At 37.3% G+C, this 72089-nt stretch overlaps 3 protein-coding genes across 3 annotated transcripts; all 3 read left to right on the top strand.

The window, feature by feature from the left end:
* Positions 1-17473: 17473 nt before the first annotated feature.
* On the top strand, positions 17474-18424 carry LOC118852355 (olfactory receptor 6C2-like). Its single transcript, XM_036762074.1, has one exon. The coding sequence runs from the start codon at positions 17489-17491 to the stop codon at positions 18422-18424; it is 936 nt and encodes a 311-aa protein (XP_036617969.1). The 5' UTR covers positions 17474-17488.
* Positions 18425-27122: 8698 nt separating this feature from the next.
* LOC118849787 (olfactory receptor 6C2-like) lies at positions 27123-28070 on the top strand. The gene has a single exon (XM_036758754.1). The coding sequence runs from the start codon at positions 27138-27140 to the stop codon at positions 28068-28070; it is 933 nt and encodes a 310-aa protein (XP_036614649.1). The 5' UTR covers positions 27123-27137.
* Positions 28071-56742: 28672 nt separating this feature from the next.
* Positions 56743-57683, top strand: LOC118851747 (olfactory receptor 6C2-like). The gene is given in 2 exon segments (XM_036761270.1): positions 56743-57036; positions 57039-57683. Coding segments are annotated over 2 exon segments (939 nt in total).
* The last annotated feature ends 14406 nt before the right edge of the window (positions 57684-72089 follow it).

Below are 72089 nucleotides of genomic sequence, written 5' to 3'. Positions count from 1 at the left end.
TGATGCTTGCATTTGAAAGTCAAATTTCCTATTTAGCGCTGGTCTTTTCACTGAGAAAATTTGAAAGTCCTCTATTTTACTGAAAATCCATATTTTTCTTTGGAGCATGATATTCAGTTTTGATGAGTAGGTAAGTTTTGGTTTTAATCCTAGCTCCACTGACCTCAGAAATATCATTATCTAAGCCCTTTGATCCCTTAATTTAGAAACTACTAGATCTTGTGTTTTCCTGATTGTGTTTCCACAGTACTAAAAAGTGTTTCTTTCTGGCTGCTTGCAGTATTTTCTCCTTGATCTGGGACCCCTAAAATTTCATGAAAATATTCCTAAGACTTTTCTTTCTGGAATCTTTTTCAGGAGATGATTGGTGGATTCTTTCAATTTCTATTTTACCCTCTGGCTCTAGAATATCAGGGAAGTTCTCCTTGATAATTTCTTGAAAGATGATATCTAGGCTCTTTTTTGATCATGGCTTTCAGGTAGTCCAATAATTTTTAAGTTTTCTCTCCTGGATCTATTTTCCAGGTCAGTGTTTGTTTTCCAATGAGATATTTCTCATTGTCTTCCATTTTTTTCATTCCATTGCTTCTGTTCTATAATATCTTGATTTCTCATAAAGTCACTAGCTGCCACTTACTCCAATCTAATTTTTAAGGTAGTGTTTACTTAGGTGGTCTTTTGGACCTCTTTTCCATTTTGATAATTCTGCTTTTCAAGGCATTCTTCTCCTAATTGGCTTTTTGGAGCTCTTTGCCATTTGAGTTAGTATATTTTTTAAGGTGTTATTTTCTTCAGTATTTTTTGGGTCTCCTTTAGCAAGTCATTGACTTGTTTTTCATGGTTTTCTCACATCACTCTCATTTCTCTTCCCATTTTTTTCCTCTACTTCTCTAACTTGCTTTTCCAAATCCTTTTTGAGATCTTCCTTGGCCTGAGACCAGTTCATGTTTTTCTGGGAGGCTTTCGATCTAGGCTCGTTGACTTTGTTGATTTCATCTGGCTGTGTGTTTTGCTCTTCTTTGTCACCAGAGAAAGATTCCAAAGTCTGAGTCTGAATCTGAGAGCGTTTTCACTGTCTGGCCATGTTCCCTGCCAACTACTTGTCCCTTGAGTTTTTCTCTGCAGTATGAGTTCTTGTAAAGAGTACTTTGTGACAAGCTTGACGGGCTGTGCTGTTGTTTTCAGAGTTATTTCTGCACAGCAAGATTTGCCACACCAGCTCTCCTCTCCCCCTAAGAACCTCCAGTCTGGACCAGGGCTCAGATCTAGGCAGGCTTTACACTCCTTTTCTGCTCCACCAATTAATTCCTCCCACCTGATGGGCCTGCGGCTGGAAGCAACTGCAGCTCCAGTTCTGTAGGCAGCCTCTGAGCTGCACCACCTCCACTGCCCCCAGGGTGGTGGCCGAACAAAATTTCTTTTCACTCAGTTCCCACAATTTTTCCTTCTAATCTTCAATGTTGTCTTTGGTGTTTGTGGGTTAAGCAGTCTGGTAACTGCCACAGCTCACTTATTCAGGGCACTAGGGCCTGTTCTGCCTGGTTCCCAGTCTGGTTGGTCCCAGCATGGCCCATGCTGGGCTCTGCTCCACTCTGCTCCAGGCTCCATGTGACAGACCTAACCCAGCAACCATCCAGGCTGTCCTGGGCTGGGGCCCTGTTTCTCTTGCATTTCTAATTTCATAGAATTTCAGATTTGCACAGTTGATCCAAACCAAAGTGAAGAAGACTCCCTTTTAAACATCCTTGGAATACCGTCATCCATCCTTTGTTTGAAAAACCTTCATGGGAGGGGATTTCATTACGTCCCAATACAGTCATGCCACATTGGAGCAGCTGCAATTTCTTTACATAGAATGGAAATCTGTCTTTCTGCAATTTCCACTCTCTGTTTCTGATCCTACTCTCTAAGTCAAAGCAGAAAATGTCCACTACCCTTCCGTATATTTGCACTTCAATGGTTTAAAGGAACTATCGTGTCTTTCTTCTTTAGATTTCATCCATTATTCAATCTTCAGATGCCTTGATGTCAAAATCCTTCATTGTCCTGGTTTCTTAATTCTAGATGTTTCATTTCTTTTCCATGTCCTTCTAAAAGAATAGAAGCTAGGGATAGGAAAAAGTGTATCAGCTTTTGTCTGGGCAGGACAATGAATTGTGAAACCATCATTTCTCTGATTCTGGTGACTATGCCTTTCAATAGAGTTTTAAGGTTGCATGGGAAGTTTTAGCTACCACTCTTACCCTGTTGATGACTATTGAACTTACAATTCCCTAAATCCCTCAGTATCAACCATTTCATGTACATGAAAGAGAATTCTGGATATGACGTGTAAGCTCATACACTGACTACTATTACATTTGATAAGTCCAGCTGTCTCCCTCAACTTTTTACCTCTGTCCATACAATGATGAAATCATCTTAACATGCAAGGAAAGAATGTGTCAAGAATCATTCCAGGACTCATCATTCTTTGTGATACCCCAAATAAAAGCTTCTTCCCCTTAAAAACAAAGAGTTCCCTCATAGCACAGTCAAAATCTCTACCAGTCCCTGCTCTTTTCTCTGCAATTACATGAAAATAAATGTGCAAACAAGAATTATTTTCCTATCTACGTTCTTTGTAAATTTGGAAACAAACCAAAGTATCACATGAAATTCTTAAGAATTCAAACTCTCTCAGGGTCTTGATGTGCTTCTCAATCTACCTAGAGTCAAAGAAGGTGGTATTTCTACTCAGAGAGGTGGGGGACTCATGCAAAGGATTGCCTATCTAAGGTGGCACCAAAATAATTATTTGGAATCAATATTGAAGGTGAATGCAGTCCCAACAGCATCTAATGGCATAGAGGTCACAGAGGGAATGAACAACATACCATGCTGGTATCATACTTACCAACCCTGAAAGGACAATACTTGAAGCCCTTCCAGTCCTAAGGAGGGAAAGATCCAATCCAAAGGAGTGTAGAGAAACAAGATCAAAAAGCCATTAAAATATGAATATCCAGAAAACAAGAAAAGAACATGAACTATCTCATTGGAGAAACCACTGACCTGGAAAATAGCTACAGGAGAGATAATTTAAAAATTATTGGACTACCTGAAAGCCATGATCAAAAAAGAGCCTAGACAACATCTTTCAAGAAATTATCAAGGAGAAATGCCCTGATATTCTAGAGCCAGAGGGTAAAAAAGAAACTGAAAGAATCCACCAATTGCCTCCTGAAAAAGATCCCCAAAAGAAAATTCCTAGGAATATTTTTGCCAAATTCCAGAGCTCCCTGATCAAGGAGAAAAAACTGCAAGCAGCCAGAAAGAAACAATTTGAGTATTGTGGAAACACAATGAGGAGAACACAAGATCTAGCAGTTTCTATATTAAGGGACTGAAGGGCTTGGAATATGATATCCCAGAGGACAATGGAGCTAGGATTAAAACCAAGAATCACCTACCCAGCAAAACTGAGTATATGCTCCAAGGCAAAATATGGACTTTCAGTAAAACAGAGGACTTTGAAGTTTTCTCAGTGTAAAGACCAGTGCTGAATAGAAAATCTGACTTTCAAATATGAGAATCAAGATAAGCATGAAAAGGTCAAGAAGAAAGGGAAATCAAAATTGAACTGTTTTGTTTACATTCCTACATGGAAAGATGACATATATAATTCATGATACCTCAGCATTACGGTAGCTGAAGGGAATATATATATATATATATATATATATATATATATATATACACATACGTGTGTGTGTGTGTGTGTGTGTGTGTGTGTGTGTATACAGAGGGAGAGAGAGAGAGTTTTGTTTTTTTTTCCCCTGATTCATTCCATTGGTCATAATTCTTCTTTACAACTTGACTATGGTGATAACTTCAATGAGATGTTATATGTAGAATATATATAGGATTCCATGCCATCTTGGGAAGAGGTGGAGGAGAAAATCTGCAAATCAAAATTATGTGGAACTGACCATTGTAAACTAAAAATAAAAAAAAATCTTGATTATAAAAAAATAAAATAATAAAAGATTCCCTTTTTAGCTTCAGGAAACATATTTGAAGAAATAGCCAACAGCATCTGGAGGCAATTGTCCAAAGTATATCCCAGAACCAGAAATAATCCATTGGATGAAAAAGACACAGCCAATTACAAAAGAAAGAGGAAAAAAACTTTCATGTCCACAAAGCATGGTGCCTGTTGCTCCCAAACCAATAACAAATTAAAGACAAGTAATTATAAAGGAAGACATTGGTTGAAATTGCATGAATTTTTTTTTTCACCTACATCTAATGCCTAACTCAGGAGTATATGAAAATGATTAAAGATCCCTTGGACACTGAGGAACACTTCTTAATCTCCTTCCTGACAGAAATATGGGAGAATATCAAATGGTTTACCTAAGATATGCTTTGTCAGAGTGCCGTCATAAGAAAACCAAAATCTTTACCACTTTCTGCTCTTTTCTCTCTTCTCTGCCATTCCTTGAAAATGAATGTGCAAAAAAAGGACTATTGACCTTGAAAGGACAATCTGTGAAGCCCTCCCAATCCTGGGAAGGGAAACATCCAATCCAAAGGTGTATAAGAAAATGATGTCCAAAAGCCATTGAATATCCAGAAAAAAGTACCTTTTTCATCAAAAATAATAATGATTTAAAGTTCCCAGAAAAATATTCAGAGAGGAAGCCAATGGAGAGCTGGAGCAAATAGTCCAAAGTATATCCCAGACAGAGAAATCAACTATGGATGAAATAGGCACAGCAAATTACAAAAGACACACATAAGAAATACCAGTCAAAAAGCTTGGAGAAATCCCTGATGCAAAGTACTGCAGAGGAGGCAAGGATTCCATGGAAAAAACCCAAGATAATCCCAAAATCACATAGTGGAAGTAGCTTTGATTTGGGCACTTTATAACCTTTGACCCAAAGAAAATGCAAGCTTCAAGCACAATGAATTTTCATCAGGAGAAATGGAAAGTTCTCCCAAAACAAGAATAACCTCTAAATATTTTTATATGTTTAGAAATTAGTAGGTAGATAATAAGGTCACACCTAGGAGACCACTCTAAAGCTCCATGTAAATTACCTTATCACTTTGACCATTCAAAAATACTTAACATACTGACAGTGAGACATAGCCAGGCTTCCTTCTAAGGAGTAAAAATAAGTTAAGTGAAGAGAGGCTATAATGAGGGAGGATGGACAGCAAAAAAAAATGGAGAATATTACTTAGAACATCAGTAGAAAGATGACCAGAGGGCAAAGTCAAAGCCTTCCTCTCCTATGGCAGAAAGAGAAACTTTGCCTGTGCAAAGGGCCAAAAGGACACACCCTACAGCAAAAAGAGGATTATCAACTAGGCACAAGATGCAGACATCTGAGCTAAACAAGATGTGCCATTTGATGGAGAGGGTCAAAGAACCTGTTTTTGAATTTGTATTATCTCTTGGTATAGAAAACACAGGAATACTTGCAAAAGCAATGGACTTAGGAGGTCAGAGAAGGGTGTTGCTAGAAAAATGAAAACATTCAGCAATGTGTATAGAGTACCAAGGAAGCCCACCCTGAGAGAACTAAATTGCAGCTACTTCTTTTCTTTTCTTTTCTTTCTTTTCCTTTTTGCAGCTACTTTTAAAACATCTTTGTCAGTGTGGGCACAGAAGCAAAGCAAGAGAAATATATTACAGATGTAGATATGGAGGCAGAAGACCTCAGGAGAGAGGAAATCGTGAGCAATACCATGCCACCTGAAAAGATAAAAGGCCAGGAGAACAATCTCATACAAGAATGCCAACATCAGGATAAAACCGGAAAGACACAATTATCTTCTATGACATCACAAAGGAAATGGACACAAACAAAGCTTTGGTAGATGCTTACCTTCATCAGAAAAAAGGAGATGGTGAGAGGAGAGAGGTCACACTTGATTTCCCAAAGAACAAGAAGGATTTCATCTTCAATTCCCTCTCTGACTCAAAGAAACCCACATAGAGGTGATGGTAAAGATAGAGAATGTAGCCTGCACTCTTGTCCTAGAGAGTGGATCTCAAGGGACCATTATTTTCCAGTCATTTTATGAATCATTTGAGAAAAGTTACTTTACAAGTATGGTTTTAAAGAAACAGGGATACAGCAGAATAAGTTCCTTAAGGACGTAGTGGACAGGGAGGTGGACATTGTGGCTCACAGGTTGTAGTTCTTTTTATTTATCCACACATACAATAATGCTTTGCATGTTCTGTTCTTTTATGGGCATATCGTTATTGCTAATTTTGCAGTTTTGTTGTTGTTTATTTGCTTGTATATTATATGTTTCTGTAATGTAGATATTTGCATGCTACATGTCCTACATATTTATGTATTTCCTACAATGTAGACAATTAGTTATGGAGTAAATTGATAGAGAAATCATCAGGTATTATATTAAGCACCTACTATGTGCTACACAATATTCTAAGAATTAAAGATACAAGTATAAAGACTGAAACAATCCCAACTCAGAAGGAGATGGTGGAGACAAATACACATTCAAAGGGAGTTTTTATTTGAAGTTTTGATTATCTGTGATTTAAAGAATTACTACTTTGTTGTTTAGGGTTTTTTTAAATTATTATTCTAGTATTTTGGTTTTTTTTTTTTTAGTTCTGTCAGTTAGATGATGCAGCCGATAGAGTTACAGGCAAGTAGTCAGGAAGACTAAGCTTCCTGAGTTCAAATTTGGCATCAGAAACTTACTAGCTGCTTGACCCTATGAAAGTCACTGAACCCTGTTTACCTGTTTCCTCATCTGTAAAATGAGCTGAAGAAGAAAATGCACAACATTTCAGTGTCTTTGCCAGGAAAACCCCAGATGGGGTCACAGAGAGATAGACACAACTGAAATGATTGAACAACAAGCTTTTTGGTTGTAAGATAAGTTCGGTGACTTTTTTTTCTTTCTCTATTTTGTAGATGAAAGTACTTGCAGATATAATTTTTCCTGAAGAACTGCTTCAGCGACGTCCCACAAATTTTAGTATAAGTTCTCATTATTTACATTTTCTTCAACAAAATCTTCCGTTGCTTCTATGACTTCGTCTTTGACACACCAATTCTTTGCAGTAAATTATTTATTCCCTAATTTATTTTTAAAAAGTTGTTCAAATTTATGGGCATACAGTTGGGCAAAATAATTCCCAATTATTGTTTTGATTTCCTCTTCATTAGAGGTGACCTCACCCTTTTCATTTTTGATATTGGTAATTTGATTTTCTTCTTTCTTTTTTTTTAATCAAATGGCCAAAGGTTTATCAATTTTATTGGTTTTTTCATAAAACTAGCTCTTTGTTTTATTTATTAATTCAATGGTTTTCTTGGTTTCAATTTTATTAATCTCTCCTTTGATTTTCAGTATTTCTAATTTGGTATTTAATTGGGGGTTTTCAATTTGCTCTTTTTCTAGCTTTTTCATCTGTATGCCCAGATCATTGATCTACTCTTTACCTATTTTATTCATGTAGGCATTTAGAGATATAAAACTTCCCCTAAGAACTGCTTTTGCTGCATCCCATAAGTTTTGGTATGTTGTTTCATTATTGTCATTCTCTTGAATGAAATTATTAATTTCTTCTCTGATTTGTTCTTTGGCCCACTCATTCTTTAGAATTAAATTATTTAGTTTCCAATTAGTTTTTAGCTTATTTTTCCATGGTACTTTATTAAAAATGATTCTTATTGCATCATGATCTGAAAAGGATGCATTGACTACTTCCGCTTTTCTGCACTGGATTGTGAGGTTTTTATGCCCTAGTACATGGTCAATTTTTGAGTAAGTGCCATGTACTTTTGAGAAGAAAGTATATTCCTTTTTATCCCCATTCAGTTTTCTCCAGAGGTCTATCATATGTGCCTTTTCTAAAATTCTGTTTACCTCCTTAACTTTTTTCTTATTTATTTTGAGGTTAGATTTATCAAGTTCAGAAAGGGGGAGGTTGAGGTCTCCCAATATTATAGTTTTGCTGTCTATTTCTTCCTGTAACTCCCTGTATGCCCATAAATTTGACAACCTTAGAGATATGGATGAATATCTACAAAAACATAAACTGCCCAGACTAACAGAGAAGGAAGTGAAATTTCTTAATAACCCCATATCAGAAAAAGAAATTGAGCATGCCATCAATGAACTCCCTAGGAAAAAATCTGCAAGGCCAGATGGTTTTACATGTGAATTCTATCAAACATTTAAAGAACAACTAATTCCAATACTTTGTAGACGATTTGGGAAAATAGGTGAAGAAGGAGTCCTACCAAATTCTTTTTATGACATAAACATGGTACTAATACCCAAACCAGGTAGAGTTAAAACAGAGAAAAAAAATTATAGACCAATTTCTCTAATGAATATTGATGCAAAAATGTTAAATAAAATATTAGCAAAAAGATTGCAGCAACTCATTACGAGAATAATACACTATGACCAGGTAGGATTTATTCCAGGAATGCAAGGCTGGTTCAATATTAGGAAAACTATTAGCATAATTGACCATATGAACAAAAAAACGAGCAGAAACCATATGATCATCTCAATAGAGGCAGAAAAAGCCCTTGACAAAGTACAACACCCATTCCTATTAAAAACACTAGAAAGCATAGGAATAAGTGGAACCTTCCTCAAAATTATAAATAGCATCTACCTAAAACCATCAACAAGCATTATTTATAATGGGGATAAACTAGATGCATTCCCAATAAGATCAGGGGTGAAACAAGGATGTCCATTATCACACCTATTATTCAATTTGGTACTAGAAACATTAGCTGTAGCAATAAGAGAAGAAAAAGAAATTGAAGGAATTAGAATAGGAAAAGAAGAAACTAAATTATCACTTTTTGCAGATGATATGATGATTTATCTAGAGAATCCCAAGGAATCAAGTAAAAAACTACTTGAAATAATAAACAACTTTAGCAAAGTTGCAGGATATAAAATAAACCCACATAAATCTTCAGCATTCCTATACATTACTGACAAAGCCCAACAGCAAGAGATAGAAAGAGAAATTCCATTCAAAGTTACTGAAGGCACTATAAAATATTTGGGAGTCTGTTTGCCAAGACAAACCCAGGGCCTATATGAACATAACTATGAAACACTTGTCACACAAATGAAATCAGATCTAAATAAATGGAAATATATCAGTTAGGCCGAGCTAATATAATAAAAATGACAATGTTACCTAAATTAATCTATCTATTCAGTGCCATACCAATCAAACTACCAAAAAATATTTTACTGAGCTGGACAAAATAATAACAAAATTCATTAGCAAAAACAAGAGGTCTAGAGTATCTAGGATATTAATGAAAAGACATGCTAGAGAAGGTGGCTTAGCCACACCAGATATTAAACTGTACTACACAGCAGCAGTCATCAAAACTGCCTGGTACTGGTTAAGAAACAGGGGTGTGGATCAGTGGAATAGGATAGGTACACAAGTAGGAGAAATCAACAAGTTTAGCAATCTACTCTTTGATAAACCCAAAGAGGCCAGCTTCTGGGCTAATAATTCACTATTTCACAAAAACTGTTGGGAAAATTGGAAAATGGTAGGGCAAAAACTGGGCATAGACCAATATCTTACACCATATACCAAAATAAAGTCAAAATGGGTTCATGATTTAGGAGTAAAAGCTGATACTATAAGTAATTTGGGAAAGCAAGGAATAGTTTACTTATCAGATTTATGGAAAAGTAAAGATTCATGACCCAACAAGAGATAGAGAGCATTACAAAATGCAAAATGGATAATTTTGATTATGTTAAATTGAAATGTTTTTGTACAAAAAAAGCCAATGCAACAAGAATTAGGAGGGAAGCAGAAAATTGGGAGAAAATCTTTGCAACTAGTATCTCTGATAAAGGCCTCATCTCTAAAATATACAGGGAGCTGAGCCAAATATATAGGAATACAAGCCATTCCCCAATTGAGAAATGGTCAAAGGATATGAACAGGCAGTTTTCAGAGGAAGAAATTAAAGCTATCTATAAGCATATGAAAAAATGCTCTGGATCACTACTGATTAGAGAAATGCAAATCCAAACAACTCTTAGATACCACATCTCTCCTGTCAGATTGGCTAAAATAACAAAACAGGAAACTGATAAATGCTGGAAAGGATGTGGGGAAATTGGAACATTGTTGCATTGCTGGTGGAGTTGTGAGCTGATCCAGCCATTTTGGAGAGCAGTTTGGAACTATGCCCAAAGGGCTATAGATATGTTCATACCCTTTGACCCAGCAATACCACTTCTAGGGTTGTATCCCAAAGAAATCACACAAGCGGGAAAAGGACCCATATGTACAAGGATATTTATAGCAGCTCTTTTTGTGGAATTGGAAATCAAAGGGATGCCCATCAATTGGGGAATGGCTGAACAAGCTGTGGTATATGAAGGTGATGCAATACTATTATGCCATAAGAAATGGGGATGATGCAGACTTCGTAACAACCTGGAAAAACCTACACGACATAATCCTGAGTGAGCGGAGCAGAGCCAGGAGAAAGTTGTGCACAGCCCGTGAGGACCAACCCTGACATACTGCATTCTTCTCAGCAACCTAAGGGGCAAGGACAACTCCAGGGGACTCACGATGGAGAATGCTATCTTCATCCAGAGAAAGAACTGTGAAGTTTGAATACAGATTGAGGCACACTACATGCTCGCTATTTTTTGCTTCTCTTTTGTTTTTGTTTTTGGGTTGGTTTTTTTTTTTGGTTCTGTTTCTTCTTTCTCATGATTCATTCCATTGGTCAAAATTCTTCTCCACAACTTGACTAGTGCATAAATTAATTCAATGCGAAGTTATACATGACAGTTATATGAGATTCCATGCCGTCTTAGGGAGGGAGGGGGAAGGGAGGGGAGAAAATCTGGAACTCAAAAGTATGTAGAACCGTGTGTGGTAAACTAAAAATAAATAAATTAATTATAAAAAAAGTTGTTCAAAGGTTCTTGATTGAATATGATTTTATTGTGTTATGATGAGTAACTGTGCTTAATATTTCTGCTTTTCTTAATTTTGGGAGGTTTATATGTCCATAAACATTGCCAGGTTTGTAAAGGTGCCATATGTAGATCTCTGTTCCCATTCAGTAATCATCAGAGATGAACCATGTCTAATTTTTCTAAAGACCTGTTCAGGTCCTTAATTTCATTTATGTTTCAATTTTATTTGTTTTTTCTATGTCTAAAATAGGTATATTGAGATTCTTCTTTATATCATTTTTACTGTCCGTTTGCCTTGCAATCCAATTAGCTTTTGCTGTAAGTATTTAGATGCTATGGTTTTTTGAGCATATATATATATATATATATATATATATATATATATATATATATATATATATATATATATATATATATATATATGTATGTATGTATATATGTGTGTGTGTGTGTGTGTGTGTGTATACATAGATATGTATACTGACATATGTTATATGTAATACTGATATTGGTTGATTTTCTATGGTACTTTTTCAGTCTTTTGATTTTGTGAAAATCATGTCTTGTCCCATTGAGTCTACATTTTCTGTTTGGTCCATTCTAATGATAGGGGAACTGAGTTTTTGAGAATGGTTTCCCTATTTATTTTCTATTTGATACCGTTATTTTCTAACACAGCAATTCTGCTTGTTATTATTTCCCCACCAGTTATTTCATTTGGTAGCTCTTGCTTCATCACTGTTACATATTCTTTTAAGTCCTTGTGGTCATTTTTTTTCTTACTCTAAGACTGTATTTGGATTGTCAGAATGTAATGTCAGACATAATCATGTTGGTAGTTCTATTTTGCAAAAAAACTTTTCTCTGTTACAGAGTAGGATTCTATGAGAAATTATTGTGATGTTATTAAAGGGCATCATAAAAACTTCAAATTTAAAAGTAATGTAGAGATATCATATAAGAAATGTATGATCAGAAATGGAAATCAGAGGGCCATAGAATAAAAGTTGAAGGAATAAATTGAGTCCAAATGTTGTACTGAATACATGAAAGGTTGAAAGACCTGTGAAATTACTTCCAATTAATTTTGATAAATCTTTCATGAAGGATTTGTGGAAGAATCACGAAAGATGAGAGGGCATGGAAGAACTGCGATTTCTCCCATCCAGTGTTATACAGAATAATTATAGAAGATAAGAGGGCATGGAAGCATCATGATCTATGGGCAACGTGTGGAGACATGGTCCCTATCAACAATTTAGAGATCTATTCAAGTACTCCCATTGCACCATGGTGTCAGGATAAAAAGACTGTCAGCCACAGAAGATGATGACATATCTCAGAATCCCATGGGACACAGAGTGATTGGGATTCCTCTGAAGTATGTCCTGCTTCTGGGAATCCCCCACATCTTCTCTCCTCTCTTTGGACTAAGAACCCATCTGATAACAGACATAACAATGATAAGATCAAAGGCATGTTTCATTGTTGTGCTCTGCATCTGATGCTATTATGTCATTTTCTGATCTCTGTGGGCACCAACCAAAGAGGATTACATAGGAGATTCATTAGTGCTGCTTGAAACTGAGTCCCTAAGGATTGTTTTGTTTGTGCACTCAGGTCATCCTAAAATATCTATACAAGATTAATCAGATAAAACAAATGTTATTTGCTGTCATTTGTGGTAAATTTATAAGGAAATCTGTTTCATTACCCAGACAAATCAGAAATTCTTTTCTGAAATAAAAAGAAATAGATTCAAATGTTATGTTTTTATACTAGGCCTGCCTTCCTTTCAGGTACAAAAAGAACAGAGATATATGATTGAGAAATGGGAAATAGTCACAGAACACTCTGTGAGTATAATAGTCTGGGCTCTAGAAACAAAGCATGACCAGAAATGTCCATACAGTTAAGATTTTAGGGTTAAAACCAAAAAAGAACTCAAATGTTATCTCATCCACTCCGTTCATTTACAAATAAGGAAAATGGATCTCATTGAAGAAAAGCAATTTACCCAAAGGAACAAATCTTAAAGAGCAGAGCTGGGACTCAAAATTTCAAATCTACTAATTCTTTCATCGAGCCATGCAACCTCTTCTCACACACTGTTGCTCAGCATTGAGTCATGCTAGGAATCTTTGGGGCTATTCCATGCAATGAAATCCAAGGAATGTCAGAAAAGTATGTATGGAAATGATTATCTGTGTTATAAATTTTTATTTTGGGTTCCTAAGGATGGAAAGTATGGGACTCTGCAAAATCCAAGATTTAGACAAATATTAAGAATGTTTCAGGGAAAGAGCTGATAGTCATTTCTGAGATGTCACTTTTCTACTAAATGACAAAACCTTTGAATTTCACCCTCTAGGTAGGGGCAAATGAGTCAGCTTTAGGGATAGTCAATTAAATGCTTGTTTCTCTACTCTGAAGCTTCTGTGTCTTCCTAGCTCCACTGCATCCAAAGATTTCACTTCTGTTCTCCTACTGTGAACTTCCTGAAATTCTGCAGCTGATGGTGATTCCTTTGATGGTGATCCCACATTTAAAATGCACCAACCCTTGTATGACAGAATGATTTGGGGGAAATAACAAAGTGTTACAAATGGGTTAAGAACTTTTCTTTCTGAAAGAGCTCATTTGACCCAACTAGAGAAATAACATAAATATTATAAGAACAAGGAGCTAGATGCTGTGGGTACCTTTGGTGTGCCACTGCTTTACTGCAAGGAGAATTGCTTCCAGCCATGTATACTATGAGATATAAAAGGCTTTTGCAGAAACACATTAATATAACCTACCCACTCCTGCAAAACAAAAGACAAAATCATTTAATTTTACTGCTTTTTGTGTCTCTGGATACAGACTTCTTTTTTTCCCCTACAAAAAATATTAAGCATAACTGAATATTTAAAAAAAAGAAATTGAGGAGAAGGAGGAGATATCATTTTTATTTGAACTTCCATCAGAGTTATATTTACTTCACACATAGAAAAAAGTGGTAGCCATAATTTTTCCATTTTAGGAGGACTACGTATACCAGTATACCTACCTCACTCTCAAACAAAACCAATTCAGCCCACTATTCCTAACGAGGTAACCCTTCATTCATTCAACAAACATTTTTTAAATACCTCTTATCTCACAGGCACTATATTAAGGGCTGGATATTCCAAGACAAATAAAAAAATAGTCCCTTTTCTCAAATAACTGATATCCTATTAAAAGAAAACAACACATGTGTAGAAATTTAAATATCAAATACATCCAAAGTCATTTCTGGTGAAAAGGAATGAGTAAGCAAGGGAGAAAGAGAAGCCTCTTGTTAGGAGACAGCACTGTAGAGGAGTTTGAAGGAAGCTATGGATTGCACAGGTTGAAGGAGGGGAGGGAGAGAATTACAGGTGTGAGAAACAATCTATTCAAAGACAAAAAGAGGGCACCTTGAAGGCCATGTGTAGGCAAGAGCATGTAGACCTGTTTTTCTGGAATGGAGAGAATAGGAATGAGAATAATATACAGTCAACAGAAAAAGGTAGGCTAAACCCAGTTTGGGAAGGGCTTTAAAAGCCAAGTAGAGAAGTTCGCATTTTGTCCTAGAGGCAAGAGAGAGTCACTGTATCTTCTTAAGCAGGGAAGGCATATTGTCCAACATTTGGTGGACAAATGTCACTTTGATAGTTGCATAGAAATTGGAGTGGAAAGGGGAAAAATCTGAAACAGATATACCAATGAGACCCAAATAAGCTATTGTAATATTCAAAGTGAGAGATGACAGCCTAATTGGCATAATAGCTATGTGGATAAAACAAAGATGAATGAGAGATATGTGATAGAGATAAAATAAATAAGAGAGAGGAATGAAGGAAAATATATAGGTGAGGATGACTCCTATGTGGCAAAACTAGAAGATTTGAAGGAAGGTGGTGCCATTAAGAGAAATAGGAAAGCTTAATAAAGAGGAATATTTGGGCAGAAAGACAATGACTATTTCATATATAGTGAATTTCTGACATCTAAAATACATGCAGTTGGACTGAGCTGGATATAATGCAGAGTGGAAGTGGGACATTTGTCTATATGAGATTAAACCTATGGCCATGTTTATGTGTTACTTGATTGGGGTGAAGAGGTTGATGAACTAGTAAGGAAGATGTTGAAGGTAAATTTTACTTCCCAAGTATAAGGGTAAGAGATGGGATCATGAGAAGGACTTTGCATAAGGTATTAAACTCTTTAAAAAAGGAGCAAGAATCCCTTACGGACTAGAAGGTAATGGCCAACAGCATTTGGATAGGAAGATAGATTTGGTTAGAGTTAACGTCAGAAGAGTAGATGTTGCTGAGTGATTGTGGGAAGGGAACAGTATGGAAGTAGGAATGAGGAGTAAGTAGCATGTTAACAACTCTAATATAAGTGTATTAAGAAACATTGATAAAGACATATCAGAACATGAAGAGAGTGACTAGGAATGCAATGTATTTTGCTAAACAGATTCCCCTAATCTTAAAGACAGAGGGGTAACTTGAGAAGAATAACATTAGCATAAGGAGATTTTATTCCCAATAAAAGGAAGGATCTAAAGGGCATAATGGAAGGAGAGGATACATTCCAGAAATGGGTCACAACAAGAAATAGAGAAACGGAAGACTTGTTGTTTGAAAAGAGAAACAAGTACAATAGTATAGCTGGCCTGGAGAATATGCAGGATGAGAGTAATAAGACTAAAACAACCATAAGGGGATGAGCTATGAAGGTCTTTAAAAGCCAAAGAGAGGATTTTTTATTTGATTTTTGAGGCAACAGGGAGACATTTGTAGTTATCTGAGTGGGGGAAGGAGAAGGAAATGTAGTGACTGATGCTTTCAGAGAATCACATCATTAGTTGAGTAAAGGACAAATTGGAGTGGGAAGAGACTTCAGGATGAAAGACCAACCTGAGAGTTGTTGCAATGTCGAAGTGTGAGCAAATGAGAGCTTACATCAGGGTGATGTGTGTTTTATACATAACCCATTCAAATGATCCTCCACTCTATTTATAAGGCAGTACCAGATTGTTTTGATGAATATCACTTGGTAATGCAGTTTGAAATCTGGTAGTGCTAGGCTGTCCAAATTCATATTTTTTTCATATAAATGCTTTGATATGCTTGACCTTTGATTCTTCCAGATTTATTTTCTTATTCTTTTCTCTAATTTTATAAACTAATGCCTTATAAGTTAGATTCATATGGCACTAAGTAAGTAAATTTAGGTACAATTGTAATTTTAATTATGTTGACTCGATCTACTCATGAGCAGTTTATATTCCTCCAGTTGTTTAGATCTCTCTTTATTTGTGCGAAAAATATTTTATAATGGTGTTCGTATAGTTCCTGAGTTTTACTGGCATGTACTTTATATTGCCTACAGTTATTTTGAAAGGAATTTTTCTTTCTATCATTTCCTGATGGATTTTGCTGTGAATATATAGAAATACTAGTTTATTGAATATTCTAAAACTTTTCCAAAGTTTTTATTATTTCAACTAATTTTGGGGAAACCTTCCACTTTATCCCTATTACAGATAATATTTGATGATGGTTTTAGCTACATACTTCTTATCATTTTAAGGAGAGCTCCATTTATTCCTAAGAATTCTAATGTTTTGCAGTAGGAATGGGTGTTGTATTTTGTCAAAAGTTTCTTTCTGCATCTACTGAGATAATCATGTTGTTTTTGTTATTTTTTTTATTGACCTTGTCAATTATGTGGATCATTTTCCTAATATAGAACTAACCCTACATTCCTGGTATAAATACCACTTGGTCATAGTATATGATCTTACTGAGATATTGCTGGAATCTTTTTGCTAGTATTTTATTTAACATTTTTGCATCATTATTCATTAGGAACACTGATCAAGAATTTTCTTTATTTTTTTTTTGTTTTCATGATTTAGCTATCAAATGTGTGTCATAGAAGGAATTTGTTGGAATTCCTTCTTTGCATGTATTTCTAAATAGTTATATTGTACAGGTACTGGAATTAATTGCTCTTATAATATTTGGAAGAATTCACTTGTAAATCCATCTGGTCCTGGGGATTTTTTCTTGGGGAGCCCATTTCTTACTTGTTCAATTTCTTTTCCTGACAAAGGGTTATTTAATTATTCAGTGGTTAGATTTGGAATGAAAATTAAAAAGATTTGAAGGGGATTGAAATGCAAATGGAGTTAGCTATAAAGATATATAGAATAAATGGATGTAGATAGAGAGTCTAGACAAGAGTAGGACAGAATATTGTTAAATAATAATAATAATAACAATCTTTAAACAAAATTATTACATATTCTCCCTAATTTATAGCTGAGAGATAACGTGTTGTTTTATTTGACAAGTAAAATGAAGTACCACTGGTAGCTTCCATGGAATTTGCCCAGGGCTAATACATTTTGTCACCCTCCTCCTCAGGTTAAATCTCTCTCTTCTTTTGCACACAGATCCATCAGAAGTCAGGGATGAGAAACCATACAGAGATAACATTATTTATCCTTCAAGGACTAACAGATGATCCATGGCTAAAAGTTCTGATTTTCATCTTTCTCTTTTTCACATATATTTTGACTATAATTGGGAACCTGATCATCATCACCCTCACCTTGATGGATGCGCAACTTAAGACACCCATGTATTTTTTCCTCCAAAACTTTTCCTTTTTGGAAGTGGCATTCACAACTGCCTACATTCCCAGATATCTCTACAGCTTGTCAACTGGAGACAAAACCATTACTTATAATGCTTGCTTTGCCCAAATATTTTTTGTTGTTCTTCTTGGAGTAACAGAATGTTTTCTTCTGGCGACCATGTCCTATGATCGTTATGTGGCCATCTGCAAACCTCTGCACTACACAACCATCATGAATAGCAAAGTCTGCAACCAGTTTCTCCTGAGTTGTTGGTTAGCTGGGTTGATGACTATCCTCCCACCACTTAGTCTGGGTTTGCAGATGGAATTCTGTGACTCTAATGTTATTGATCATTTTGGTTGTGAGGCATTTCCCTTGATAAAGATTGCATGCTCAGACACACAATTCATAGAGAGGATAGCTCTGATCTTTTCTGTGTTGACTCTCATTGTCACCTTCTTCTTAGTACTTCTGTCCTATGCACACATTATCAAGACAGTTCTCAGATTCCCCTCAGCTAAACAAAGGAAAAAGGCCTTTTCCACTTGTTCTTCCCACATAATTGTTGTCTCTATCACTTTTGGCGGTGGCATCTTTATCTATATCAAACCCTCTACAAAAGGAGTGGCTTTGAATAAGGTGGTGTCAGTGCTTGTAACTTCGGTTGCTCCTGTTATGAACCCCTTAATTTATGCCCTAAGAAATGAGCAAGTGATACGAGCTTTTAAGGACTTATCCAAAAAGATTTTCTTCCTTTCAAAGCAATAAACAAATCTTGACTTAAAGATGCCAAATGGGGGGCAGAGCCAAGAGGGCAGCTGGCAAGCAGGGACTTACTTGCTTAAGCTCCCCCTCTCCCTTAGTTCTCCAAACACCTATAAATATGACTCTGAACAAGTTCTGAAGTTGCAGAAAACACAAAATAGAAAAGGGAAGCAGGTCTACAACCCAGGACAGCCTGGATGGTCACTGGGAGGGTCTATTGCAGGGAACTGGGAGCAGAGAGAAGCACAGCCCAGTGTGGACCATGCCAGGACCAACCAGACCACAAGCCAGGCAGAACAGGTTGTAGGGCCCTGAATTACTGAGCTGTGACATACCAGACTTCTCAACCCACAAACACCAAAGAAAAGAGGGAAGGTTAGTGGGAAAAGCTGCTGAGACAGAGCGAAAGTAGTTCCTGGTCAGCCATCATCCCAGGACAGCAGAGGTGGTGCAGCTCTAAGGCTGCTTCCAGAGCTACAGTTGCAGTTGCCTCTGGACCAAGCCCGCCTGTTGGGAGGAATTAAGTGGCAGATTAGAACAGGAGGGCAAAGCCTGCTTTCCCTGCCTGGATCTGGGCCACAATCCTGGTTGGCGGCTCTTGGAGGAGAAGGAGCACTGGTGTGGCAGACCTTGCTGTGTAGAAGTAGCTCAGAAAACAGAAGTGGACCCCTCAAGCTTGTAACAAAGTGCTCTCTACGCTTCAAGCAGTAATACGCAGACAAAAAGCTCAAGGGTCAAGTAGTTGGCTGGGAAAATAAACAGGAAGCTAAAACAGTCCCAGATTCAGACTGAGACTTTGGAATCTTTTTTTGGTGACAAAGAAGACCAAAACATACAGCCAGAAGAAGTCAAGAAAGTCAAAGAATCTACAAAATCCTCCAAGAAAAATATGAATTGGTCTCAGACCATGGAAGAAAGCAAAAAGGATTTGGAAAAGAAAGTAAGAGAAGTAGAGGAAAAATTGGGAAGAGAAATGAGAGTAATGCAAGAAAATCATGAAAAACAGGTCAAAGACTTGTTAAAGGAGACCCCAAAAATTACTGAAGAAAATAAAACCTTAAAAAATATACTAACTCAAATGGCAAAAGAGCTCCAAAAAGGCAACGGGGAGAAGAATGCCTTGAAAAGCAGATTTAGCCAAATGGAAAAGGAGGTCCAAAAGACCACTGAAGAAAGTACTACCTTAAAAATTAGATTGGAGCAAGTGGAAGCTAGTGACTTTATGAGAAATCAAGATATTATAAAACAGAACCAAAGGAATGAAAAATTGGAAGACAATGTCAAATACCTCATTGGGAAAACCACTGACCTATAAAATAGATCCAGGAGAGATAATTTAAAAATTATTGGACTACCTAAATGCAAAAAAATAAGCCTAGACATCATCTTTCAAGAAATTATCAAGGAGAACTGCCCTGTTATTCTAGAGCCAGAGGGTAACATAGAAATTGAAAGAATCCACCAATCACCTCCTGAAAAAGATCCCAAAAAGAAAACTCCTAGGAATATTGTCGCCAAATTCCAGAGCTCCCAGATTAAGGAGAAAATACTCCAAGCAGCCAGAAGGAAACAATTTGAGTATTATAGAAACATAATCAGAATAATACAAGATCTGGCAGCTTCTACATTAAGGGATTGAAGGGCCTGGAATATGATATTCTGGAGGTCAATGTAGCTGGGATTAAAACCAAAAATCACCTACACAGCACAACTGAGTATCAAGCTCCAAGGCAAAATGTGGATTTTCAATAAAATAGATGACTTTCTAGCTTTCTCAGTGAAAAGACCAGAGTTAAATAGAAAATTTGACTTTCAAACACAGGAATCAAGAGAAGCATGAGAAGGTAAACAACAAAAAGAAATCACAAGGGACTTACTAAAGTTGAACTGTTTTGTTTACTTTCCTACGTGGAAAGACATATATGTGTGTGTGAGTGTGTATATTATATATATGTATGTATAACATATATATGTATATATATATATATACATATATATAGGCAGAGGGCACAGGATGAGTCGAATATGAAAGGATTATATGTAAAAACATCAAATTAAGGGATGAGAGAGGAATATATTGAGAGCAGGAGAAAGAAGAGATAGAATGGGGTAAATTATCTCGCATAAAAGTGGCAAGAAAAATCAGTACTGTAGGAAGGGAAGAGGGGCAGGTAAGGAGGAATGAGTGAATCTTGCTCTCATCAGAGTTGACCTGAGGAGGGAATAACATACACACTCAATTGGGTTTCTTACCCCACTGGAAAGAAGGAGGAAGTGTTGTGCCCTGTCCCCTGGTTTACCTTCCCTCTCCACGGAGATAATCCTGCCCCAGCTTGCTCCACAGTTTGTGTTCCCATCTCCACAGAAATCAGTTTGTGTTTTTTCCCTTTAAATACCCTGACGCTACCCCTGCTCAGGGCTGTTCGATTTGAGTTCTCACTCCAAACAGTCGCACGCTTGAATAAATCCACATCAAAATTTATATCCAGGTCTCGCTCCCTTTTTTCCCCATAACAGAAGAAGATAAAAAGGGGGGAAGATAGAAGGGAGGGCAGATAGGGGGAGGAGGTAATCAAAAACAAACACTTTCAAAAAGGGACAGGGTCAAGGGATATAATTCAATAAAGGGGGATAGGTTAGGAAGGAGTAAAATACAGTTAGTCTTTCACAACATGTGTATTGAGGAAGCGTTTTACATAATGATATACATATGGCCTATGATGAATTGTTTGCCTTCTTAGGGAGGGTGGTTGGGGAGAGAAGAGGGGAGACAATTTAGAACTCAAAGTTTTAAAAACAGATGTTCAAAAAAAAGTTTTTGCATGCAACTAGGAAATAAGATACACAGGCAATGGGTCATAGAAATTTATCTTGCCCTACAAGAAAGGAAGGGAAAAGGGGATGGGAAGGGAGTGGGGTGACAGAAGGGTGGGATGACTGGAGAACAGGGCAACCAGAATATATGCCATCTTGGAGTGGGCGGGAGGGTAGAAATGGGGAGAAAATTCATAATTCAAACTCTCCTGAAAATCAATGCTGAAAACTTAACATATTAAATAAATTTAAAACTATGATTTTAAAAAAATGTGACATAAAAAAAGAAATAATGTTGGTGTTCAAGAAAAGTGGCTCTAGCTGCACCTCCTTCCCAGGATAGAAAAAATCCCCAAAGGTTCATTTTGCATTGGGCCTATCCCAGCACTGTACAAAAATATAGGATCAATAAAGTTTTTGAATGATAAAAAAAAGAAATCCTCTTCTCACTCTGAAGTTCTAATTCTAGAATTCTCAAACCTAGGGTTTACCCATTAGGAAAGCCCAAGGCTATCACTGCCCAGGAAATATCTTCATTGGCTAGAAAGCTAAATTACATGATCATGTTGTCCAAGAAATTCAAATCCTCCCTCATCTGCACAGCTTGTTGGGTAGTACTCAGTAATATTGTCAGTCAGTTAATCAACAAGCATTTGTTAAGCATTTGCAATGCACCAAGCATCATACCAAATGTTGAGGATACAAATGAAGGCACAAATGAGTCCTTGTCTTCAAGCAAAACTCTAATTGGAGAAATAACATGTAATTAAATGGAGACATATAAGATATATAGAGAGTAGATGCAGCACAGTGATACTACAGGTGCTTAAACTCACAGCCTCACTCCCTTGGTTGGTTTAATGTGGAAGCTTCATCAGGGCACATAATGGTTTTTCTCATTTTAACCAGGCTTGGGAACTAGTGAAACTGGAAGTGTATCATTTCTACATATCTCTTTCTTTTCTACTCCAGATTAAACTCATTTACTATAGAGTCGCTGGGTGTTTTTTTTTTTCCCACAATGTGAGGAAATCATCTAGACTTGGCCCTCATCTCTGTTGCTCTCACCCTAAGGGCATTCAAACCCATGATTACACCAAAGCCCATAATTTTTCATAAGCTTAGAGAAATTTCTGACCCACAGGTGAGGCTATCTTCACAACATCAGGATGCTACCAAAGAGCTTTGAAGATAGAGGACACTTGCTTTAATGAATACATTGACATTTTTTTGATTAAGTGATTTATTGTGGTGCTTCCATGGCAGTGAGATCATCCTATACAAGGTTGTCCTATCTTGATACTTTCTCTTCCTCAATACTAGCCACACAGGATGCAAATCCTCAACTTTATTGGAGTATATATTCAATTTTGAAAGCCTTGAGGAGGATCATCTCCAATTCCATTCAGGGTGGTTCTAGCCATGGAAAGTCAGATACATATGGTCACACTCAGCCTTCTACCCAGGCTCATGTAAATCCCCTTCCAGAACTCTTTGCCCTGTTTCTGTACTTGACCCTCATCTCAGCTGTCCATCCAGCTTTTACTGCTTCACTGCTGTACCTGTACTTACCCCATCAAAACCGGTTAACTAAAATTCAGTGTTTCCTTATCCCTGTGTAATGGGAGTTGCATGTCCAACAAATTTGTCACCTCCTGTCCCTTCTATCAAATTTATGAAATAAATGTTATTTATTGATTTTTTCTAGCTTTAGTACTTTCCAAAAGAACAATTTAGTTTCTAATTTGTAATTGTTTTCATTTAATTCCTTTTTTTTTTCAAATTCCTGGTTTTCAATCAAATGTTTTAAATTTCTTTGTTTTGCTTTAGTTTCCCCCTATGAGTCACCCCCCCTCACATGAATAGTGACTATTTGAGTCCATAATGTGGTTATAGCTGCAAAGTACCTCTTTCGATGCTGTCAATTATTCAATTAAGTGCATGTTTTCATAAGACTATCTGTACATGCCATGAGAAATTGATATCATAGGTATTTTATGCCTGAGGAAATAACAAAAACATTAATGATCAATAATACAATGTTTACTATACAATAAAATAATACAAGACAATAAAACAATAATAATCACCTCTTAATTCACCCTCCTTGGCATTTTCTTTATAGGTCCAATAGCAAGTGAAATTAATTAACGTAACAAGTTGTCCCTGTTCTTATTTTCTTGTTCTATGTCCTTGATATAAGTACCAGATCTTAGAAGGAAAACCATTCATGCAGTCACCAATCAATACCTGTGGTCTCCTTACCTCCTTGCCCCAAGGACTCCCTCTGAGTTATTCAATATGTTTCTTTACTTATTTATTGTGTGTTAAATGGCCAGACATATAAAAGAACACTAACATTTCACTAAGTCCTAATAGCAAATATTCAAATAATATTTCAAAGTTTGCAAAGCACTTGACAAACATTGACTCATTTTATCCTTGTAACAACTCTAAGAGGAGGAGACTGGGGCTGAGAAATGGTAAATGACTTGCCCAGGATCACACAGAGAGTCAGGAAAGCCTTGTTTGAACTCAAATCTTCTGACTCCAGGTCCAGGGGTCTGTGCCACTTTTAATATTTAGATATAGGTAATAACTGTGGCATGTCTACAATTGGTATGCTTGATTTTTTTTATTTTATAAGCATCAGTTTTTTGCAGGTGTCTTGTTCCACTATTATGACATAAAATTCCCTGACCAGTGTTTATTTAGAACAATTGGTTTTCTGAAACCTGTAAAAATGGAGTGAACTCCTGAAAAGTTTGGAGTTGAATTGGTTGAAATGGACTGTCATGTTATACATAAGAAGTCAAAGAAGTCAAGGGCTGCAACAGGGTGTAGTGGATAGAACAGCAGCCCTGAACTCAGGAAGACCTGAGTTCAAATCCAGTCTCTTACACTTCACCTTTTCTGGATCTATGACCCTGAGCAAGTCACTTGATCCTGATTGCCTAGCAACAAAAAAAAGAAATCCATAGAGGTCTTCTGATATGAGGAATGGGTAAAAATGAAGATATGAAAAAGAAAGTTTTACCTCTGTAATCATTTTTATTTTTTTGAAATTCTAAAATAATTTCATTATCCTTCTATCAGGCATAACATGGCACAAAAGAGCCTATTAATTTCTTCATGTGGCTTATTAATGTTCCTCTGCTAATGCTTTAAAAATGCATAAAACTAGAAATTCAGTTAGAATTCTATAGATTATCTCATGAACTTCTTAAAATAAATAATATAATAAAATAAGTGAACAGATATATTCAATGTTGATTTATGTTTGCTCAAAGAATAGCTCTCACAAAGTAATTTAAATACCTTTAAATCTTGAAAAAAATGGGTTGCTGACAATCAGAGCAGTGATTTTCAGCTAACAACAGAAGATAAATTTGAGGGTTATGCAATAAGAAGCATAAATACTGGTAACTTCTGGAGCAATCTTATAAACCGAAGCAAAAAGAGAAGGCAGCAATAAGAAAGGAAAATCAAAATGGAAAGGAACAGATGAAGTGACAGATTGAAATGTGATACCTTGAACATAAGATTAAAAAGAAATAAAAGAAAATTGTATGGTGTATCTCACCTGTCTATGTATATGGGATATTTATAAGAATTATAGTTGAAGTAAATACCTATTGATCATTATCAGGAAACTGAAAAGTATTCTGTGTACAATAAAGAGTAAATGGTAATATATAAGAAATTGAAGTTGTATAAAATAGAGAGATCATAAGGATAATCATAGGAACATAAAAAGGGACACTTTTTCTGTAGAGCCAAATAAATATTTTTATTTAGAAATTGCTTACTGTCAAGTGGGGGCTCAGAGGTAAAATGTCAAAAGGGGAAATGCATTTTCATCCTCATGGTAAATAGATTTTTCTATTGTTGTAGGATTACTTAACCCAATGATTGGTAGCAAAAGAGATTTGACTGAAGGCTAAGGGGTAGCCAGAACTTAACTGGATCAAAGTTCCTTAGGACGAGAGGGTATCCAGTGGGATAATCAAAATATGACAGTACCATGGAAAACACTGGTGAAAGCTTTGAAAGAATGAGGATAGAATAGGATCCTTAAATCTGTCTTCAAAATTGCATTTCTAATTTCATGGAATTTCAGATTTGCACAGTTAATCCAAACCAAAGTGAAGAAGACTCCCTTTTAAACATCTTTGGATGTTAACTGAGTGGGGGAAGGAGAAGGCAATGTAGTGACTGATGCTTTCAGAGAATCACATCGTTAGTTGAGTAAAGGACAAATTGGAGTGGGAAGAGACTTCAGGATGAAAGACCAACCTGAGAGTTGTTGCAATGTTGAAGTGCAAGCAAATGAGAGCTTACATCAGGGTGATGTGTATTTTATACATAACCCATTCAAATGATCCTCCACTCTATTTATAAGGCAGTACCAGATTGTTTTGATGAATATCACTTGGTAATGCAGTTTGAAATCTGGTACAGCTAGGCTGTCTAACTTCATATTTTTTTTCAAATAATTCTTTTAATATTCTTGACCTTTGATTCTTCCAGATTTATTTTGTTATTATTTTCTCTAACTTTATAAACTAATACCTTATAAGTTAGATTCATATGGCACTGATTAAGTAAGTAAATTTAGGTACAATTGTAATTTTAATTATGTTGACTCGATCTACTCATGAGCAGTTTATATTCCTCCAGTTGTTTAGATCTCTCTTTATTTGTGCGAAAAATATTTTGTAATTGTGTTCATATAGTTCCTGAGTTTTACTGGCATGAACTTTATATTGCCTACAGTTATTTTGAAAGGAATTTTTCTTTCTATCTTTTCCTGAAAGATTTTGTTGTGAATATATAGAAATACTAGAAATTTATTTGAGTTTGTTGTATATCCTGAAACTTTTCCAAAGTTTTTATTGTTTCAACTAATTTTGAGGAAACCTTCCACTTTATCCCTATTACAGATAATATTTGATGATGGTTTTAGCTACATACTTCTTATCATTTTAAGGAGAGCTCCATTTATTCCTAAGTATTCTAATGTTTTGCAGTAGGAATGGGTAGTAGGAACAGTATTTTGTCAAAAGCTTCTTTCTGCATCTACTGAGATAATCATGTGTTTTTTGTTATTTGTTTTTGTTATTGACCTTGTCTATTATGTGGATCATTTTCTTAATACAGAACTAACCTTGCATTCCTGGTATAAATACCACTTGGTCATAGTATATGATCTTACTGAGATATTGCTGGAATCTCTTTGCTAGTATTTTATTTAACATTTTTGCTTCAATATTCATTAGAAACACTGATCAAGAATTTTCTTTATTTTTTTTTGTTTTCATGATTTAGCTATCAAATGTTTGTCATAGAAGGAATTTGTTGGAACTCCTTCTTTGCATGTATTTCTAAATAGTTATATTGTACTGGTACTGGAATTAATTGCTCTTTCAATATTTGGAAGAATTCACTTGTAAATCCATCTGGTCCTGGGGATTTTTTCTCGGGGAGCCCATTTCTTACTTGTTCAATTTCTTTTCCTGACAAAGGGATATTTAAATATTCAGTGGTTAGATTTGGAATGAAAATTAAAAAGATTTGAAGGGGATTGAAATGTGAATGGAGTTAGCTATAAAGATATATAGAATGGATGGATGTAGATAGAGAGTCTAGACAAGAGTAGGACAGAATATTGTTAAATAATAATAATAACAATCTTTAAACAAATCATTACATATTCTCCTTAATTTATAGCTGAGAAATACTCAGGTTAATACCTCAATAAGGTGTTGTTTTATTTAACAAGTAAAATGAAGCTCCAGTGGTAGCTTCCATGGAGTTTGCCCAGGGCTAATACATTTTGTCACCCTCCTCCTCAGGTTAAATCTCTCTCTTCTTTTGCACACAGATCCATCAGAAGTCAGGGATGAGAAACCATACAGAGATAACATTATTTATCCTTCAAGGACTAACAGATGATCCATGGCTAAAAGTTCTGATTTTCATCTTTCTCTTTTTCACATATATTTTGACTATAATTGGGAACCTGATCATCATCACCCTCACCTTGACAGATGCACAACTAAAGACACCCATGTATTTTTTCCTCCAAAACTTTTCCTTTTTGGAAGTGGCATTCACAACTGCCTATATTTCCAGATATCTCTACAGCTTCTCAACTGGAGACAAAACCATTACTCATAATGCTTGCTTTGCCCAAATATTTTTTGTCGTTCTTCTTGGAGTAACAGAATGTTTTCTTCTGGCGACCATGTCCTATGATCGCTATGTGGCCATCTGCAGACCTCTACACTACACAACCATCATGAACAGCAAAGTCTGCAACCAGTTTCTCCTGAGTTCTTGGCTGGCTGGGTTGATGACTGTCCTCCCACCACTTAGTCTGGGCTTGCAGATGGAATTCTGTGACTCTAATATTATTGATCATTTTGCTTGTGAAGCATTTCCCTTGATAAAGATTGCGTGCTCGGACACACAATTCATAGAGAAGATAGTTCTGATCTTTGCTGCATTGACCCTCATTGTCAACTTCTTAGTACTTCTGTCCTATGCACACATTATCAAGACAGTTCTCAGATTCCCCTCAGCTAAACAAAGGAAAAAGGCCTTTTCCACTTGTTCTTCCCATGTAATTGTTGTCTCTATTACTTTTGAAGGCAGCATCTTTATCTATATGAAACCCTCTACAAAAGTAGTGCCTTTAAATAAAGTGGTGTCACTGCTTATAACTTCAGTTGCTCCTGTTATGAACCCTTTAACTTATGCCCTAAGAAATGAGCAAGTGATACGAACTTCTAAGAACTTAGCCAAAAAGATTTTCTTCCTCTCAAAGCAATAAACAAATCTTGACTTAAAGATGCCAAATGGGGTTAGAGCCAAGAGGGTGCCTGGAAAGCAGGGACTTACTTGCTTAAATTCCCCCTCCTGTAGCTCTCCAAACACCTATAAAAATGGCTCTGAACAAATTCTAGAGCTGCAGAAAACACAAAATAGAAAAGGGAAGCAGGTCTACAACCCAGGACAACCTGGATGGTCACTGGGAAAGGTTTATTGCAGGGAGCTGGGAGCAGAGAGAAGCAGAGCCCAGTGTGGACCGTTCCAGGACCAACCGGACTGCAAGCCAAGCAGAACAAGTTGTAATGCCCTGAATCATTGAGCTGTGGCAGACCAGACTTCTCAACCCACAAACACCAAGGACAAGAGAGAAGTAGTGGGAAAAGCTGCTGGGACAGAGCGAAAGTAGTTCTTGGTCAGCCACCATCTGGCAGAGGTGGTGCAGCTCTAAGGCTGCTTCCAGAGCTACATCTGCAGTTGCCTTTGGAACTCAAAGTTTTAAAAGCAGAAGTTCAAAAAAAGGTGTTTTTGCATGCAACTGGGAAGAAAGATAAACAGGAAATGGGACATAGAAATCTATCTTGCCCTACAAAAAAGTAGGGAGAATGGGATGGGGGGGTGGGTTTACAGAAGGGAGGGCTGACTGATGAATGGGGTAATCAGAATATATGCCATCTTGGAGTGGGAGGGAGGGTAGAAATCAGGAGAAACTTTGTAATTCAAAATCCTGTTGAAATAAATGCTGAAAACAAAAATATTAAATAAATAAAAAAAATATTTTTAAAAATAAAGGAGAGAAACTTCTTTCATGTTCCCTACTCAATAATAAAAAAATAGATGCCAAATAATGAGAGAAAGCTTAAATTAAATTTAGCTATCTGTCGTGGATTCAATTATCTTTTTTTTTGTTTCCATGGCCAATCACCCTTGAGCACAGTAACCTTCTCATACTTCCTTTCTCTTAAATTGAAAATCCTCCCAACCCCCAAGTAATAAAGGTTTCTTCTGATCCTTATCTTCCAGTGTCAGGATCACTTTTGAAATATCACCACACTCTCTACTCCAGCCTGCAACACCACCATCCCCCCACCTGCAGGCTTTAGAACAAATCCTTTTTCCCTCCCAAGATCATACATAGGGAGCTCTTATTTGGTACAGTTGGGGAATCATCAGTTCTACCACTAAGGTGTCCTTAGAAGCCATCTAGTCCAATCCCTTTGGTAATATATTCATTCTTCTTACTGATATGTATACCTGTTGCCAGTATTCTTCAGCTCTCTTCTTTCTCTTCACTGTCTTTGCCCCAACACATAACTCCCTGTTTCTCATTCTCTATATATAGACTCCTCACTCTTTCTGCCTGATCACATCTAACCAGGTTTCTGGTCAGAAAGGAAACTAGTATCATGCTAAACCAATTAGAAGCAAGCTGCTTCCCTTCAGATCTCCTTTAACACTATGGCTATACCTTTCCTAGCTTGCATTACAATAACTTTTATACCTGGTCTTTTCTTTCCAACTTGATTGGAAGCTAAGGGAGGGCAAGGACTAGGTATTATTCATCTTCAACACACTGCTTTGTGCATAGTAAGCAGTTAATACATTTTGTTGAATTTTATTGGTCAGTTGGAGGGAAGACAGAATTTTAGTGTTTAGGGTTGGTGTAAAAGACATTCAGAAAATAGAAAAGTCTAAATGAATAAAAAAATAGTATGTAGGAGCTTATTCTAGGAAAAGACATCATTGGATTCTACTCAGAAATAGAATTGAAATATCCAGTAATGCTTTACCAAGCATCAGCAGCATAAAACCAAGTTCTGACTTAAAGAAAAATAAAGGGGGATGGAACTTAATGCAAAAGTATTATATTGTTGAAAAGACAAAGTGTACTATAATAGCTTTATATGTGATAGAATTACACTTGTGAAACTAATAAGAAAAGGTATAGGATAATAAAACTGAGCAGTTTGCTGCATACAAGAAATAATAAAAATAATGAAATTGAGGAGCAGGAATAAAATCTTTTCTCAACATAATACAATTCCAAAATTGCAGCAGTTGCTTTTATGACTTCACATTAAACAACAAATAAAATTCACAAGGTCAAGACAGATAAACTGGAAAACTATATTATGTTTTAATCATCACAATGAAAGGATATTGTGAAATATATATATATATGTATATATATATGTATATATATATATATATATATATATATACCAAGTGGCATGTCATTGCACATTGGTACTTCATAACTTAAAAGATAACTGAATCAAAAAAGATATATATTTCAACACAATAATTGTGGACTTTAATGTTTTTCTTTGAAAATTGTATAACTCTAAAAGAAAGAACAGAACAGCTAAATAAAAAATACTTTGAAAGAGTCATATAGTGTTCTGAATAAGAATATTCAAGATGATACCTATTAATGAGCATAACATGAAAATGAATCAAATTAAAAATTATTCATGTAAAAAGACAAAATATATTTTACCAAAGCCCCTTAAAAATAATAAGGAATTCAGGTAACATGACAAAAATCTCACCATATTCTGAATAATGAATGGATCATATAAACAAACTCATTATGCTTTTACTAAATGAATTATCGCCATAAGAAAGTAAACCATAAATTGGGGGAATGTAACTAAATTGGATCTAAAAAAATGTGAAGTGCACAAATAAGTCAGTCAGTAAGCATTTATTGAATTCAACTACAACATACCAGATAGAACAGGAGGTTCCGGAAATGCAAAAAAAAAAAAATTAAAGTCCCTATCCTCAAGCAGATGACATTCTACATGGGAAAAAAAACATTTTCACTGAGACAAATCAAAATATATCTAAAATAAATACAATTTGGTGGGATGTAGGGAGTACTAACAACTGAGGGAAACAGGAAAAGCTTCTTATAGTTCAGCCTTGAATGGAGTCTGGGCCCACACAGTCAGACATGAAACAGGAGAGCATTCCAGGCATGTGTATTGATGGGGTGCTTGTGCTCAGGCACCAGCACTAAGACCACATCTGTGGAAGAAGCCCAGCCCTGCCACCCTCCATGAGAAAATCCTACCCTTTTGCAAACATGCTCAGGCTTAAGCTTACAATTCCTTTGATAAAGGCTATCAGTACAACACACAGTGGTGCTGGCCCAAGGACTATCTCTGATGATTGTCCAGGAACCATGCCTCTGGCAGCTCTTTCTGTGAACTTTGTTGTCCCCTCACTTAAGCTATCTCTGCTGACTCCCTACATTTTCCCATACATTCCTTTCCTTGCCCCTCTTCCATATAAGCTTTGGCATCACCCTGTCAGGTTGCAAGCTCCCTATGGAACATTACCCACTTTGCCACTTCAGTGGAAGACTGTTTGAAATTGTGATTTTCTTCAAAGTGACACAATCCTGTACCCTGACATTTTGGGGGTCCAAGCACCCCTAAACTGTATCAGTATCACTTTGTGTAAAAATTTAAAATTAGAAGATAAAATTTCATGTATAAAATACAAAGAGTAGGTCAGTTTGGCTGAAACACAGAGTAAATGAAGACAAATCATGCATCCTTACCCTAGATTGTTGGAGCCAGATTATAAAACAATTCATATGCCAAAAAGACAAGGTTTTTTTTAATCATGGCAGTAATCAGGAGACATTGAATTTTCTGCAACTGTGAAATGAAATAGACCTGTGGAATGTCAGTTTGGCAGTTATATATATAATGGATTAGAAAGCAAGGACACAGCAAAGAAGGAGAACAGTTAGTTGACTATTGAATTAGATCAGATGAGGGGTAATGAGAACCTGCCATTTTCCTAATTGCGATTTAAGTTTACAGAAAATGAAGGAGGGGAACTATGGTATGGAGGAAAAAAACTGACAAGAATTGAGAACTGAGTCAATATGAGGAATGAGTGACAGTGAAGAGTTGAGGATGCCTCCTAGATGGTAAATCTGGGTGAGTAGAAGAAAGATGGTGGACTTAGACAAAAGCAGAAAAGTTGGGAGGAAGATGACTTTGTAATGAAAATTAATAAAGTCTCTTTTGGAGTTTGTGGGGTCTATGGGACATCCAAGAGGAGGTGTGCAGCATGCATTGGGATTCAAGGACAGGTGAAACATAATGGCAGGATGTGTGCGGGGATGAGAATTTGGAAATCAGCTGCATATAGATTGATACTTGAACACATTCTTTCTGATGAGATCCCCTGAAGACATCATTTAGCAATGAAAAAGAAGAGACCCAAGGAAAGAACCAAGGGATACACCTAGGCATCAAGGATAAGATTTTGAGGGTAATCTTTCAAAAAGAAACTGAAACTAGACATGAATTCAATGATCATCTCTTTGCAGCTGATTTATTCAGTCCTGAACTCTCTCCTCACCTCCATTCTCATATGACTGGATGTCTCAGACATCTTGAACTCAATATTTTCAAAACCGAATTTATCACTGTTCCCACCAAACCTTTCCCTCTTCCTGACTCTCTCATTACTGCTAAAGGAATTGTCATCCTCGCAGTCATCCAGGCTTAGAACTCCAATTTCATCCTCAGAACTTCACTCTCTCCCACCCATCTAATCTGTTGCTAAATCCTGTCCTATCTACCTTCACAACATTTCTCCTGAACATATTTTCTCCCCTTTGGTACAACCACCACACGGGTGCAGGTCTTCATCATCTTGATTATTGCAACAACTGGGTTTTAGTGTGTATTCAGGGAAGACTAGTACCTCTGGTGTGAGAGCTACTGAGCCCCTTTTTTAGACTGCTATGCACATTTGGTGTCTGCCTGATTCGCCCAATTCTCACCTGTGGCTCCAAGAAGCTCCTAGCATGTGCAGCAGCCATAGCAGTAGATGGGGTTAAATCAGGTTAACAGTAACCTAGGAATCTCAATCCCTTCAGGGAATTTAATGTAGTCTACCCCCACACATATGAACATTCTGCTGGTGATGAGAACAATTTGTTCCAATGGCCATGAAGACAGTAGGAGCAGGCACTGTGGAGTGATTAGGCTTGGTTAGACAATGAAAACACCAAGGTATTCCTCTGAATCCTGAGTCATCACCAGTCCTCTGGACTCTATTGTGCCACTGCACTTTGATGACTCTAGAAAACAATGTGAGGCCAACAACTTTACACACCTTAAACTCAATTTATACCTGAGTCAAAATACATCATACATAACATTCTACTGTTTTTACTTATCTCATTGTTCTGTGGTAAAAAGCAATCAATGAAGCAGCAGATATGAATACACTGGGAGGTATAGTCACAACCCTGTACACAGCTGGTCTAGGCCGTGGAATCATATTCTTACTGGAAGCAGCACTAGGATTTGGCAGGCTCCTAGATGTCTGAGCATTCTTCTTTAAGGAACATGCTGTTCACCTACTGGTGTGAGGAAGGGGTTAGAAAAGGTGCCGTAAAAATTGTCTGCATGGCCCAACCTTGGCCTGCTTACCATGGCAAGTGGGGATCCTACCTGCTAGGGAAAACATACAAAAATGCACAACTTTTGCAATGATGATTCCACTCACCATTGCTACATGGAATGTGTGCATGGTTATGGACAACATGAAATCCAGCAGACCTGAAGGATGAACAGCTCTAGTGAAAGAACTCAGCAGGTATCACATCTAAATAGCAGCCCTGAGAGAAACAAACCTGGCAAATTAAGGCTAGCTTACTAAAGTCAGTTCTGAATACACATTTTTTTTCTGGAGTAGTTGCCATAATGAGGATCCCCATGAAGCTGGCATAGGTTTTGCCATCAGAAACAATTCAGTCAAGAAGTTTGTATGCCTACCCAAAAGAGTGAACAACACATTCATGAAAATTTGATTTCCACTTACAGGAAAATGCTATGCCACCATCATCAGTGCAAATGCTTTCACCATGATGAACGATGAGGTAAAAGAAAAATTTGATGAAGACTTCAAGACATTCACCATCAATGTGCCAAAAGAGGAAAACTGTAATTCTGGGTGATTTTAATGACAGAGTAGGCACAGACTATCACACATAGCAGGGCATCCTTGAGAGGAATGAAATAAGAAACAGCAACAACAATGGTCACTTTATATTGAAGACTTGTGCATCTCATAACCTCATCATCAACATGGTCCTTGATTTACCTAAATGCAATAAAAATTCCTGAATGCACCCTTACAGAAAACAATGGCATTTAATTGACTATGTCAATGTAAGGAGAAGAGACAGACAGGATATGAGATGACAAAGGTGATGTGTGGAAAAGAGTGCTGGAGTGACCATAGACATTTATTCTCCAAGGTAAATATTAGCATTCCACAAAAGTGGCAGCCCCAAGAAAAGACAACTACCAGAAGATTGAAAAAGAATCAATCGATCACCTCCTCAAATAGATCCCAAAAAGAAATCTCTTGGGAATATTGTCGCCAAATTCCAGAGCTCCCAGATCAAGGAAAAAATATGGCAAGCAACCAGAAATAAACAATTTGAGTATTGTTGAAACACAATCAGAATAACCCAAGATCTAGCAGCTTCTACATTAAGAGATCAAAGGGCTTGGAATATGGTATTCTGGAGGTCAATGGGGCTAGGATTAAAACCAAGAATCACCTACCCAGCAAAACTGAGTATCATGCTCCAAGGCAAAATATGGATTTTCAATAAAATAGAGGACTTTTATGATTTCTCAGTGAAAAGACCAGAGCTGAATAGAAAATTTGACTTTCAAACACAAGAATCAAGAGAAGCATGAAAAGGTAATCAAGAAAAAGAAATTGCAAGGGACTTACTAAAGTTGAACTGTTTTGTTTACATTCCTACATGGAAAGATGATGTGTATGATTCATGAGACCTCAGTATTAGGGTGGTTGAAGGGAATATGCATATATATATATATATATATATATATATATATATATATATATATATATATATATATAATGTGAATGTGTATGCATGTATATATGTATGTGTGTGTGTATATATATTATATATATAATATATATATATTATATATATATATATATATATATATATATATATATATATATATATACAGAGAGAGAGAGAGAGAGAGGGCACAGGGTGAGTTGAAGTTGAAGGGAACATAACTAAAAGAAATAAAATCAAATTAAGGGATGAGAGAGGAATATATTGAGAGAGGGAGAAAGGGAAAGATAGAATGGGGTAAAAGTAGCAAGAAAAAGTAGTTCTGTAGGAAGAGAAGAGAAGGCAGGTGAGGGGGGAATGAGTGAATCTTGCTCTCATCAAATTTGACCTGAGGAGGGAATACCATACATACTCAATTGGGTATCTTACCCCACAGGAAAGAAGAAGGAAGAAGATAAGAAAAAAGGGGGAATGATAGAGGGGAGGGCAGATGGAGGTGGAGGTAATCAAAAACACACACTTTCGAAATGGGACACGGTCAAGGGAGAAAATTCAAAAAGGGGGGATAGGTTAGGAAGGGGCAAAATATAGTTAGTCTTTCACAACATGAGTACTGTGGAAGGGTTATACATAATGATACACATGTGGTCTGTGTTGAATTGCTTGACTTTTTAGGGAGGGTGGGTGGGAAAGGAAGAGGGGAGAGAATTTAGAACTCGAAGTTTTAAAAACAGTTTTTCAAAAACAAAAAAAAAGCTTTTGCATGCAACTAGAAAATAAGAAACACAGGCAATGGGGCATAGAAATTTATCTTGCCCTACAAGAAAGGAAGGGAAAAGCGGATGGGAGGGGAGTGGGGTGACAGAAGGGAGGGCTGACTGGGGAACAGGGCAACCAGAATATATGCCATCTTGGAGTTGGGGGGAGGGTAGAAATGGGGAGAAAATTTGTAAGTCAAACTCTTGTGGAAATCAATGCTGAAAACTAAATATATTAAATAAATAAAAAAATCATAAAAATAAAAATTAAAAAATTAAAAAAAGAGAACATCAGAAAGAAAGTTTTACCTTTCTAAACACCTTTATGTGTTTAGAGATTGCAAGGTAGATAACAAGATCAGACCCAGAAGACCACTGAAATGTGCTATGTGAATTACCTGATCATTTTAACCATTCAAAAATACCTAACGTACTGCCAGTGAGAGAGTGCAAGGCTTTCTTCTAAGAAATAAAAATAAGTTAAGAGAATAGAAGTTATAATCAGGAAGGCTGGACAGCAAAAAAAAATGTACCATGTTACTTAAAGCATCAGTAGAAAGATCACCTGAGGACGTCAAAGCCTAGCTCTCCTATGGCAGAAAAAGAAACCTCACCTGTGCAAAGTGTCAAAGGAACACACATATTCTTCAGTATTATATAGACATTCACTCCTGCCCTTGGATGGAAGGGTGTTCAGGCTTTGAGCTTCATAAATAGGTGAATTACCTGTGTGATGTCAGTGGTATAGGGAACTTTCTTTTTTACCATATGCTATACATTTCTTGAACTTCTTTTATCATAGTTATTTCCTCTGACTCAAAGTTTCTTAATTGAGAAGAAAAGCAACCTTGAGACGTGACACATGAAGGGACAATTTTTAAAGACTGAGAGTATAAGTTATTGAGAGGAAGGGAGTATTATTGGAGGAAGAGGACAGGGCAATGATTCCAAGAAGAGAAAGAATTGTTTAAGGTGGGACAGTGAGCCCTAGGGGTCAGAGGAGTGAGTTTGGTAGGAAGACAAAGTCAGAGACAGGTTTCTACTGGGCCACAGTTCTGGCTCCAGAAGTCACTCTGTGTGTAATCTTTTCTACAAAACGTAAGCAAAAGAGAAATTGGTTCTCCAATAATCATGTATCCAATAATCCAAGATTATTGTTCTGGCTTTGTTGGTGTTCGCAACACTGGATTCTTCACTGTGTCAACTGGTGATCCTGGGATACAAGGTCCTTACTTCTCAAGACCCAGAAGAAATTCCCCCTTGGGGTCTTTGCAGAGAGTATTTTACAGCAACCAAGGAAAATCCTTTCCCATAACTAATTGTGTTCTCCAGAGGAAACCTAAACCAGGGGATCACAGAGGAAAATTGAAGGTAGATGAGAAACATTTTTATGACTACTGAATGGAACCAACTTGGGGTTATTGAGAGGCAATTGTGAACATGTCCTACTCAAAGCAAGTTAGATTGCCTGTCTTTAACTCTAGAATCACAAGGACAGAGTGATCGAATAAAGAGGGCAACAACAAAGATGCAAAGTATCACTGGCAAAAGGTGATACTAGACTATGGTTACTCCTCATTGCAATGCTGCACTGCAATGTAGCAAATGACCTGTTCCTGTCTGAAATGAAGCTAGAATGTAAAATGATCCCAACCAGGATCCTGAAATACAGGAGGTACCATATTAGAAACCTTGTCATAACACATGAGGTGACACTTCTATGCAGGGAAAGAGAATTCAAGGTTTCACTCCCCAATAGCCTTTGCAGAAATAAATGTACCTCAACTTCCCTGCCCCACAGGACTAAAGATACAAATATTTGTATTTCCTCAATGGCTATTGATCTCCCTGAACATATACTCCAATATTGTACATAGAAATTGGTTACCATAGAGCTACGTTAAATAATAGGAAAAGGGATAACAGGGAAGAAATGTCAATTAGTCAATATTTCCAACTAAGGTCAAGCTTCTGCAGAAGAAAAGTACATAGCAGTTGTTATGGTGGAGATATATCTGCATTACCTCCACTTCCAAAAACTGTAATGCCACTTCTAAATAATGATAATGGTATTTCACCTTCTAAAAGTTAAGCTATTCTTTGCAAAGGTTCATTGTAAGCTATTTATTTCTGTGGCTTGGTTTTTTAGTTGTTCTGTTACTTCATTGAAGAAAGAAGTAATTCAATAGGGAGTCCAGTGCTAGGATGCAGTGGAGGTACCAGTATTGGGGAGAAGGTGTAAAGCATTAGAAGCCAGGGGAAGCATTAGGAAACAGTTTGGAGAGTGGAGAGAAGCCCCCTTAAAACTCTAATGGGAACCTTTTCAACTGGAATTTTTCTTAAGCTAAATCTTCCTTTCATTTTTTTGAAAGGACTCACAGATATAAAGTCCAGAAGAAATCCAAGAAGTACAGAAGAGGGAAGATGATGAGATAAGGTAAGAGAGTTGCTATTCAGTCATGTCCAACTCTTCAGGACCCAAAGGACCATATGGTCAATGGGGTTTTCCTGTAAAAGAAACTGGAATGATTTACCATTTCCTTCCCTAGTGGATCCTTTTGTCAAATAAACAGAGGCTAAGTGGCTTGTCCAGGGTGTCAAAGTTAGCAAGAGTCTGAGGATGGATTTGAACTCTTCATGACAGAGGACCAGCCCCCTATCTGCTGAGCCACCAACTGCCTCTAAGTTAAGAGAGGAGCAGACAGAAAAGTTGGTTCACATTCAAAATAATATGGCAACTAGAAATGAGGCAAAGAAGGAAGGATAGTGTTAGGGCTGAGGGTTAGCAGCTGTGGGTGAGGTTTAAATGGCCTTGCAGTTGTCCAGGGGAGAGTAATATTCTTCACTCCCTATAGAAGTTGGAAAAAACAGTGTCAAGGAAACCACTTGAGTAGTTGTGGAAGCCTTGTGAATCTAATTGGGAGTGGAGAGATGCTTTCTTCAGAGATACTTACTTAGAATAAATGGGCTTAGAGCAAATGGCTCTGTACCCTTGGATGTCTTCATCTAGAATAGGTGTGGTAGGAACAGGTGGGCTCCTCCCTTGGTTGTGAGTGCCTCTTCTCTAGGAGAGTATACTTCCTCCTAGCAAAATCACTGTCTCCGCATATCACCTTATGCTCCTCCAGTAACATGCTGCAAAATTGCCCCCCTGCTTCCTGAATCCTATTAACATTTTCCCTTTTCCTAAGTGTTCTTTCGTCCGCCACTCTGCATTGACCTGATTCCCAACGAGGTTCGTGATTTAACCTTCTTTAGGAAGACTTTCCTCTCCCTTCACCCTAGCACCTGTGGTAAGACTATCTTCTACCCCACCACCACACTTTCCAATAAGTAATTTTCACCAGACAATTTCCCATTCTGGATATAGAGAATAGATTTTCTCTGACTGTGCTTTCTAGTCTGGGACTGTAAGGCCATGTCTTGGTGAAGGATTTTTTGAGAGAGCATGTGGTCAGAGAAAGTAGAATGGAACTAGCAGATCAGGTCTCCTAGGTATTAGATACTGCATCTATGACCATAGATGCAGTATGGTGCATGGTAGACTCAGTCAGGTGCAGGTGGTATAGACAGCATAGATCGCTATTCCTAATGGACTTCTGTTAATTTAATTACATATCCCTAAAGAATATTGAAATGTGGAGAGAATGGTTGCCAGAACTGCTGGGCACTAATGCTTTTGACTAATACTTCCCCCTCAACATAAATTATGGTTCTAAGTCCCAGCCCTCATTTCTCCTACCACCACCTCTCTTCCCCACAACAATCTCAGCATTTCTTTGTTTATCAGAGATAAACCCCGGACAGATAACATGTCTGCAATGCTCTTTTCTGACCTCTGTCACCTTAAGAGAAGATAGTACCTACTCAAGGAGACCTAGAGGAATGTAAAGGTTGTATGGCGTGGTTGTGTAGAAGCCTGGTTTTATGATAGCCAAAAGAGTCCAGAGGAGGTGTGAAGAGGAAGAGAAGAAATTGGGCTTTTAGAGGAGATGAATGTATGCACAAAATATCCCATAGATCCAGTTAGTTAAATTCAAAGTGTGAACACTTTGCAAATATATAAAAAGACAAGAATGATTTCCCTGCTTAAGCAATATTTCACAATATAAGAATTGAAAGTTTGAAATAACCATTAAAAAAGCTGAAAAATTAAATAAAAGAAATTCAAATTAAAAGATCCCATTAAGACTCTGAGCTTTGATCCCACACAATACATATAGCGGCAAAGGTCAAAAACATGAAAATACACAATTTGGAAGGTATCTGGAAAAATAAGCACCCTAATATTAGATGGCTAGAAGTAAATATTGGTCAAAAGGATTCATAAAGCAATTTGAAATTTCTAATGAAAGTGAAAAAAGTATTTGTATTCTGTTAGCCAATGATCTCACCACTGTGCATATATCCAAAGGAGGTCAAAGACAGAAAGAGTCACCACATATATTCCAAGATATCATGGTACTTTCTGTGGTACCAACAAAGTGGATATGAAGTGAGTGTCTGACAGTAGGGGAATGGCTGAAAACACTGTGGGATGTGAACAGAAGTGTATTTAGCATACACTCTCATAGATAGTCACTTTGCTGTTCTTGCTTAACTTTTGTTCCTAGGTGAAAAAAAGATTGAGTAAAGGAGGTGTATTTGGAAATAAGTATGGTGGGAAAACAGAAGGAATTAACACAAACTTTTAGATAATACAAAGGAAAGCTGATTGGGAAGGATTGGATTGGAGACAAGGAACTGGAGTGAGCAAAAGAAAGAAAACAAGGGGACAAAATTCTTTACAAAAATGTTATACTCAGTAGCTGATGCACAGTTCAAAGCCATTGAGGATAACACAATGACTTGGGTATATTTTTTTTAAGCCAGTGAAAGAAAAAAATGGACCAAGAGTGAATTCTGAGCATTTATATCCAAATTGCATTGCTGACTTATTTCATGATGGCTTTTCTCAGCTCTAATCTCTCTCACTCACTCTATCTCTCTCCCTCTCATTTCTCAGGAAATAAGTGGGTAATCTTCTTTCTCCAAAGAGCAGGATGCACACAAATCCCACTTTCCATAACCATGAATTACACTTTTGGACAGAGAGAGTGTTAGTCTTCCTGTTCCATGTCCTTCTACATGAAATTTTTCAGTTCCCTGATTGTTGCCATCTCTTGGTCAGGACTTATTTATTCTCAGGCTCCCTGAAAACATAGTACAATAATTACATGCCTTTTCCTCAAAGCAGTCCTTCCCAGTTTGTAGGATGAAAGACTATTCCCATATAGGTGCATCCTTAGAATACCAGACCATTATGGTCTACATTGGTCTGAGGAGAATTATAACAATAAGAATAACTACTGGATCTCCAGAAGGCGAGTGAAGAGTGGGAAACACATTCAATAGTTCTTCACTAATGGGCCTCTCTTAATGCTGGACACAGGAATACATGGCCAGTTTCAGACTTCGGGGCATCCTGGTCAAAAAAGGTGGGGTCACGTTCTCCAGCATTCTTCATCCTCCTTCTATATCCCTGAGAAAAATAACTTAAAGTTTAGGTCTGGCTCTTGTCTACAATCTCCCAAAAAGTTCAAATAGAAAGGCTGTCAGTATACTATAGGAATATATGCTTTTGTGTAAATATAGTGGAGTATGTACATGTAGTATGGGACATCTATTTATTTCCTCTATACAAATAAAGACTCACAAGCACACAATGACAAAAAATGACTTATAACAATGATTTATCACTACCATTATACACTACTGGCAGACTGAGCATAAAATAACATAAAAACATAAATCACTTAGTAGGAGCACTCAGTTGGCATTTCACCTTCAGTTTGGATACGTACTATACAAACAATTACCCTTCAGTCTATGTTTTTTTTTCCTTTGGCAAGCCAGCCAAGGGTTGGTTTCATTCATTTTATTTTATCTTAAAACTCATTTCTGTCAGATTGCTTTCCATTCTGTGCTCTCCACTCCCAAAATTTTCTGTGGAAAAAATGTACTTGCCAAATACCATGCTACTCTCCTAATTTGCTTATCTATGTTGTATAACAAATCTCTTCCAGGGAGATATGTTTTTCTACATTTTAATTTCAAGTGTTTTTGATGCTTACTTCCTTGAATTATAGTTTGAGATCTGGCACTGCTATGCCACTTATCCAATTTTTTTCATTATTTTCCTTGAGATTTTGACTTTTTGTTTATCTAAATCAATTTTGTTATTATTATTGTTTGAGGTTTCTTAAGTAATCCTTGTGTACCTTGATTGCTATGCAATTTAGTAAATAAGTAAATTTTATATAATTTTAATTATATTTACATGACCCAAGCACCAGCAATTAATATTTCTCCAATTATTTAGATCTATTTATGTCTGTGAAGAATATTTTGTAGGTGTAATCACCTAGTTCATTTTTCTCATGGTAGGTAGACTCACAAATATGTTATATATTCTGTAGTTGTTTGAACAGAATTTCTCTTTCTGTCTCTTACTGCTGCATTCTGTTGTTAAAGCATGAAAAAAATGATGAATTGTATTAGCTTATTTATATTCTCCTACTTTGGTAAGGTTCATATTTTAATGAATTTTTCATTGAACCTCCAGCATTCCTGAAGTAGACCATCATTTCTACAATATAGGTCAATTTCATTATCTCTTCATCCATGAATAATCTCTCTTGGTCATATAATGTTATTACAAATATATAACATTTTTTATTATATTGCTGCAGATGGAATTTTTAAAACTATACCATATAAGAGTAATAATAATGGACACCCTTGCTTTACCTTTGATCTTATTGGAAGGCTTTTTAACATTTCTCCATTACACCTAATATTTCCTCTTGGGTTTGTCATAATAACAAATGTTCCACTCATTCCCATATTTTTAATGATGTTTTTAAATGTTTAAATAGGTTCTATATTTTGACCAAAGAAATTTCTGCATCTGATGAAGCAATTTTGTGATGTTTATTATTTTTCTTATTTGTATGGTATGTTGTATTTTGAATTTTCTTGTATTGAACCAACTCTTAATTCCATTCCTAAATAAAACCTGGTCATGTTGTGCAATCTTTTAAAATATGTTTCATGGCATGGTCAAGTTCTGTTTGGTCTTTGTCTTGCTTTTCTCTATTCTTGCTGTTGGTTTCTACTTTCTTCCAGCTGTTTATTTACAAAGAACAGTCAATATTCAATATTCTCATTTAGTACACTGCAATTTACAATCCTTGATTCAGGGCATTAGTTAGTCTTTTGTCTTCATGGAGGCTTCCTAGATAAAGACATTTTAGAGACTCTATTCTGAAGACTGGACAGCTAGGTTGCACATTGGATAGAGTCCCAGGCTAGGAGTTAGGAACAGCTATGTTTTAAATTCTACCTCAGACACTTACTAGTTGTGTGATATTGGGAAAATCACTTAACCTTTTTTGCTTTGGGTTATTCTTTAGAATGAGCTGAATAATGAAAAGGCAAACTACTCTTGTATCTTTGCCAAGAAAATCCCAAAAGAGGTCATGGAAAGTGAGACATAACTGAAAAATTATTCAGCAACATGCTGCAGGTTCCTTCATGAAGAGTGGTCTCAATTTCCCCTGAGTCTTCTTTGGCCAGAGTGCTACACAGTCTTTATCCTGTCCAAGGTTACCTTATTATGGTGCTAGATTTATTTCTTCTCGTAACAGAGATTTCACTAATTGATATGATTCTGTTTCTTTTGAGGTTTCTCTGAGCCATGAGTCTCCCATCATCAGGGTACTGTGTGGTCTTTCATACCCTTCTGGGACTTACCTATTTGAGTGGAAGGTTGCTTCCATCACTCTACTGCTGTGGTTTCCACTATTAGGTCACTAGGTGGTTTCTCTAATCCATGCGGCTTCCTATGTAATGTTGATTCAAATTTTTAGGTTGTTTACTTGTGTTTCTGCTGCTTCCTGGGGGGGGGGGTGGGTGGGAACGGAAGAGGCAAAAGAATTTGGTATGCAAAGTTTTAAAAGCAGATGCACAGGGGGGTGGAGCCAAGATGGCAGCTGGTAAGCAGGGACTAGAGTGAGCTCCATACGCGAGTCCCTCCAAAAACCTATAAAAAATGTCTCTGAACCAATTCTAGAATGGCAGAACCCACAGAAGAGCAGAGGGAAGCAGGGCTCCAGCCCAGGACAGCCTGGATGGTCTCTGGGTGAGGTCTATTCCACACGGAGCTGGGAGCTGGGAGCTGGGAACGGAGTGGAGCAGAGCCCAGCCTGAGCAGCATGGACCGGCCAGACCAGAAGCAGGGCGGAGGGGGCCCTAGCTCCCTGAATATGTGAGCTGCTGCAGTTACCAGACCCCTCGACCCACAAACACCAAAGACTGCGGAGAAGGTTAGTGGGAAAAGCTGCGGGAGTGGAAGGAGTTCGCGATTCAGCTTCCAGCCCCGGGGGCAGCAGAGGTGAGGCAGCTACAGTTGTTGTTACTTCCGGCTCCAGGACCACCTGGTGGGAGGAATTAAGTGGCGGATCAGAGCCGGGGTGCACAGCCTGCCGAAGATCTAAGCCCAGTTCGGGTTGGGGGTTATTGGGGAAGGAGTAGTGCGGGTCTGACAGAGCTGGCACCTCCCCCCCAAACATGGAACATAGAACTCTTTAGTCTACAAGCAGTCATACCCCACTGAAAAACTCAAGGGTCAAGTTAGTTGGTTGCAAATATGGCCAGGCAGCGAAAACGCGCCCAGATTCAGTCTCAGACTTTGGATTCTTTCTTTGGTGACAAAGAGGACCAAAACATACAGCCTAAAGAAGACAACAAAGTCATAGAGCCTACAACCAAAGCCTCCAAGAAAAACATGAACTGGCCCCAGGCCATAGAAGAACTCAAAAAGGATTTGGAAAAGCAAGTTAGAGAAGTAGAGGAAAAATTGGGAAGAGAAATGAGAAGGATGCGAGAAAACCATGAAAAACAAGTCAATGACTTCCTAAAGGAGACTCAAAAAAATACTGAAAAATACACTGAAGAAAACAACACCTTAAAAAACAGACTAACTCAAATGGCAAAAGAGCTCCAAAAATCCAATGAGAAGAATGCCTTGAAAGGCAGAATTAGCCAAATGGAAAAGGAAGTCCAAAAGACCACTGAAGAAAATACTACTTTAAAAATTAGATTGGAGCAAGTGGAAGCTAGTGACTTTATGAGAAATCAGGATATTATAAAACAGAACCAAAGCAATGAAAAAATGGAAGACAATGTAAAATATCTCCTTGGAAAAACCACTGACATGGAAAGTAGATCCAGGAGAGATAATTTAAAACTTATTGAACTACCTGAAAGCCATGATCAAAAAAAGAGCCTAGATACCATCTTTCAAGAAATTATCAAGGAGAACTGCCCTGATATTCTAGAGCCACAGGGCAAAATAGAAATTGAAAGAATCCATCGATCGCCTCCTCAAATAGATCCCAAAAAGAAATCTCCTAGGAATATTGTCGCCAAATTCCAGAGCTCCCAGATCAAGGAGAAAATACTGCAAGCAGCCAGAAAGAAACAATTTGAGTATTGTGGAAACCCATCAGAATAACCCAAGATCTGGCAGCTTCTACATTAAGAGATCGAAGGGCTTGGAATGCGATATTCCGGAGGTCAATGGAGCTAGGATTAAAACCTAGAATCATCTACCCAGCAAAACTGAGTATCATGCTTCAAGGCAAAATATGGATTTTCAATAAAATAGAGGACTTTCAAGCTTTCTCAGTGAAAAGACCAAAACTGAATAGAAAATTTGACTTTGAATTTGACAAGAATCAAGAGAAGCATGAAAAGGTAATCAAGAAAAAGAATAAGAAAAAGAAATTGCAAGGGACTTACTAAAGTTGAACTGTTTTGTTTACATTCCTACCTGGAAAGATGATGTGTATGATTCATGAGACCTCAGTATTAGGGTAGCTGATGGGAATATGCATATATATATATATATATATATATATATATATATACATATATATATATATATATATATATATATGTTTATGTATATATATAAGTGAATGTGTATGTATGTATATATCTATGTGTATATGTATGTATGTGTATATATATATGTGTTTATATATATATATATATATATATATATATGTAAAACAGAGAGAGCAGACACAGGGTGAGTTGAAGATGAAGGGAAGATATCTAAATGAAATAAAATGAAATTAAGGGATGAGAGAGGAACATACTGAGAGAGGGAGAGAGGGAGAGATAGAATGGGGTGGATTATCTCGCATAAAGGTGGCAAGAGGAAGCAGTTCTGTGGGAGGAGGGGAGAGGGCAGGTGAGGGGGGAATGAGTGAACCTTGCTCTCATCAGATTTGGCCTGAGGGGTAATACCATACATACTCAGTTGGGTATCTTACCCCACAGGAAAGAAGAGGGAGGAAGATAAAAGAAAATAAAAGGGGGGGATGATGGAGGGGAGGGCAGATGAGGGTGGAGGTAATCAAAACAAACACTTTGGAAAGGGGACATGGTCAAGGGAGAAAATTCAGTAAAGCGGGATGGGTTGGGAAGGAGCAAAATGTAGTTAGCCTTTCACAACATGAGTATTGTGGAAGGGTTATACATAATGATACATGTGTGGTCAGGTTGAATTGCTTGACTTCTTAGGGAGGGTGGGTGGGAAGGGAAGTGGGGAGAGAATTTGGAACTCAAAGTTTTAAAATCAGATGTTCAAAAACAAAAAAAAGTTTTTGCATGTAATTAAAAAATAAGATACACAGGCAATTGGGTGTAGAAATTTATCTTGCCCTACAAGAAAGGAGGGGAAAAGGGGATGAGAGGGGACAGAGGTGATAGAGGGGAGGGCTGACTGGGGAACAGGGCAACCAGAATATAAACCATCTTGGAGTGGGGGGGAGGGTAGAAATGGAGAGAAAATTTGTAATTCAAACTGTTGTGAAAATCAATGCTGAAAACCATATATGTTAAATAAATAAATTTAAATTTAAAAAAGAAAAAAGAAAGAAAAGAGAAAAAAAAAAGCAGATGCCCCCAAAAATGTTGTTTTTGCATGCAGCTGGGAAACAGGATATATAGGGAATGGAACATAGAAATATATCCTGCCCTACAAGAAAGTAAAGGGAAAGGGGATGGCGGGGGAGTCAGTGACAGAATGGAGGGATGAACGAGGAACAAGGCAATCAGAATATATGTCATCTTGGAATGGGGGGGAGGGCAGAAATGCGGAGAAAATTTGTGACTCAAAATCTTGTGGAAATCAATGTTGAAAATTAAAATATTCAATAAAAATGATAAAATTCAAAAAAACACCTCTTCTAGGGCTGTATCCCAAAGATATCATAAATGTGGGAAAAGGAGCCATATTTACAACAATATTTATAGCAGCTCTTTTTGGGGTGGCAAAGAATTTCAAATCAAGAGGATGCCCATCAATTGGGAAATGGCTAAACAAATTGTGGTATATGAATGTAACGGAATAATATTGTGCAATAAGAAATGGCTTTTTTATACAAAAGCATTTCAATTTAACAATCAAAATTATCTATTTTTGCATTTTGTAATGCTCTCTATCTCTTGTTGTGTCATGAATTCTTTGCTTTTCCATAAATCTAATAGGTAAACTATTCCTTCCTTTCCCAAAGTGCTTATAGTATCAGCGTTTATTCCTAAGTCATGAACCCATTTTTACTTTATTTTGGTATATGATATAAGATTTTTGTCTATGTACAGTTTCTGCCCTACCATTTTCCAATTTTCCCAGCAGTTTTTGTGAAATAGTGAATTCTTAGCCCAGAAGCTGGATTCATTGGATTTTTCAGAGTATATGTCTTTAGTCACTGATTACTGTGTCTTGTGTACCTAACCTATTCCACTGATCCACGACACTTTTTCTTAGTCAGTACCAAGTAGTTTGATGACTGATGCTTCCATTTTCTACAGCTTTTGTTTGATTTTTTTACACAGTCCTGGATGGGATGAATAATCTTACTGATGTTTTTCTTTGGATTTCTTAATCATCATTTAATCTGCTGCTCCTTCTTTGTTACTACTGGAGAAAACGTGGGAAAGCTAGACTCCTGCATCTACCAGGTGGCCATCTAAATGGAAGTGCTCTCAATGATCTTTTCAATGCTAAAACTGTTGATCTAATTGAGCCTTCTTAATATCACTTCAGTATTTGAAATTGTTGACCATCTTCTTTTAGAAATACTCAGTTTTCAGGCTTTCTCTTTTCTCTTCATCTCTTAAATTGTATGAAGAGTGTTTCTCAGTCTCTTTTTCTAGATTAACATCCATATATTATTCTGTACCTTTAGGATTTCCATAGGGTTTTGCTCTATCTCTGCTTCAATTCTCTCTTTTGGTCTCATCAAGTACCATGAGCCCAGTTACCACCTATATTCAGATGACTTCCCAATCTATATGTAGACCACCAGGTCCACAGCCCCACCTACCTGTTTGACACCTCAAATTTCTTATCCTATAGGAATGTCAAACTCAAAATGACCAAAATGGAATCACTTCTTATCATCCCTAAATCTATCTCTTCTCCAGGTGTTTCCATTTTTGTTGACAACATTTCTATTTTTCTAGGCACCACCTTCATGACCTTGGAGTGACCTTTAGCTCTTCTCTGTCTTTATCCACCAATATCCATCAATTTGCAAATTTTCTTGAATCTCTCTTTAGAAGTCCTGCCATACCAATCCATTTCCCTTTCTGTTTCTCACATAACTGTCTCCTTACTTCTGGATTATTGCACTTGCTTCTCAATTAGACTGTCTGTTTCTAGTCTGTCCCACCTCCAACACATCCTGCACAGAGATGCCCAAATAATCTTCCTGTAGCAGAAATCTGACCCTTTCACTTCCCTGCTCAAGAAAAGTTGAATGTCTTCCTATGGTCTATCATATAAAATCCTTTAATTTGGTACTTAATTTCCAGCCTAATTATACACATTGATTTCACAACCCTGTGCATACACTATAATTCAATCTTCCTATACTTCTTGCCTGCCATTTAGCAGTAAATTCTTTTTGAGTAACCTTTGGGTTAAACCAGTGGACATACCAAAGAAATGAAGACAGTTGATTTTTAAAATGTATATAGCTGATGTTAACTTTTGAAGGATATTTTGGAATTCATTTTTCACTGGTCTGGAATAGACAAGAACAAAGCTTTTGAAAGACTCCTTTTGAAAGGTCCTTTAAGGGTTGCTAGGAGAGGTATGATGCTCTAGGCCTTTATGGGTCTCTTCCTGTGGGTCCTTCAGATCTCACCAGTAGAATGTATATATGCCAATAACTAGGAAGCATGGAAATGAAAAGAAAAATAGTCCATAGGTGGACTTTGTAGGCCTTCCATATATATAGAAAGTGATCTCATTTCTTAAACTATCCTGTTTCATTCTTATCCATATTCCATATGTCTAAGATCTATAGAAATTGATCTCACAGGTCAGAGGTAAAATTTCCTTTATAGTAACAATTTCCTTTATAGTAATTCTTCTTAGACCTATGTTTCTGAAATAATATCCTTCTTTTCATATTGGACCAAGAGAATTTTCCAGTTGGGTAGTGTATTTTGTGGCCTGCAAATTTCATGGGGCGTGAGGTACCCTATCTAGCAATATAGACATAGCAGTAGAATTCAAAAATGGAGCTGCATAATATTTATGAAGAAATCCATTTTTACTCTTAAAGAATATTAGCAAAATATATCATTGAACAGGGGCAGCTAGGTGACACAGGTGATAGAGCACTCTTCATGGATTCAGGAAGGCTGTGAGCACAAATCAGGCCTCAGACACTTGCCACGTATTAGCTGGTTGAACTTGGGCAAGTCAGTTAACCTTGATTGCATACACACACTCACACACACACACACACACACATGTACATATATGTGTATATATATATATATATATATATATATATATATATGTGTGTATATATATATATATATATAAAACAGTGGGCAAATATAATCTTTTTTAAAAAGAAGAAAAAAAAAATTATTAGATGATCTTAACCAAAAAGCAGAGAAGTAACCTCCTTTAAAAATATCCCAAGCGAAATAGAGTAAGATGGCAGAGTAAAGGCAGCAACTAGCATGTTTTTGCTCCGAAATCTCTCAAAATACCTTTAAATAATTACTAAATTAAAATTGTAACTATTAATATTGTAATCAATTTTGGCTAAAGACATAAAATAGGCATCTATAGGGTCAGTATCACAAGGAAAGAAAAAGTAGGATTTCATGAGACAATGGCTTGGTACAAAAAATTAAACAATGATTACAATAGAGATTCATTAGTGTCTTTTGAACTTAGGTTCCCTAAGGGTCCATTTGTTTGCGAATTCAGTTTTTCCCCATGCACCCATAGCTTTTTGGATTGATGAAAGAAATATCCACTCCTTGGATATGGTTTGGAGGGAAACCTCTCTCCTAGCCCAAACAGGTGAGATGAGGAGATCCAAATAAAGGCAGGACCTGAGAGGCCATTCTCTTTCCAAAGCTTCAGTCTTTTTTTAGCAAGGTACACCACATCAAAACATTTGCTGTATTTTAATGCATTACGGGCTCTCTGACACAGCCTCATTTTAGAGTTGGTAATGAAAGAAAGGATTGGCATATTTAGAAGATGGAACCTAGAAAGAATTCCATTGTGCCTGTGAGGGTGATATCAAGCACTTGTGAGAAAATGTGGCCAGAAGTACATGTATGTTTTTTCCACAGATTTGTTGCTGTTATGCTTTAAAGGAATCCAGGGAATATTGGACAAAAACTTCTCACTGAGACCTGAAGTACGTGCAGGAAAGTAAGTATAATAATGGATGGTACTATCACTGCTTCCCCACACACACACTTTTTTGAACTTGTGGGGATAGAATAGATGAGGCAGGTTTCCAATACAGGGACACAGGAATGAGACCTGTCAAGAGAAAGAAAAAAAGACAACAAAAGGAAGGAAGGAAGGAAGGAAGGAAGGAAGGAAGGAAGGAAGGAAGGAAGGAAGGAAGGAAAGAAAGAAGAGAAGGAAGAAAAGAAAAAAGGAAGGAAGGAAAGAAGGAAGGGAGGTAGGGAGGAAGAAAATAAAACTATCAAATGCATTGTATATTTCAGAAAGAAAATGAATAGTCATTTCTGAGATGCTACTTTTATACTGCATCTTGTGAATTTTGACATGTACTCTGTGGGGAGAGTAATTTCATAGGATCATCTTCATATCTTCATGGAGTACATACTGGTCTCTGTAAATTAAAGGATGCATGAGAGCCTCCTACCAAAATCTATCTTCCCACTGTCATGCTGCACATATCCTAAAATTTCAAAATTGTTTTACTTCCTTTCAATGAACAAGCTTACTCACTGAATAAATAAGCATCCCTGAAAGGAATAAAACTTAAAATAATTTGTTAATTGCACAAAAGAATGAATTAGTTAAAAGATGCTTTTTGGCCAATATCTACCTTGGAACACTACTAAAAGGGAAGGTAGGAAAGAGGGGAAGTTAATTTTGAAAGTGAGTCATTCAATATCTGGGTGGGGGAGCAAAATGGAGTAGGGACCACAGTGGGCAGTGTGAGGTCACTATGCCCCAGGAGATGGGGATTACAGCAAGAGAGCAGTAGGCAGATCTAAAGATAAACCTAGTATAGGCTAAAGTTTTGCACAGGTGATTTCTATGTGATCTTTCTTTGAAGCACTAGTGATGTGGGGATATTTCATCTTCCATCAAATCCTGACTCTAGTCAACTTAGGTCAGAGCACCTTGCTTGTGAGGGTGCCTTTGACATTGGATCCTGCAGTATGTGCCATGAGCACTTAGCCTGAGGTGACCCAAATGTCTTACCTGCTAGAGTGAAGCTCCATTTCACCAAGTTCAGGGGAAAAAACCCTCAGGGTGGATAATTCATTAAAATAGCCAAGTAAATCCTATCCCTATAACTAATTGGGTTATCCTGAGGAAACATATTCCAATGCAGAATGGAAAAGAAAATTAACTGAAGTACAGATGGGAAACATTTCTTTAGCTACTGAATATCATTAATTAGTGATTATTGAAAAACAATTGTGGGTCACTGTGGATAGAGCACCGATCCTAGAGCCAAAAGAACCTGAGTTGAAATCCAGCCTTAGACATATACTAACTGTGTGACCTTGGACAAGTCACTTTAGCCTGATTACCTCCAAAAAAGAAGAAAGAAAGAAAAGAAAAGAAGAAAAAAACACTTAATGGAGGGAAATGTTCTGTCCCCTGGACTTGTAATCACATTTACAAATAGAATGAATAGAGGCAATGTTAAGGAAAAGAAAAAATCATCAGTGAAAGATGATGCCTAAATATCTCTGTGGCCAATAGTAATACCAACAGTAATGGGAAAGATGAGCCCATTTTTCCTGAGAACTAAGTATACAATAAAATTATCAGATAGAGTGACCCAAAGCAGAAGAATCAGGGCATACTTCTAGTATCCCCTTTATTGTACCATACACAGGCCATCCTCCAACTACATGGTGGAAAAAAGGAACTCTGTGATTATGAAAGACAAAATGCCTATTTTAAAAATACAACATGTACTGTGGATTTTCCAGAATGAAATTGAGCATCTGTATATGAGATATTCTTCAGGATTATGTAGACATTGACTCCTGCCCTTTGATGGATGATCAGGCTTAGAGATTCATAAATAGGTGAGTCACCTGTGTGATGTCAGTGGTACAGGGAACAATCCCCTTTACCATGTGCTGCACATTTCTTGAACTTCCTTTATCATAGTTATTTCCTTTGAGTGAAAGTTTCCTAATTGAAAAGAAAAGCAACCTTAAGAGACTTAACATGTGAAGGGATAATTTTTAAAGACTGAGAGTGTAAGTTATTGAGAGGAAGGGAATATTGTTGGAGGAAGGGGAAGGGCAATGATTACAAGAGGAGAAAACATTGTTTAAGGTGGCGCAATGAGCCCTAGGGGTCAGAGTGAGTTTGGCAGGAAGAAAAAGTCAGAGACAAGTTTCTACTGGGCCACAATTCTAGTTCCAGAAATCACTCTGTGTGTAATCTTTCCTACAAAACCTTAGCAAAAGAGAAATTACTTCTCTAATTATCATGGATCCAAAATCCAAGATTATTGTTCTGGCTTTGTTGGTGTTTGCAACAGTGGATTCTGCACCGTGTGAACTGATGATTCTGGGATACAGAATCCTTACTTCTCAAGAGCCAGGAGATATTCCCCTTAGGGGTCTTGCAGAGAATATTTTACAGCAACCAAGCAAAATCCATTCCCACAACTAATTGGGCTCTCCAAAAGAAGTCTAAACCAGGGGATCATGGAGGAAAATTGAAGGTAGAGGAGAAACATTTTTATGACTATTGAATAGAACCAACTTGGAATTATTGAGAAGCAATTGTGACCAAATCATACTCAAAGCAAGTTAGATTGCCTGTCTTTAACTCTAGAATCACGAGGACACAGGGACTAAACAAAGAGGGCATCAACAAAGATGCAAAGTATCACTGGCAAAAGGTCTACAGTTACTCCTCATTGCAGTGCTGCACTGCTATGTAGCAAATGACCTGTTCTTGTCTGAAATGAAGCTAGAGTATAAAATGAACACGACAAGGATCCTGAAATACAGGAGGAACCATGTTAGAAACCTTGTCACAACACATGAGGTGACACCTCTATGCAGGGAAAGATCATTCAAGGTTTACTCTCCAATATCCGGAGTCTTTGCAGAAATAAATGTACCTCAACTTCCCTGCCCCACAAGACTAAAGATAAAAAGATTTCTATTTCCTCAATGGTTATTGCCCTCTATGAATATAGACTCCAATGTTGTACATATAAATTGGTTAACATACAGCTACTTTAAAAGATAGGAAAAGGGATAACAGGGGAGAAATGTCAGTTAGTCAATGCTTTCCACTAAAGTCAGGCTTCTGTAGCAGAAAAGTAGATAGCAGTCTTCATGGTGGAGTTACATCTGCATTACCTCCACTTCCAAAAAATATAGTGCCACTTCTAAATCATAATAACTGTATTTCACCTTCTAAAAGTTAAGCTATTCTTTCTATTCTTTGCAAATGGCCGTTGTAAGCTATTTATTTCTGTGGTTTGTTTTTTTTTAAAATTCTTCTGTTACTTCGTTGCAGAAAGAAGTAATTAAATAGGGTGTCCAGTGCTAGGATGTAATGGAGGTGTCACGTATAGGTAAAGGGGGTAAAGTATTAGAAGCCAGGGGAAGCATTAGGAGACAGTTTGGAGAGTGGAGAGAAGCCCCCTTAAAACTAATGGGAACCTTTTTAACTGGAAATTTTCTTAAGCTAAATCTTCCCTTCACTTCTTTGAAAGGACTCACAGATATAAAGTCCAGAAGAAATCCAGGAAGTGCAGAAGAAGGAAGCTAATGAATTAAGGTAATACAGTTGCTATTCAGTCATTTAAAACTCTTCAGGAACCAATGGACCATATGGTCAATGGGGTTTTCCTGTAAAAGAAACTGGAATGATTTGCCATTTCCTTCACTAGTGCATCCTTTTGTCAAACAAATACAGGTTAAGTGACTTGTCCAGGGTGTCAAAGATAGAAAGAGTCTCAGGATGGATTTGAACACAGTTCTTTCTGACTGAGGACCAGCCCCCTATCCACTGAGCCACCAACTGCCTCTAAGTTAAGAGAGGAGCAAGCAGAAAAATTGGTTCACATTCAAAATAATATGGCAACTAGAAATGAGGCAAAGAGGGAAGATCAGTGTTAGGACTGAGGGTTAGCAGCTATGGGTGGAGATTAAATGGCCTTGCAGTTGTCCAGGGGAGAGTAATATTCTTCACTCCCAAAAGAAGTTGGAAAAAAGTGTCAAGAAAAACACTTGAGTAGTTGTGGAGGCCTTGTGAATCTAATTGGAATTGGAGAAATGCTTTCTTCAAAGATACTTACTTGGAATGAATGGGCTTAGAGCAAATGGCTCTGTACCCTTGGATGTCCTCATCTAGAATAGGTGTGGTTGGAACAGATGGGCTCCTTCCTTGGTTGTGAGTGCCTCTTCTCTAGGAGATTGTGCTTCCTCCTAGCAAAATTACTGTCTCTGCATATCACCTTATGCTCCTCCAGCAACATGCTGCACAACTGCCCACTTCCTTCCTGGGTCCCACTAACATTTTCCATTTCCCTAAGTGTTCTTTCCTCCCACACTCTGCATTGACCTATTTCCCAAAGTGGTTCATGATTTAACCTTCTTTAGGAAGACTTTCATCTCCCTTCATACTAGCACATGTGGTATGACTATCTTCTACCCTGCCACCACATTTTCCAATAAGAAATTTGCACCAGACATCGTAATGGTTCTGCTTCCCATTCTGGAGGCAGAGAATAGATTTCCTCTCACTGTCCTTGCTAGTCTGGGACTGTAAGGCCATGTCTTGGTGAAGTATTTTTTGAGAAAACATATGGTCAGAGAGAGTAGAACAGAACCAGGAGATCAGGTCTCCTAGGTATTAGATACTGCAGCAATGAGCATAGATGTAGTATGGTGTATGGTAGACTCATTCAGGGGCAGATGGTTTAGACAGCATAATTAGCTATTCCTAAGGGACTTCTGTTACTTTAATTACATGTACCTAAAGAATATGGGAATGTGAAGAGAATGGTTGCCAGAACTGCTGGGCACTAATGTTTTGACTAATACTTCCACCTCAACATTAATTATGGTTTTAAGTCTCAGCCCTGATTTCTCCTCCCACCACCTCCTCTCCCCCCAACAATGTCAGCATTGCCTTGTTTATAAGAGATTAACCCTGGACAGATAATATGTCTGTGAAACTCTTTTCTCACTTCTGTCACCTTACGAGGAAATAGGGCCTGCTCAAGGAGACCTAGAGGAATGTAAATGTTGTGTGGCCTGTCTGTATAGAAGCCTGGTTTTATGATAGACAAAAGAGCCCAGAGGGAGTGTGAAGAGGAAGAGAAGAAATTGGGCTTTCAGAGGAGATGAATGTATGCACAGAATATCCCATATAACCAGTTAGTTAAATTCCAAGTGTGAGCACTTTGAAAATATATGAAAAGACTTAGAACCATTTCCCCAATTAAGCAATATTTCACAAGATAAGAATTGAAAGTTTGCAATAACCATTAAAAATGCTGAAAAAAATTAAATAAAAATAAATTCAAATTAAAAGATCCCATTAAGATTCTGAGCTTTGTTCCAATGCAAAACATATAGTGGCAAAGGTGAAAAATATGAAAATACACAATTTGGAAGGTATCTGTAAAAATAAGCACCCTTATACTTTATTGCTAGAAGTAAATACTGGTCAAAAGGATCCATAAAACAATTTGAAATATTCTGACAAAAGGGAAGAAAATATAATCTGTGAGCCACTGATCTCACCACTGTACATATATCCAAAGGAGGTCAAAGACAGAAAGTCACCACATATATTCCAAGATATCATGGTACGTTCTGTAGTAGCAACAAAGGGGGTATGAAGTGAGTGTCTGACAGTAGTGGAATGGCTGAGAACATTGTGGGATGTGAACAGAAGTGTATTTAGCATACACACTCATAGATAGTCACTGGGCTGTTCTTGCATAACTTGTTTTCTCTAGGTGACAAAGGGATTGAGAAAAGGAGGTGTATCTGGAAATAAGTAAGGTGGGAAAACAAGGAATCAACACAAACTTTTTAGATAAAACAAAGGAAATATGATGGGGAGGGATTGGGGTGGAGACAAGGAACTGGGGTGAGCAGAAGAAAGATAACAAAGGGACAAAATTCTTTACAAAAAAGCTAAGCTCAGTAGCTGATGCATCGGTCAAAGCCATTGAGGATAACAGGATGACTTGGGCATAATTGGTTTTTAGCCAGTGAAAGAAAAAAAGGACCAAGAGTGAGTTCTGAGCATTTATATCCAAATTGCATTGCTAATTTATTTAATGATGGCTCTTCTCGGCTCCAACCTCTCTCACTCACTATCTCTCTCCCTCTCACTCCACCCCCCTCTCACTCTTACATACAGATCCATCAAAAGGCAGAGGTCTGAAATGAGAAACCAAACAGGAATAACATTATTCATTTTTCGGGGATTGACAGATGACCCACAGCTGCAAGCTCTGCTTTTTATATTTCTGTTTCTGACATACATGTTGAGTGTAACTGGAAACTTGACTATCATCACCCTCACTTTGGTGGATCCCCACCTTAAAACCCCCATGTATTTTTTTCTTAGAAATTATTCCTTCTTAGAATTGTCATTCACAACTGTCTGTATTCCTAGATTCCTGTACCACATGTCAACTGGGAACTATACTGTGACCTATAATGCATGTTTCACTCAGTTTTTTTTTTTGGTATCCTCTTTGGGGCCTCAGAATTTTTTCTTTTAGCTGCCATGTCCTATGACCGTTACGTAGCTATCTGCAAACCTATGCACTATACAGCCATCATAAACAACAGAGTCTGTAACCAGCTTCTCCTGGGTTGTTGGTTGTCTGGTTTGATGATCATTGTTCCAGTACTTGGTGTGGGTCTTAAGTTAGAATTCTGTGATTCTAATATTATTGACCATTTTGTCTGTGATACATCACCACTGCTGGAGATATCATGCTCTGATACACAGTTCCTAGATAGAATGATTTTAGCCTTGGCTGTGTTGACACTCGTCATCACCTTAGGGTTAGTGGTTCTATCCTACGCCTATATTGTCAGGACGATTCTGAGATTCCCTTCTGCCCAGCAAAGGAAAAAAGCCTTTTCCACTTGTTCCTCCCACATGCTTGTTGTCTCCATGACTTATGGAACCTGCATCTTCATCTATATCAAACCCTCTGCAAAAGAAGGGGTGGCTACGAATAAGGTGGTGTCTGTACTTGCAACCTCAGTGGCACCAGTAATGAACCCCTTCATATATACCCTAAGGAATAAACAAGTGATACAAGCTTTCAGAGATACATTCAAAAGGATTGTATTGATTTCCAAGGTGTGAGAGAGAACTGAAAACTCAGGTGTAATTCATGAAAGAAAACCTAAATACTTTAGAATTCTTTGTTCTGGGTACTATGACCCAATTTTATTCTCTTACTAATGCCCCCTTATCCACAGACTCACATCTCAGGGCTCCTTTTCTGTCTTATCCAGAAATCCTCACTGATGGAGGTTTTTCCCTCCCTACTCCATCCCTTTCTCAAAGGTTTTCACTTGCTTTCAACCACATCACTCAGCACTTCATTTCTATAAAATCCATGGAAGATTATTTTAGAACCAACTATGTATGAGATACTTATTAAGAAAGATTTTTCCAGCCCTTTACTTAATAGCCAATATAAATGTATTAGGTGGCTATCACATATCAGCCACTGTTGTAAGCACACAGATGTGAAAAATAAAGACAATCCCTGCCCCCACAAGGAGGTAAAATCTATTTAGGAAGACAATACATACAAAGGAAAGCTGAAAAGTAGGAGAGAGAGGGAAAGTAGCCTGCTTGAGGGCATGGTGGATAAGTCAGTTAGAGAAGTCCCAAAGTAGTGCAGTCAGGTGAGAAATGCTTGAGGACTGTTTGAGCTTAGCTGTCTCCTTAACTAGATGTTTGGAGTTCATGGCTCCACCATCCAAACAATCAGAGGCAGAGAACAGTGATGAGGCAGACTACAAAGCCTGATGAGATCCTTCAGGATGATGAAGTCTTCGCAATAATGAGCTTCTGGGTGCATGGTGCAGATGTCAGTCAGAGAATACTCAAACTAGCACAGCCAAGGGAGAAATCAATTTGCCTGGTGATTCATGTTATAAAACATGAAAATCGAAATACCAAGATCTTCCCAAATACAGAAATTATCCCTGTGTAAATTGTTATATGGAGTTTGGGGCTTAAAAGCTTGGAAAGTAAAAGCCAAAGCTTCAAGAGAAACCTCATCTTCAAGACTGACATTATGGAGCGTGCACTGAAATAAAATATCAAAAGTTATTATCTTCCTACTTTTACTAACATTTCTGTTTTTTGCTCAGGGTCACCTTGTGGATTTTTCTCCTTCCTTTAAAAATAATGTCTTATATTTGCATTGCAGACACATTTATTTTTAGCACCATACTTTGCTGACTTGTAAGAGAAAAATGATTGGTCATATGCTCAAAAAGTAAAACTGAAAAAGGGACATAGAAGAACTTTGTTAGGTACTTTCTTCAAAAAAATACTTTTTTTTCATCTGCCAGCCTTTAAAGGGAAAAAAAGCATTTTTCCATTATGATCTATGCTTTCCTTGAGGTTAGTAATTGAAAAAAACATTCTTAATTACATTTATTCTCAGGTATTATTTCCTCTGATCAGATCTTTGGATATATTACCAAATATTTTCAAGCCTTTAAGGATTCTTTTGTTTTCTCTTACCTCTAAGACAATTACCTGAGGGGAAGCTTACTAGGTTCCTGGCATAACATTTATATAGCAATATTAACGCAATTGATTATATTAATGTAATTTATATAATATATTAACATTGATGCAATTGATTATTATAAAATCACCTATGAGATAGGTGATTTTACATTATTCTTCCCAGGAGACATGATTTTCCATGGAAAAGTTTTTTCCATTAAACACTGGCCATTATTTGGGGGGATGGAGCTTCGTGGGACGTAATGTCAAGCTCTTCAAAAGTACAATAGTGAGTCAGGGCAAAAATTTAATCCCATAGTAGCTTTCAAATAGGCTTTGTCAGATATGTTGTCTCCATCATATGTATTATCTCTGCTGGATGAATGCATTGTCTACACTTGTTGCATTGCTTCTGCCAAACCCTCCTTCATTAAATGCAAAAGCAATTCTGGATGATTCTTCATGGAATTTGTGATCACAGCTGGACAAAGGTCCATTGCACATGTCGTTATAGGGCTCCTCTCTGATTCCAGCTTCCAGTGTCATCCAGACTCCTTAAGTATTGGGTGATCATCTTCTTTATAGGAAGGTTGAACTTTGCCATACTCTTTTTGTCCACACGTTGGTTTCCCTTGCCCTCTCTGTATAACTCATTGGCTTTGCTTGACAAATAAGACATTTCTCAGGAAATAAGTGGGTAATCCTCTTTCTCCAAAGAGCAGGATGCACACAAATCCCACTTTCCATAACCATGAATCACACTTTTGGACAGAGAGAGTGTTAGTCTTCCTGTTCCATGTCCTTCTACATGAAATTTTTCAGTTCCCTGATTGTTGCCATCACTTGGTCAGGACTTATTTATTCTCAGGCTGCCTGCAAATATAGTACAATAATTACATGCTTTTTCCTCAAGGCAGTCCTTTCCATTTTGTAGGATGAAATACTATTCCCATATAGGTGCATCCTTAGAATACCAGGCCACTATGCTCTACATTGGTCTGATTCCTGAATGGGACAAGGCAAAGGAGAATTATAACAATAAGAGTAACTATTGGATCTCCAGAGGGAGAGTGAATATTGGGAAACACATTCAATACTGTTCTATGACGGACCTCTCTTAATGCTGGATTCAGGAATTCATGGCCAGTTTCAGACTTGGGGGCATCCTGGCCCCAAAAGGTGGGGTCACATTCTCCAGCATTTTTCATCTTCATTCTAGATCCCCAGGAAAAATAAATTAAAGTTTAGGTCTGACTCTTTGTCTACAATTTCCCAAAAAATTCAAATAGAAAGACAGTAAGTATACTACATGAATATATGCTTTTGTGTAAATATAGTAATATATGTACATGTAGTATGAGACATCCATTTATTTCTTCTATACAAATAAAGTCTCACAAGCACACAATGGACAAAAAATGACTTATAACAATGACTTATAACTACCAGTGAACACTCCCAGCAGACTGAGCATTAAATAATATAGAAGCACAATTCACTGAGTAGGAGTACTCAATTGGCATTTCACCTTCAGTTTGGATATGTACTATCCAAACATTTACCCCTCAGTCTACCTTTTTTCTTTGGAAAGCCAGCCACATGTTGGTTTCATTGTCTTCAGTCTTGTCCAGTAAGCACTGTAGTTGTTGGTGGTGATCTTCCCAAAATGAAGCCAGTACTAGCTGGGGACAGAAAGCTAGAAGGTAGGGCCATTCCTTTTAAGGTCCTTGAGAAGGGTGATATCCCTAGACTTTGGTGACAGTACTTTCATAGGGTCATCTTCATACCTTCATGGATTACATACTGGTCTTTGAGAGGTGCCTGAGACCCTCTCACCAAAACCTACTTCTCCACTTTCATGTTGCACACTTACTAAAATTTCACAGTTGGAGATAATTCCTTTGAATAAACAAGATTCCTCACTTAATAAATAGTATCCCTGAGAGGATTAAAACATAAAGTAATTTGTTTATTGCATAAAAGAATGAATTACCTGAAAGATCCATTCTAGACAATATTTGGTTTGGAACAGAGCTCCGAGACAAAGAAGGAAGGGAGTGAGGAGACCCAAGTTTCTTTTAGAGTGTGTCATTACTTTCTAGGGGAAGGAAAACACAGGGTAGGGTCCACAGTGGGCAGTGTGAGGCCACTAGACACAAGGAGATGGGGCTTACAGAAAGAGGAAATGGGGAAATCCAAAGAAAAGCCTCTTGGAGGCAACAGGTTTGCACAGGTGGTCTCTATGTGATCTTCCTTTAAAGCACTAGTGATGGGAGATTATTTCATCTTTCATCTAATCATGGCTCTAGTCAACCTATGTCAGAGCAACTTGCATTTGAGGGTGACTTTAAAACTGTGCCTGCATTATGTAACATGGGAATTTAGCCCAAAGTGACCCAAAACATCTTAGCTGCCAGAGTGAAGCTCCAAGTTCAGGAAAAAAATCAGAGTTCTTGGATAATATAGTGCATATATTACAACAGTAAAGCAAATCCTAAAACTAAATGAGGTCTTTTGAGGAAGCCTATTAGAATGCAGAATGGAAAAAAATTACCTGAAGCGCAGGTGGGAATCATTTGTTTAGCTACTGAATATCATTAATTAGTGATTATTGAAAAACAACTGTGGGGAACAGTGTTTAGAGCACTGATCCTAGATTCAAAAGGACCTGAGTTGAAATCTGCCCTCAGATACATACTAGCTGTGTGACCTTGGACAAGTCACTTTACCTGATTCCCTCCAAAAAAAAAAGAAAGAAAAGAAAAAAAATTTTTTTTATCAGATCCTACCCCAAATGAATGGAAAGTTATTTCCTCCAGCCTTAGATTCACCTTTACAGATAGACTGAACAGAGGCAACATCAAGAAAAAGATGAAATCATCCATGAAAGATAATGCCAATTATCTCTGTAGCCAATTGCAATGCCAACAGTAATAGGACAGATGATCCCATTCTGCCTGAGAACAGGGAAGAAAACAAATTTATCAGACAGAGTGAACCAAATCACAAGAATCAGGACACATTTCAAAATCACACAGGCCATTCTCCAAATCTATGGAGAAAAAAAAAGAGAATTTTGTGCTTAGCACAGACAAAACTCTATTTTAAAAATCCAAGAAGCACTATGGATTTTCCAGAATGAAATCCAGGATCTATATCTGAGATATTCTTTGGAAATATACAGACATTGAGTTCTGTCCTTTGATGCAAGTTAGGTCAGGCTTAGAGCTTCATAGATAAATGAGTTACCTATGTGATGTCAGAGGTACAGGGAGTTTTCTCTTTTACCATATACTGCACATTTCTTGAGCTTCCTCTACTATACTTATTTCCTTTGATTGAAAGTTTCCCCAATGAAAAGGAAAGCAATCCAAAGAGACTTGACACACAAAGGTCAAACTCTTCAACCCTAATAGTATAAGTTACTGAGAGGAAGGGAGTATTGTAGGAGGAAAAAGAAAGGAGAATGCTCTCCAGAGAAGAAAGAAATCTTTAAGGTAGCACAGTGAGTCCCAGGAGTCAGAGGCAGTCTGTTAGGAATACAAAGTCAGAGACAAGTTTCTGCTGGGCCAAAATTCTGGCTCCAAAAGTCACTCTATGTGGAATCTGTCCTACAAAACCAAAGCAAAACAGAAATTGCTTCTCCAATAATCATGGATCCAAGAATCTGAGATGATTGTTCCAGGCTTTGTTGGTGTCTGCAACACTGGATTGTGCACCATGTGAACTGATCATTCTGGGATGCAAAATGCTCACTTCTCAAGACCCAGAAGAAATTTCCCTTATGAGTAATTGTAGGGAATATTTTATAGCAACCAAGAAAATCCATTCCCACAACTAACTGGGTTCTCCTAAGGAAACCAAATCCAAGGGATGATGGAGAAAAATTAAAGGTAGATGGGGAACATTTGTATAGTTACTGAATAGAAGGACCTTGTGATTAGTGATAAATAATTGTGACCAGATACTGCTCAAAGTAAATGAGATGGCCTGTCCTTAATCACAGAGACAGTAGGCAGGCAGCGAAGGCATCTACAAAGATGCAAAGTATCATTGGCAAAAGGTGATGCGGGACCATGGTTACTTCTCATTGCAATGATCCACTGTGATGGAGCAAATGACCTGTTCCTGTCTGAAATTAAGCTAGAATATAAAATCATCAGAACAAGGATCCTGAAATACAGTGGAATGCCCATCAGGGAACTTATTACAATACACGAGCTGCCACCTCTTTGTAGGGAAAGAGAGAATGTGAGGTTTCACTCTCCAATATCCAGAGTTTTTACATAAATAAATCACCTCAATGTACCTGCCCTACTAAACTAAAGAAACAAAGATTTATATTTCATTAATGGAATTTTCTGATTCTGAACATGACCTCTAACATTGTAGGTAGAAGTTGATTAAGGTAATATTACCTTAAAAAGAGGAAAAGGGATAGCAGGGGAGAAATGTCAATTAACCAATACTCCCCACTGAGGTCAATCTTCTGCAGAAGCAAGGTAGATAGCGGTCTTCATGATAGACTTATATATGGATTGCCTCCACTTCCAAAAACTTTAGTGCCCCTTCTAAATATTAATAATAATACTATATCACCTTCTAAAAGTTAAGCAATTCTTTGGAAGGAGCCATTAGTAGCTATTTATTACTGTGTATGGTTTCATTTATTAGTTCTTCTGTTACTTCATTGGAGAAAGAAGTAATGAAATAGGGAATGCAGTGCCAGGATGCACAGGATGTCCTAGATAGTGGAAAATGAGAAAAAGCATTAGAAGTCAGGGGAAGCATTAGGAGACAGGGTGGAAAGTAGAGAGAAGCCCCCTTAACTCTAATGGGAGCCTTCTGTAATTGGAATTTTTTTTAAGCTAAATCATCCCATCTTTTATTTGAAAGAACTCACAGACAAAAAGTTCAGAGGACATCCAGGAAGTACAGAAGAGGGTAGCTGATGAGCTAAGGTAATATACTTCCTGTTCAGTCATATCCAACTCTTCAAAACCCAATGAACCATACTGTCAATGGGGTTTTCTTGTAAAAGACACTGGAATAATTGGCCATTTGCTTCTCTAGTGGACCTTTTTTGTCAAACAAATAGAGGATAACTGACTTGGCCAGAGTCTCATTGCTAGGATGTGTCTGCGGATGGATTTGAACTCAGCTCTTCCTGACTCCAGGCCCAGTCCTTTATCCACTGAGCCACCAAATGCCTCTTAAGGTAAGAGAGAAGCAGGCTGAAAAGTTGGTTCACAATTAAAATAATATGGCAACAAGAAATGAGGCAAAAAAAGAAGAGTGTTAGGGCTGAGGGTTTGTATTGTGGATGGAGACTAAATGGCCTTGCAGTTGTCCAAGGGAGAGTAGTTTTCGGTACTTCCAATATAATTTGGAATAAAGGTGTCAAGGACACCACTTGAGTGGTTGTGGAGGCCTTATGAATTTGATTGGGATTGGAGAAATGCTTTCTGAGGAGAGGCTGATTTAGAATGAATGGGCTTAGAGCAAATGGGTTGGTACCCTTGGATGACCTCATCTGGGATGGGTGTGGTGGGAACAGGTGGGCTCCTTCCTTGGTTGTGGGTGCCTCCTCTATAGGAAATTCTACTTCTCCCAGCAAAATTATTGTCCCCTCACATTACATTATGATCCTCTAACAACATGCTGCACAACTGCCCCTCTCCTTCTAGGGTCCTATTGCAATTTTCCCATTTGCTAGGTGTTCTTTTCTCATCCACTTTTCATTGAATTAATTCCCAAAGAAGTTCATGATTTAACCTTCTTCAGGAAGACTTTCTCCTTGCTTTCTACTAGCACTTGTGGTAAGACTATCTTCTACCTCACCACCCACTTTTCAATAAGAAATTTGCACCAGACACCATAATGGTTCTTCCTATTTTGGACCCAGAGAATAGATTTCCTCTGACTGTGCTTGCTAGTCTGGGACTATAAGGACATGTCTTGGTGAAGTAATTTTTGAGGAAATGTGTGGTCAGAAATAATAGAGTGGAGCTAGGTGATCAGGTCTCCTAGGTATTAGACATAGCATCAATGAGCATAGATATAATATAGTCTATAGTAGACTCGGTCAGATGAAGTTGGTGTAGCTAGCATAGATAACTATTCCTAATTGACTTCTGTTACTCTAGTTACATGTCCGTAAAGGACATTGGGATATGGAGAGAATTCTTGCTGGAGCTTATGGGCACTGATGCTAAGACTTCAACCTCAACATTAATTATGGCTCTAAGTCCCAGCCCTGATTTCTCCAACCACCCCCTCCTCTCTTCCCAACAATCTCAACATTACCTTGGTTATAAGAGATAAACCCTGGACAGATAATATATCTGGGATTCTCTTTCCTGACCTCTGTCACCTTAAGAGAAAATAGAGCCTCCTGAAGAAGAAGCCACAAGGACTTGGAGGATGTGTGGTCTGGTTGTAAAGCAGCCTGGTTTTAAAGAAAAGAGCCCAGAAGGGTTTGAAGTTAAAGAGAAGAAATTGGGATTTTGGAGGATATATATACATACATACATACAGAATTTTCCCTTGGAACAAGTTAGTTAAGTTCAAAGTGTGTACCCTGCACATATATGTAACACCAAGAACCATTTCCCTGCTTAAGCAATGTTTCACAAGATGAGAATTCAAAATTAGCAACAACCATTAAAAATATTTTAAAAATTAAGTAAAAGAAATTCACATTAAAAGAACTCATTAAGACTCTGAGGTTTGATCTCACATGGTGCATTTAGTGGCAAAGGAACAAAAAATGAAACTACATAATTTGGAAGGGATCTGGAAAAATTAGCACACTAATATTTGATAGCTAGAAGTAAAGATTAGTCAAAAGGATCCATAAAACAATTTGAAATTTTCTGACAAAAGGGAAGAAAATATTCATAGTCTGTGAGCCAGTGATCTCACCACTGCGCATATATATATATATATATATATGTATATGTATATATATACACATATAGATAGATATATATACATACAGATAGATATACATATATATATATGTACACACACACACACACAAAGTAGATCAAAGACAGAGAGAGTCAGCACCACATATATTCCAAGATATCATGGTACTGGCACAATAAAGAGTTTGGAGTCTGAGCCTGAAATCAGAAATGGCATTTATTATTGGTTCTCATGAGAAAGGACTCCACCCAAACGGTAGAGGTTGTGGGCGCTTTAATTATACTTTGCATTTATTCAGTCGGAATAAATAGGTGCCTCCCCTGAACAGAGTACAGGAGAGTACAAAGGATTCAAATGGATGCCAATCCTTTCATAGACCCTTCCTTCGAATCTCCTGCCAGGCTCTTCATTGGCCAGGTACAACCCTCTGACTGCCTACCTCATGCCCTACTCAAATGGCTTGTTGAAGCATGTGTACAGTCCTCTGATCTTTCACCTGACCAACCTGAGACCTTGTTTTTGCTAGATCAGAGCTCTGATTGGAAGTAGTTCCCATCAGTCACCTGACTTACATTCTGCTAAAGCTGGGGGGAAGGGGGAGGAGGAGTAATGTTTTCTACTCTGTGGAAACAAAACTACTCCCCCATCTCTTACAGTACTTTCTATGGTAGCAACAAAGGGGATGTGAAATGAGTATCTGACAGGGAATGGTTGAAAACTTTGTGAGATGCAAAAAGAAGTGTATTTAGCATGCACCCTCATAGATGCTCACTGTATTGGTCTTCCTCAACTTTTTTTTCTAGGTCACAAAGGGATTCAGTGAAGAAAGCGTATCTGGAAATAAGTTTGGTGGGAAAACAAAAGGAATCAGCAAAAAACTTTCTTAGATAATACAAAGTAAAGTTGATTGGGAAGGATTGGGGTGGAAATAAGGAACTGGGGGGAGGAAAAGAAAGATATATAGGGGACAAAAGTCTTTACAAAAACACTATGCTGATACATAGCTCAAAGTCACTGAGGATAAGACAACGATGTGGGTATGACCATTTATTACCAGTGAAAGAAAAAAATCAACCAAGATTGAGTTTGGAACACATATCCAAATTGCATCGTTGACTTATTTTAAGATGGCTCTTCTCAGCTACATCTCTCTTTCTCTCTGTTTCATTGTCTCTCTCTCTCTGTCTGTTTCTGTCTCTCTGTCTCTGTTCTCTGTCGGTTTTTGTCGCTGTCTCTGTGTGTCTGTGTTTCTCTCTGTGTTTCTGTTTCTACCTCTCTGACTCTGTCTCAGTCTCTCTCTCTCTCTCTCTCTCTCTCTGTTACGGTAACTAGAACTGTACTTTTTTACTGTTTTCTCCTTTGGAATGCTGAGTTTGATGAGTTGTGCTTTTCATATATAATGGCAAGCAAAGTGAAATTTTTGTTGTCTTATTTTTAGAGTGCTTCTCAGTACTAAGAAATCTGTGATTGAATCAGGAGTCTTTGATGATCTGCTTACATCAAGAGAAGGCCTTAGTTTACCCGGGTTTGAGTTGCATGGTTGTGACATCCTTCGACCCTGAAGAAGTGTATATAAACTCAGAAGTTAGCATTTGACCTTTGGGGGCACACTGTTGGTGATGAGACTCTGGGTAGCCATTGAAAGAGCCCCCCAGCTTTGAAAACCCAGCTGGTGATGCTTTGTGAGAAAATGTGGCCAGAAGTACATGCATGTGTTGCTATGATCAGACAAAAGCCTGTTTGTTGTTCTGTTTATATTTTCTGTTTGTAATTTCTGTTTGTATTTGCTCTGAAGTTCAGGGTGCTGACTTTTCCCTCTGAACTAGGTGAATGATATATGTATAATTAAATAAAGTGAGATTGTTAACCCCTTAAAGTTGCTTTCCTTAGAAAAGTGGATCAAGAGACCTGTGCTAGCAGCCCTTCTCTGTGCTCAATGTCCAGCCTAATTATACACATTGATTTCACAAAACTGCACACGCTTTAATTCAGTCTTCCTATACTTCTTTCCTACCATTTGTTAGTTAATGCTTTTTGAGTAACCTTTGGGGTAAGCCAGTGGACACACCAAAGAAACAAACACAGTTTGTTTCAAACAAAAAAAGTTGATTTTAAAAATGTATATATCTGAAGTTAATTTTTGAAGGATATTTTATAATTCATTTTTCACTGGTCTTGAATAGGCAAGAACAAAGCTTTTGGTAATGGTTTCCAGAAGAGGCATCATCCTCTAGGCCTTCATGAGTGTCTGTCTTTGGGCCTCCCGATCTCACCAGTAGAAAGGTATATATGCCAATAACTGGGAAGCAAGCCAATGAAAATAGCCCAAAGGGGTGGTTTGTAGGCCTTCCATATATATGGAAAGTGGTCTCATTTCCTAAATTATTCCATGTCATTCTTATCAATATTCCACGTGTCTAAGATCTATACAAACTGATCTCAGGGTCCGACATAATATTTAACATTTTCTTTTATGGTAAATCTTCTTAGACTTAGGTCTCTGAAATAACATTCTTCTCTACACATTGGCCCAGGAGAATTTTTCAGTTTGGTGTTTTATTTAATGGCCTGCAAATTTCGTGATCCACGAGGTACCATAACTAGCAACATAGACATAGCAGTAGAATTCAAGAAAAACAGTTGCACAATAGTTGTCAGGAAATCTATTTTTTACTCTCAAAGATTATTAGCAAAATATATCACTGAGCAGTGGCAACTAGGTGGCACAGTGGATAGAGCACCCTTCCTGGAGTCAGGAATGCCATGAGCTTAAATCAGGCCTCAGACAATTGCCACATATCAGCTGTTTAACCCTGGGTAAGTCACTTAAACTTGATTGCAGATAGATAGATAGATAGATAGATAGACAGATATATATATATATATGTAGATAGGTAGATATATAGATATAGATAGATATAGATAAAGATAATATAGATATAGATAAAGATAAAGATATAGATATAAGTATAGGTATAGGTGCATACACATACACATGTTCATGTTCATGTACGTATGTATATCACTGGAAAAAGGAGCATATAATCTTTATTTTTAAATAAACTTTTTATTAGATCATCTTAACCAAAAAGCAGAGAAGTCATCTCCTTTAAAAAAATATCCCAAGCGAAATCGAGGAAGATGACAGAATAAAGGCAGAGACTAGAATGACTTCACTCCAAAACCTCTCAAGATACCATTAAACAATTATTAAATTAAAATATTAAATATTAATATTGTAATCAACTTTGGCAAAAGATATAAAATAAGCATCTGTAGGGCCAGTGCCACAAGAAATGGAAAAGTGGGAATAGCATCAGACAGTGGTTTGTTACAGATAATTAAAAAAAATTGCAATACAGATTCATTAGTGACTTTTGAATTTGGGTTCCCCAAGGGTCCTTTTGTTTGTGAAGTCTTTGGACAGATGAAAGAAATATCCTCTGCAGTTTGTGTATGGTTTGGAGGGAAACCTCTCTCCTTGCCCAAACAGGTCAGATCAGGAGATCCAAATAAAGGCTGGACCTGAGAGGCCATTCTCTTTCCAAAGTTTCAACCTTCCTTTTAGCAACGTACACCACATCAAAATATTTCCTGCATTCAATGCAGGTCAGGATTTCTGATACAGCCTCATTTTAGAGTTGGTAATGAGAGAGAGGACTGGCATATTTCAGAAATGGGAACCTAGGAAGAACTCCATTGTGCCTGTGAGAGTGATGTCATGGTTTTGTGAGAAAATGTGGCCAGAAGTACATGTATGTTTTTCCACAAATTTGTTGCTCTTCAGCTTTGAGGCATTCCAGGGACTATTGGTCAAAAACTGCTCACTGACACCTGAAGTACGGGCAGACAAGTAAGTATAGTAATGGATGGTAATATTACTACTGACATACCTCCTCTTTTTTAAAAAAAGTTGTGGGGATTGAGTAGATGAGAGATGTTCCCTATATAGCAAAACAGACATGAGACCTGTCAAAAGAAAGAAAAAAGGAAAGAAGGAAGCAAGGAACAAAGGAAAGAGGAAAAGAAACTTATCAAATAAATTATATGTTTCAGACAGAAAAGGAATAGTCATTTCTGAGATGCTACTTTTATTCTGTATCATGTGAACTTGGCCATGTACTCTTTAGTGAGAGTACTTTCATAGGGCCAGCTTCATACCTGCAGGGATTACATACTGATCTTTGCAATTTGAGGGGTGCATGAGAGCCTCCCACCAAAAGCTATGTCCCTGCTCTCATGCTGCACACTTCCTAAAATTTCACAATTGTTGTTATTTCTTTTGAATGAACAAGCTTCCTCAATAAATAAATAAGCCTCCTTTAGAGGATTAAAATGTGAAGTAATTTCTTTTTTTAAGGCACATTAATTGAAGGGAATTTGTTTTATTGTAAGGAGTTAAAATTATAAAGAAATGAGGACTTTTGTGAATTGATGGAGAAGAAAAAAGGTAAAACCAGGAAATAATATACACTATGACTACAACAGTATAAACAAAAAAAAAAAACACATGAAAGCTAAATAGTACTTAGATATAATGAATGATCATGGTCCTTGAGAACAGCTAAGGAAATGTACCCTTCTCCTTCCATTAAACAAGTCAGGGGATTAAAAATATGGAACGAGGCCCAAGGTTTTATTGCCCCTTAAATTTTGTTAATTGTTACAAGAGAAAGCTGAAAGGGAATATGGAAATGTCTATGATATATGGAACAAAAGCATCAATAAAACTTTCTTTTAAAAAGACTGCCTGTTCTGTTCTCATTTTTTTAACTGAAGACACTTTATAGACATGTAGATAATTCTCATAAAAATTTTATAAAGATGAGAAATTAGGCATATGACTCATAGTCATTGATATTCTCTTAATTGTTCATTGGGGAACATCAATATCATCTCTGATTTTTCCTATTCTTTTGCTATCTTCTCCTTTCTGAAGAGAAAGACTTTAAACCTTTATGAAAAGCCTATAAAATATTAAAACATATCAACCTCTGCGGGCTACTAAAGACACCATTCGGGACTCATACTGCTGTCTCAGCTTCCTTCACTTACTAGACAACACATGAACAGTGGTTGCCTCTCATTTGTCACCAAAAGGATAGGGGGAAAGAAAACTGCTTGGGTATGCAGCATTTACCTGGCAATTAGGCAGCACCTTCTTCCAAGCTAATGAAGTTGATCATGTCACCTTTTCATGTTTCTCTTCATTCTCGTGTTTGAAAGTCAAATTTTCTATTCAGCTCTGGTCTTTTCACTGAGAAAGCTTGAAAGTCCTCTATTTTACTGAAAATCTGTATTTTGCCTGGGAGCATTATACTCAGTTTTTCTGGGTAGGTGATTCTTGGTTTTAATCCTAGCTCCATTGACCTCTGGAATATCATATTCCAGGCCCTTCGATCTCTTAAGGTGAAAGCTGCTGTATCTTGTGTTATCCTGATTGTTTTTCCACAATACTCAAGTTGTTTCTTTCTGGCTGCTTGCAGTATTTTCTCCTTGATCTGGGAGCTCTGGAATTTGGAAATAATATGCCTGGGAGTTTTCTTTTTGGGATCTTTTTCAGGAGGTGATCGGTGGATTCTTTCAATTTCTATTTTACCCTCTGGCTCCAGAATGTCAGGGCAGTTCTCCTTGATAATTTCTTGAAAGATGATATCCAGGGTCTTTTTTTGATCATGGCTTTCAGGTAGTCCAATAATTTTTAAATTATCTCTCCTGGACCTATTTTCCAGGTCAGTGGTTTTTCCAATGAGATATTTCACATTGTCTTCCATTTTCTCATTCCTTTCATTCTGTTTTATAATTTCTTGATTTCTCATAGAGTCACTATCTTCCACGTGCTCCAATCTAATTTTAAGGTAGTATTTCCTTCAGTGGTCTTTTGGACCTCCTTTTCCATTTGGCTAATTCTTCCTTTCAAGGCATTCTTCTCCTCATTGGCTTTTTGGAGGTCTTTGGCCATTTGAGTTAGTCTATTTTTTAAGGTGTTATTTTCTTCAATAATTTTTGGGTCTCCTTTAGCAAGTCATTGACTTGCTTTTCATGATTTTCTTGCATCACTCTCATTTCTCTTCCCAGTCTTTCCTC

This window comes from Trichosurus vulpecula, chromosome 5 (genome assembly GCF_011100635.1).
Source record: "Trichosurus vulpecula isolate mTriVul1 chromosome 5, mTriVul1.pri, whole genome shotgun sequence".
Lineage (NCBI taxonomy): Eukaryota > Metazoa > Chordata > Mammalia > Diprotodontia > Phalangeridae > Trichosurus > Trichosurus vulpecula.
Note: the sequence above shows the minus strand (reverse complement) of the source record. Positions and strands in the feature narration are given on the sequence as shown.

Coding starts and splice junctions, on each gene's coding strand:
- LOC118849787 (XM_036758754.1), top strand. CDS start 27,138: ATGAGAAACCATACAGAGATAACATTATTTATCCTTCAAGGACTAACA.
- LOC118852355 (XM_036762074.1), top strand. CDS start 17,489: ATGAGAAACCATACAGAGATAACATTATTTATCCTTCAAGGACTAACA.